The sequence below is a fragment of the Pristis pectinata genome, chromosome 1, assembly GCF_009764475.1.
Source record: "Pristis pectinata isolate sPriPec2 chromosome 1, sPriPec2.1.pri, whole genome shotgun sequence".
Classification (NCBI taxonomy): domain Eukaryota; kingdom Metazoa; phylum Chordata; class Chondrichthyes; order Rhinopristiformes; family Pristidae; genus Pristis; species Pristis pectinata.
Window position 1 is genome coordinate 124,800,543 of NC_067405.1, and position 63,083 is coordinate 124,863,625.

Sequence of the window (63,083 nt, forward strand, 5' to 3'; positions counted from 1 at the left end):
ACTGATGTCCTCTCTCTGCATTCTTCACTAACACCCTCTCTCCCCTTCATCATGCTCACTTCTCCTCCCCATCCCACCCCCCTTCTCATCTCCCTACTCCTATACCCGCTGCTCTCCCCAGTCCAACACTCTCTCCTCTCCCCACTGCTACACTCTCTCTTCTCCCCACTGCTACACCCCCTCCTTTCTCCAACACCCATTCCTCTCTCACCCTTTCTCCCCTCCTCTCTCCCCTTCACCTCTAATTCCTCTTGCCTTCTTCTTCCCCTCATACCCTCTCCTCCTCCATCCCTCCTTTCCCTCATCCTCTTCTCCCTCCCCTTACTTCTCCATCCTAATTACTTCATCCTCTCTTCCCTGCCTCCTTCCCTTACCCCATCTCCCTCTCCCCTCACCCCATTCCTCCTCACTCCATCACTCCTTCCCTCATCCCTTCTTTCACTCTTTCTTCCTTGCCCACTTTCCCTCTCAGACTCTCCTTGCCCTCTTATCTCCTCCCTCCCTTTTCTTCTTCTGCTCCTTTCCCCTTCTCCATTCCCTTTCTCATTCTCTCCTCCATTCCCCCTCCTTCCCCCTCTCCCTCACTCTTCTCCCCCTCCCTTCCTCCTCCTTCCCCTTCCCTCTCACCCCCTCCCTTCCTCCTTTCCCCTTCTCCATTCCCCCTCTCCTCTCCCCTTCCTTCCTCCTCCTTCCCCTCCCTTCCTCCTCCATTCCCCCTCTCCTCTCTCCCTCCCTTCCTTCTTCCTCTCCTTCCCCTTCCCCCTCAGCCCCTCTCCCTTCACAGATTCCGGAAACATCACATATGGCTGCGCAGCGCTCTGTCACCAAGGTAACAGTGACGTAGATATGATGCGACCGGGTGGTTGGCTGTCCCCAGCTCCGAGGACGCGGCGTAGCAACGGGCATGGCGACTGTGGGGTCTTTGTGTCATCCCGGGCCCAGGTAACGCCGGCACTCAGCGCCCTAACCCGCGTCTTTGCGCCACCAGAGAGCATGGGAAGGATCAGCATCAACATGGCAAACAAGAAAGGTACATCCTGTCGCCCGAAACTCAGCTCTCGTTGCTGAGTCGGAGTGTAGCCGAGGTGGCGCGGGCGGCGCTCGGGAGCGCGCATAACGCGCGTGCACCCGTTGCAGCGAAAGCGGCGCCGCCGCAGCAGTGGGCGAGAGGAGCCGTCTGCCCCCGCCCCAGTATCCAGCTGGATCTTAGCATTTGAAAGCGTGCCACATCATAGGCTTGACATCGAGATTGAAGCTTGTGGGGTAAAACGGGGCTGTAGCAACATGGATAGAAAACTGAAAAGCAAAACAGAAAATGCTGATGCGGCAATTGTGAGATTAATATTCTCTGATTTCAGCAGGCTAGGAAGCACCTATATAGAGAGAGAGAAAGAAAAGATAATGTTTCAGGTGAATGACCTTTCAGACTGGAAGATTGAGAAAACAAGTCATTTTTAAGTTGCAGAGATGGGGACTGGTGATGACAACAAAGGGAGTGCAGGTGGCAGAATGGAGACCGAGGTAATCCATCTGACACATTACTTTTGGTGCTGTCTAAGAATGGAGAGTGAATGCCAGCTAATTGTAGCCCTCTTTGGAGGTATATAAAGAGAGGAAAATGAATAAGGGCATTTTGAGAAAAAAAATGCTGGAATCATGAGACGCAGTGTACAGCAGTTGTTGGAAATCTGAAATTAAGGAAAATGCTGGAAATACTCCAGATCAGGTAGCACCTGTGGAGAGAGAAAAACAGTTAATGCTACAGGTGGATGACTTTACAAGAGAACTAGCCATTTCCAACAAAGACAGAAAAGGCTAGTTATCTGACATTGTTGAATTCAGTATTGGGTCCTAAAGGCTACAACATACCTAGTGGAAAGGTGAGGTGCTGTTGAGCTTGCATTGTGTTTTGTTGGAACAGTGCAGGAGGCTAAAGACATATTTCTTGTATCATATTTTCTTATGACATAGAAGGAGGTCATTCTATGCCAACTTTTGGAGCATTTCCATCAGTTCCACACTCCCATTTCCCTGTAACCTATTGTCTCCCACATGCCCATTAGCTTTCCCAGATTCTCCTGCTACCCACCCATACTAGAGGTAATTTACAATAGCCAATTAACTTACCAACTGGCATGTCTTTTGAACATGTGTGTAAACCTCAGCATGCAGAGGAAATCCATGTGGTCACTGGGAGAATATGCAAACTCTGTACAAAAAGCATCCAAGGTCAGGATTGATCCTAGGTTGCCAGAGCTGGAGAATTAAGGTGACAGCTGACTTGAAGTTCAGGGTCACCCTAGTGGACTGAAGAGAAATGAAGAAGTTTCTTCAAATAGAGGAGACCACATCATGAGCACCAAATGCAAAAATAATAGAAGTGTAAGTAAATTGCTGCTTCACCTGAGGGACTGCTTGAGTCCCTAGATGGTGAGAAGGGGCGAGGTAAAAGGGCAGGTGCTGCACCTTCTGCAGTAGACCAGGAAAGTGCTGTGAGAAGGGGAGTGGTTGGTGCAGGTGGAATGGTGAAACAGTTTGTTGGGGAAGAAAGAGTTCCATCAGAATGTAGAAGGGGATGTGAAACATGTGCCTGGTGGTTTTTGAGGGTAACAGAAATTATGGAGGATAATCCGTTAAATGTGGGGCTGGTGGGGTGGAAGATGAGGACCAAGGGATCCTATCTTTGTTCTGGCTTGGAAGTGAGTGGGTAAGTAACAGGAGTTAGAACAGAAGAGAAGTGAAAGCTTGCAGAGATGTAGTGAGTGAAGCGAAAAGTAATAGATTTTAAGGAAATGTAGATAAGCTGGTGGAATGGGTGGATAAGTAGTAGGTGAAATTTAGTACTGAGAAATGCACCGTTAAATTTTGGTTGTAGGAATGAAAAGCAATTTAAACTAGATGGCACCATTCTAAAAGGGGCATAAGAAAGATCGTTCATGAGGTATATGTGCATAGTTCATAGAAAGTGCTTAAAAGAACAAAAGAAATTCTGAGCTTTATACATAGCGGCATAGAGTACAAGAGCTAGGATGTCAGGGTGAATCCATCAGGGTGATGGAGACATTTAAAATCGAAAATTATACAGACAGAGTAGATAGATCAAAATGTACCCATAGAGGAGCCAAAGAACCAGGAACATCATCTTAGATTGTCCCTTGAGATTGAGGATTATTTGCTTCAATTTGGTTTGGAGGTGACTGATGAGGGCAATGAGAGAACTACAGGTTCTTCCACAGCGGGGGCAAGAGATGCCTGTCAGAATGGGGGGGTGGATGGGTAGTTTGTGAGGTGGTGTATCCGCTCTGCCATTTACGCTGGGCTGCTTTATTCAGCTAACACGTAACTCAAGGTTGTCAGTGCCATCCCCAGTGCCCCTTGTCCACTTTGAGCAGTCATGGACCAGGGATTCCCAGGAGTCAGCAGAGATGTTGCATTGTAATTAGAAAGATTGAGAAAAGTGTTGGGGCAATGACACAGGCTTGCTTGGCAACAGCAGGTGCTGAGATTGACTAGGATTATGATTTGCATGCCATCATAAAGCAAACGAGATGGAGGTGAATTCCTGTGATAGCCAAATTGAAGAAGTGTACGCCACAGTTCACTGCAGTTGATAGCCAAGGCTTTAAGTGAAGTAAAAAAAAAAGCCATGAATAGTATGTATGGCATATGCAAGTTATCCCCAGGTTATGGCAAGGTTCTGTTCCTGTGAACTGTTTGTAACTAACTAGTGTGCAAGTCAAAAATGTGGCTGTGAACTGATTTCTGAGTCAGCAGAAGATGCCTGCAGCAGTCGGCAAATCCATCCTGTCGATCTCCCAAGTGCTCGTTCATATGTACGGACTGTACATAAGTCAATCTTTCTTAAGCTGGGAAGGCCCTGCATGTATATGCTGCTCTCTGCATTTCTCTTGAAGATCATTTCGAACATTCACACTGTAATTCTGGGAGTAGGTCTTTGGCCATTGAGAGGAGATGTTTGAGGAAGACTGTGGTGGTGGTTTTCCCTGTGTCAAACAACAGGGAAACTTAGTACAATCAGATTTGTCCCATTTCTTGCAGATAGTCATGTTCCTGTTGTATCCTCCTCTTCCCAGATGTGGCAGTGGGGTTGTGGATTTGTGACTGAAGTTCCTCGCATCCAAATATAAAAACTGCAGCAGGGACCCATCTCCTCCCAAGGTCTTGTTGCTTTTTTTGTTAACTTCTGGCCTCTTCAACTTCTTATCGGTCAAGCATAGCAGCAAGGCTGGACGGGTGGATCACTCTGGGATGTTGTCAAGGGTACTCTCATCACAGTTGAGGGGGTTTTCAGTGTTCCTTCCAGCATGATAATTTCACTTCTGTTATCGAGTAATACAACATGGAAACAGGCCCTCAGGCCCAATTCGTCCATGTCGACCATGGTGCCCACTGAGCATCCTCTTAAATCTTCTCTGCATTCTTTCCAATTTAATGATGAACCTGTGGTCACCGTTGAGGACTTAAGATCAGTCTTCTGTAGAGTGAACCCGATGAAAGTATCTGGCCTGGATGGTGTCCCTGGCCATGTCCTCAGATATTGTGCTGATCAGCTGGCGGGGGTATTTGCAGCCATATTTAACCTCTCCCTGCCTCAATCTGAGGTTCCCACCTGTTTTAAGAAGACCGCTATCATCCCGCTACCTAGGAAAAACAGGGTAACGTGCCTTAATGACTACCGACTGGTGGCTCTGACATCACCATCATGAAGTGCTTCGAGAGGCTGGTCATGGCACGCATTAACTCCAGCCTCCTGGAAAACCGCAACCCACTGCAATTTGCCTACTGCCAAAACAGGTCTACAGAGGACACCATCTCCCTGGCCCTACACTCATCTCTAGAGCATCTGGACAGTAAAGACACCTACGTTAGACTATTGTTTATTGACTACAGCTCCGCCTTCAATACTATAATTCCAAGCAAACTCATCACCAAACTCCGAGACCTGGGACTTAACACCTCCCTCTGTAACTGGATCCTTGACTATCTAACAAACAGACCGCAATCAGTGAGGATAGGCAGCGATACCTCCGACACGATTATTCTCAACACTGGTGCCCCACAAGGCTGCGTCCTCAGCCCTCTACTCTACTCCCTATACACACATGACTGTGTGGCCAGATTCTGCTCTAACTCCATCTACAAGTTTGCAGATGATACCACCGTTGTAGGCCGTATCTCAAACAGCAATGAGGCGGAGTACAGGAAGGAGAGAGAGCATAGTGGAATGGTGTCATGACAAAAACCTTTTCCTCAATGTCAACAAAACAAAAGAGCTGGTCATTGACTTCAGGAAAGGGGACGGTGTACATGCACCTGTCTACATCAATAGAGCTGAGGTCGAGAGGGTTGAGAGCTTCAGGTTCCTAGGAGTGAACATCACCAATAGCCTGTCCTGGTCTGACCACGTAGATGCCAAGAAAGCTCACCAGTGCCTCTACTTCCTTAGGAGGCTAAAGAAATTTGGCATGTCCCCTTTGACACTCACCAACTTTTATCGATGCATGAAAGAAAGCATCTTAGCTGGATGCATCATGGCTTGGTATGGCAACTGCTCTGCCTGGGACCTCAAGAAACTGCAGAGAATTGTGGAAACAGCCCAGCACATCATGGAAACCAGCCTCCCCTCCATGGACTCCGTCTATACCTCTTGCTGCCTTGGTGAAGTAGCCAGCATAATCAAAGACCCCAACCACCCGGGTCATTCTCTCTTCTCCCCTCTCCCATCAGGCAGAAGATACAGGAGCCCAAGGGCATGTACCACCAGGCTCAAGGATAGCTTCTATCCCACTGTTACAAGACTATTGAATGGTTCCCTTATATGATGAGATGGACTCTTGACCTCACAATCTACCTTGTTAAGACCTTGCACCTTATTGTCTACCTGCAATGCACTTCCCTGAAGCTGTGACACTTTACTCTGTATTCTGTTATTGTTTTTACCCTGTACTACCTCAATGTACTGTGTAATGAATTGATCTGTACGAACGGTATGCAAGACAAGTTTTTCACTGTGCTTCTGTATAAGTGAGAATAATAAACCAATACCAACCAATGTGTTTCCTATAACAGGGCAACCAAAACTGTACACAATACTCCAAGTGCAGTGTCACCAATGTCTTGAACAACTGCAACATAATGTCCCAACTCCTGACTCAATGCCCTGACTGATGTCAAAGAATCACATAGCATAGAAACAGGTCCTTCAGCCCACTGTGTCCACACTGATCACCAAGCACCCATCTACACTCTAATCCCATTTTTTTCTCTCCCATCTCTGTCAAACCTACCTCCCATCCCCACTCCCAATTCCCTTGCCATTTACCTACACTAGGAATAATTCACTGTAGCCAATTAACCTTCCAACCAGTTTGTCTCTGGCATGTGGGAGGAAACTGGAGTATGCAGGGAAAACTCACGTACAAACTCCACACAGACAGAACCAAAGGTCAGGGTCGAGCCCAGGTCTCTGGAGCTGTGAGACAGCAGAATTAACCACTGTGCAACTGTGCCACCATAATTTCTCCAGTGTCAATGTTGCTTGATCCACCTTTTGTGAAATGCCTTGGTATATTGTACTACAAAAAAGGTACAATGTAAATGTAAGTTATTGTTGTTGATAAGATGATTTGGAGGGAAAACCTGCTGAAAGGTTACCCATGAATATCAATAGTAATTTTATAAGTTGTTGATCAATGCTCAAATTTACAGATCATATTTTTTCTATTGGAAAAGATTTTGGATTTGTCTCAGTGTATAATGCACATCACTTTCTCCTTGCAGCTTATTATGTAAGTTCTTCCAAGAGAGTGATTGACCAGCACCTAACTCAGGCTCATATGACTTCCCACTACAATAGAATCCTCTCTGCTAAAGGTAAGCGCAGAAGGTTATTATAGAAAATCTAGTCAGCATGATATTCTTCACCATATTATATTTTATTGTATGTTTGGGCCTGGGTTTTGTGAAGGTAATGACATCCAAATTACTGGTTTACAATATTGCTACTCAGTAGATCAAAAAAAACCTGAGTGATTTTTGAACATGCATAACCTAATGCAGGAATTCCAAAGTTTCCGATAGTGACTCAGCATGCCTGACTCAGCATTGATGATGTCCTTACATTTTAATTAATATATGGAGATCAGCAAGGCAGTCTGAAATTGGGCTGATCGTGTTCTACATATGAAGATAACATGTCCAAACATTTTGCACTGTTTGAAAAGGCTCGTCAGGTCTTCCCATGGTTGATGCAGGTTTTAAAGAAAGAGAACAGCTGTTAGAGACCAAAGTAGTAGATGTAAAAAGGTTTATCAACTTACTTTTTCTAAATCTTTCCAATGGCTCGTTAATTTAAAAACATATTTTAACATCTTTCAAATAGCTTATAAATTAAAAAAATAACTTTAAAATCCACTCAATGGCTTGTTAATTTATAAAGACTTTCAAAAATCTTTCTGTCATGTTAGATATATTTTAAAGGTTACGAATTTTTTTACAAATATCTTCCTTAAAGTTTATAAAGTATTGGAGGATGTCTAAATACTGCATATCTGTCTCAGCAGCTTGGGCTGAGTCTGGGTCTCATCATAACTTTCCACCAGATCTTTCTGAAGTTCGTGGGTTGCTCTAAGCATAATTGGCCCATGTGGTCATTTTTACAGCCACGCAAAACAACACCAAAGAGGGCACCAGGAAATACCACCTAGCAATTTGTCTAAGTCTGTGTCAAACATTGTCAGCTCCCCACTGACTCAGAAACAGAGCCATTATGACAGTAATCTTAAGTTACATTTGAAGCTAACAATTTTGAGTTATATAGTATCAGCAAAATGAACGTAATAACTTTGTTTCTCCTGTAAAACGACCATTTTCCTTAACCACATGTTTTTAGGGATGACAGGCATACTTGTTTTCGTACTTTCACAGTCTTTCACGGGAGAATAATAAGTTAATTAATAGACTGACAGAATGCAATACAAGTGCTTCTAGCCATTTTTAGAACCATAGAACAATACAGCACAATACAGGCCCTTTGGCCCACCATGTTGTGCCGCCCTTCAAACCACACCTAAGACTATTTAACCCCTTCCTTCCACATATCCCTCTATCTTAAATTCCTCCATATGCCTATCCAACAATTCCTTGAACTTGTCCAATGTATCAGCCTCCACCACCACCCCAGGCAGCGCATTCCATGCACCAACCACTCTCTGGGTGAAAAACCTTGAACTTCCCACCCATTACCTTAAAGCCATGTCCTCTTGTTTTGAGCATTGGTGCCCTGGGAAAGAGGCGCTGGCTGTCCACTCTATCTATTCCTCTTAGTATCTTGTATACCTCTATCATGTCTCCCCTCATCCTCCTTCTCTCCATTAAGAAAAGCCCTAGCTCCTTTAGTCTCTCCTCATAATCCATACTCTCTAATCCAGGCAGCATCCTGGTAAATCTCCTCTGCACCCTTTCCAACGCCTCCACATCCTTCCTATAATGAGGCGACCAGAACTGTACACAGTACTCTAAGTGTGGCCTAACCAGAGTTTGTAAAGCTGCATCATCACTTCGCGGCTCTTAAACTTGATCCCACGACTTACAAAAGCTAACATCCCATAAGCTTTCTTAACTACCCTATCTACCTGTGAGGCGACTTTCAGTGATCTGTGGATATGAACCCCAAGATCCCTCTGCTGCTCTACACTGCCCAGAATCCTGCCATTTACCTTGTACTCAGCCTTGAAGTTTGTCCTTCCAAAGTGTACTACCTCACACTTCTCTGGATTGAACTCCATCTGCCACTTGTCAGCCCAGCTCTGCATCCTATCAATATCCCTCTGCAAGCTTCCACAGCACTCCACACTATCCACAACACCACCAATCTTTGTGTAATCTGCAAACTTGCTAACCCAGCCTTCCACCCCCTCATCTAAGTCGTTAATAAATATCACAAAAAGTAGAGGTCCCAGAACTGATCCCTGCGGGACACCACTAGTCACAGCCCTCCAATCCGAATGCACTCCCTCCACCACAACCCTCTGTTTTGTACAGGCAAGCCAATTCTGAATCCACACGGCCAAGCCTCCCTGGATCCCTTGGCCTCTACCTTCTGAAGGAGCCTACCATGCGGAACCTTATCAAACACCTTACTAAAATCCATGTAGACCACATCCACTGTACTACCCTCATCAATCTTCCTGGTCACCTCCTCAAAGAACGCTATCAGGCTTGTGAGGCAAGATCTTCCCTTCACAAAGCCATGCTGGCTGTCCCTAATCAGTCCATTATTCTCTAAATGCTCATAGATCCTATCTCTTAGAATCCTTTCTAACAGTTTACCCACCACAGACGTAAGGCTCACTGGTCTGTAATTCCCTGGACTATCCCTACTACCTTTTTTGAATAAGGGGACAACATTCGCCACCCTCCAATCCTCTGGTACCATCCCTGTTGACAACAAGGACTCAAAGATCCTAACCAACGGTTCAGCAATCTCCTCCCTCGCCTCATGAAGCAGCCTGGGGAATATTCCATCAGGCCCCGGGGTCTTAGCTGTCCTAATATTTTCTAACAACTCCAACACATCCTCTCTCTTGATATCTACATACTCTAGAACACTGTCCTCAGCATCATCAGGACCCCTCTCCTTGGTGAATACTGAAGAGAAGTATTCATTGAGAACCTCACCCACTTCCACAGCTTCCAGGCACATCCTCCCACCTTTGTCTTTAATCGGACCTACCTTCACTCTAGCCATCCTTCTGCTCTTTACGTATGAGAAAAAAACCTTGGGGTTCTCCTTAACCCTACTCGCCAAAGCCTTTGCATGTCCCCTTCTCGCTCTCCTCAGCCCTTTCTTAAGTTCCTTCCTTGCTACTCTATATTCCTCACGAGCCCTGTCCGATCCTTGCTGCTTATACCTTACGTATGCTGCTGCCTTCTTCCTAACTAGTTGTTCCACCTCTCTCATCACCCACGGTTCCTTCACCCTGCCATTCCTTCTCTGCTTCAACAGGACAAATTTATCCCTAACATCCTGCAAAAGGTCCCTGAACATCGACCACATCTCCATAGTACATTTCCCTTCAAAAATGTCATCCCAGTTTACACTCACAAGTTCTCGCCTTATAGCCTCATAATTCGCCTTTCCCCAATTAAGTATCTTCCCATCCTTTTTGCTCCTATCCCTCTCCGTGACAATTCTAAAGGTTATGGAGCAATGGTCACTGTCCCCCAAATGCTCACCCACCGATAGATCTGTCACCTGTCCTGGTTCATTACCTAAAACTAGATCTAATATGGCATTCCCTCTAGTCGGCCTGTCAACATACTGTGTCAGGAATCCGTCCTGGACACACTTAACAAACTCCGCCCTATCTAAACCTTTGGCACTAAGTAGATGCCAATCAATATTTGGAAAGTTGAAGCCTCCCATTATAATAACCCTGTTAATTTTGCATCTTTCCAAAAACTGCCTCCCAATCTGCTCCTTGGTATCTCTACTGCTGCCGGGGGGCCTAGAGAATACTCCCAGGAGGGTAACTGCCCCTTCTTGTTCCTAACTTCCACCCATATTGACTCTAGAGAGGATCCTTCTACATTATCTACCTTTTCTGCAGCTGTAATAGTATCCCTGACCAGTAACGCGACCCCTCCTCCTCTTCTCCCCCCACCCCCATCCCTTTTAAAACACTGAAAACCAGGAATATTCAATATCCATTCCTGCCCTGATGTCAGCCATGTCTCTGTAGTAGCCACAATATCATAGTCCCATGTACTTATCCAAGCTCTCGGTTCATCTCGCTTGTTCCTGATGCTTCTTGCATTTAAGTAAATGCACTTTAGCCCATCCACCTTATTACTTTTATTGCCTGTACTCTGCTTCTCCTTCCTCAAAGCCTCCCTACCTGTCACATCTGACTTTTCCCCATCCCCTTCTTCCTCTGACCTACTCCTCCGGTTCCCTGCCCCCTTGCAATCTAGTTTAAACCCTCCTGAACCACCCTAGCAAACCTGGCCGCAAGGATATTGGCCCCCCCCCCCAGGTTTGGGTGTAACCCGTCCTCTCTGTACAGGTCCCACCTTCCCCAGAGGAGATCCCAGTGATCCAAAAATCTAAAACCCTCCCTCTTGCACCAACTTCTCAGCCATGCATTTATTTGCCATCTCCTCCTATTCCTACCTTCACTATCGCGTGGCACTGGCAGCAATCCCGAGATTGCTACCCTTGAGGTCCTGTTCTTCAGCCTTCTTCCTAGCTCGCTAAACTCCCTTTTCAGGACCTCATCCCTCTTCATACCTATGTTGTTGGTACCAACATGAACCATGACTTCTGGCTGTTCTCCCTCCTGCTCTAGAATCCTGTGGACCTGATCAGTGACATCCCAGACCCTGGCACCTGGGAGACAACATACCATCTGGGCTTCATGCTCACTGCCACAGAACCTCCTATCTGTTTCCCTGACTATCGAGTCCCCTATCGCTACTGCCTTCCTCTTCTCCTCCCTTCCCTTCTGAGCAGCAGGACCGGTCCCAGTGCCATAGACCTGGCTACTGCTGCTAGGCCCTGGCAGGTCATCTCCCTCAACAGCTTCCAAAGCAGGTCATCTCCCTTTTTAAACTAGTTTATTAAGGTAGAATGATAAGTTTACCCCATGGAGGTCCTAAACTGAGCAGATCAGAATATTTGTTTGATGTCAACCTGGAATTTAGAGCTGAAGGTTCAATCTTCATTTGAATCTGGAGTGAGGCTGAAACCTCGAATTTTCTGACACAGGACTAGGAATGCTACAATAGCCAAACGCTCTAGTAACATGTTACGTTAATATGACATTGTCATCATCTCTTCTGCCAATTGCAGCAACAAAAGAAAATGCTTTGGAAAGAACATTAAATTTAGAGGAATCAATTATGTTCTGTAATCTGACTGGTTTAGGAGAACACTTTCAAGAATCACCATTTTTTGTTGCAGACATGAATTTCAACTGAAATTCAAAACTTCAGCTTCAATTCCTAACCACAGGGAAACTGGAAATAGATAAAAAGTGCTGGAAGTCCTCAGCCTCTTTCAAAAGAGAAACGGTTAACACTTCATTTTGATGACTTTTAATCTGGAATTGGAATAAGTTAGAGGTGGATGATCTGAAATTGTTGATGATGGAATTGAGTCCAGAATATACCTAAGTGCCTAATTGAAAGATGAAATACAATATATTCTCAGCATCCGGCCGGGGAATTAGTGGGGATGGAGCGGTGGGGGAGAGAAAGGAGGGGGGGGTGCGGTATCTTAATCTTCTTAGAAATTTTTGCTGGTTGCGTGAGAATTTTAAATGCATAAGTACCGGATAAACAAGAATTTACTGTACTGCTCCTCAAGTTTTCCTTTGAGTCTCATTGAAAGTGTCCAAAAAGAGGAGCACTTACTCAACTCAAGTTGTAATTTTCTGGAAGAGAAGCAGCGTGAATTAAGCATTAATACAGATCCAAAACATCTCTGATGCTGGAAATGAGAAATAAAAAAATGGTGGAAGCACTCAGCACTTCATGCAGCAGCTGTGGTAGTAGGGATGGGCTTGGGGGTGGGGAAGGAGGAAGGAGGAAGGATTTCACCTGTTTTAGTTTATCTGCGGTTGGAAGGAGATGCCAGAAATGTATTTAAGGGATAGATAAGGTTAGTCAAAGAAGGGTGGAAGGGGGCTTGTGTGAAGCATAAAGCACTGGCACAGATTGCTTGAGCTGAATGGCCTAAAATTAATCTGTTACAGACTCTAATTATGAGTTTTCATTGATTAAAAATTTACAAAACGCTTTAAAAAAAGTACCATTTGTATTTTTGTTCTTTCAGCTTCTGTGGATTGTTCTGTTCCAAAAAGCATGCAGTTAAGTGTAAAGTGTAAGTAATTCATTTATTGCTGATGAAGTTTTAACTGACAATAGCATGAAATAGAATAAACAAATATTTACACTACAGACTGTTCAATTGTGATATTGCATAGGTCCAGAAGAAAGGTAATTTCGCTCAAAGCTCTGAAATCTCTGAAAGAGTAGACTAATCAATCCTATATCCTCCACATTTTTTCAAATATTTATTCATTTTTCATTTAGCAATATCATGGACCTGGTTACATTTTTATTTCTGGGGAGCCCTTCCATTAGTTAATGGCTGTGTGCTTAAAATGATCGACTATTCTTCTAACCCCAATTTGATGTTGATCTTGAATTTATACCTTCTAATTACTGATTCACTAATTGATGGAAATAGCTTGTCTGAATTTACATGATCATTTTAAACCTCTCTCTCTCTCAACCTCCTCTGATGTAATGAACCGTCACAGTTTATCTATATAACCACATCCTCTTATCCCTGCAATCCTAATGAATCTTTACAGCACCCTCTGCATCAATGCTGTCTCCACAAAACCCTATATATCCACTGGCAGGATAAGCAAAACGATGTCCTTATCCTCCCCCAGGCCAACATACCCAACATCAAGGGTTTGATTACATTTGCCTAACTCGGATGGATGGGCCACATCATTTAGATGCTGGACACCAGTCGGCTACAACAGGTTACCTAAGCTCATGGTAAGAGATTATCATGAATACACAGGAAGTTCTTCAAGATTGCCCTCAAAGTTTGAAAAACTGCAATATTGTCACTATTTCATGACTGATCAAAATGAAGGAGGAGGATCTGGGATGCTACTGACAGCTTGAGTCTCTTCATTGGGAGCACAGATCACAGTGAAAATGGCTGAAAGAAGGCACCATCTCCCAAAGTATCCACCAACCCACTGGCAAGTCTGAAGATCGCACATGGACCTCAACAGCCACCTCAGAACTTGCGGAAGTAGAATGGAAGGAAGACATTTTTGATCCCAAGAAATTACCTAAGAGGAAGAAAGCAAGGACTGCATCAGGACTGAGATTGGAGAGAAGATGGCTGGTATAAAGAGGAGAGGAGGAAGGGTGAGACAGAGGCTAGTAGGTGATCGGTGGACCTAGGAGGGGTGAAGGATGACAGGCAGATCAAACCAGGTGGGGAAGGGGAGGAGTGGATTTAGAGGACAGGCAGCTAGGTGATAGGTGGAAGTAGACAAAGAAAAATTCAGCAGATGGAGCCAGGTGGGGGAAGGGGAGGGTGAAGGTAGAGATGGCTAGGAGGGTGATAAGTGGGAACATAAAGGCTACCAATCCTGAATTATTTTAACAAAATGATTTTTTTTTGTGGGTTTATTTGAGTTTTTTTTCATAATGTACAAACAATATATTTGCCAGTTTTTCTTTACAGTTTGTGGGCTGGTCAACTTTACGTCTAAATAAAATTGACATGACGTCTCTTCTCCTTTTCAGTTCTAAAGCTAAATCTTATTATGCTATTGGCACAACTCCTACCTTTACATTGCCCATGCCCTACTCCATTTCTTAAAAATAATTCAGCATTACCTCAAATTATTCTGATCCATAACCTGTTCTGGGTGTGGTCATAGGAATTCCATTTCTACCGTTCAAATTACTTTTACCCAAATCTGGTTTTGGGTAATTGGTCACTCATCATTGGATATTTCTGTTTCTTGCATTGTTGTCTAACATTCATGGAGGAAAGAATTTTCAATTAGCCTCCATTGGCCTAGGCTACGTAAAATTAAAATCATAGTGTAATGGCTGCTAGCGCGATGTGGGGATAAAGACACAAGTCTGCAAGCTGTGGAACAAGACTGATTTATTTACCCGCCTTGCGCGGGTCTTTGTTCTCGCCTTCCGAGAAAGGAAATGACATACGTGCTACGTCATCGAAATCATTTCGCGTGCGCGGATTCTCCCCCGTCGCTTGGGGAAGACGAAGGCCCAGCGCCACCTTGGGCCCCGCCTCTCTGACAACGTGTGCCCCGACCACTAAGCCGGTTCGCCTGTGCAGGTGATGAGTCGCCACACAAACTCCCCCCCAGAACCGGCAATATGGTCCCCAAAGTTCGCGGGCTGTGCTAGCTGTTGCTTAGGTGGTCGGCCTCTGCGTCGCGGTGTTGGGACCTCGACCAGTTGTTGTAGGTCTAAATGGGCCGGTTTGAGGCGGTCCGTCACGAAGACTTCTTCCTTGCCCCCACTGTCCAAAATAAAGGTGGACCCATTATTTCTGACGACCCGGAACGGCCCCTCATGTGGTCGTTGCAACGGTGCCTGGGGTGTGCCCCTGCGAACGAAAACAAACTTACAGTCTTGTAGTTCCTTGGGCTCACAGGATGGGGACTGACCATGTCGCAAAGTGGGGATCGGTGCCAAGCTGCCGAGCCTCTTGCGCAGTCTTTCCAGGATTGCCGCGGGTTGTTCCTCTTGCCCGCTAAGGGCAGGTATGAACTCCCCTGGGACGACCAGGAGTGCACCGTACACGAGTTCGGCTGACGAAGCGTGGAGATCCTCCTTGGGGGCAGTGCGTATGCCGAGCAGGACCCAAGGAAGTTCGTCAACCCAGTTAGGACCTTTCAGGCGGGCCATCAAGGTTGATTTCAGATGGCGGTGGAAACGTTCTGCCAACCCGTTTGACTGAGGGTGGTAGGCCGTGGTGGTGTGCAGCTGCGTTCCTAGCATATTCGCTAATGCAGACCATAGGCTGGAGGTAAACTGGGCACCTCTGAAGTGATGCGGGCTGGAACACCAAAGTGCGAGACCCAAGTTGTGAGCAGCGCCCGGGCGCAGGAATCGGTCATGATGTCTGAGAGAGGGGCTGCCTCTGGCCACCTCGTGAACCAGTCCACAATGGTAAGGAGGTACTGCGCTCCTCTTGAAACTGGCAGGGGACCAACGAGGTTGACGTGAATGTGGTCAAACCTTCTACGGGTAGGCTTGAATTGCTGTGGCGGGACCTTGGTGTGTCGTTAGATTTTTGATGTCTGGCGGTGTCGACAAGTCTTGGCCCACTCACCTGTTTGCGCAGGCTGTGCCAGACGAACTTGCCGGTGACTAGTCGGATAGTTGATCTGATGGACGGGTGCGCCAACCCGTGTACCGAGTCGAAAACGCATTTCCACCAGGCTGCAGGAACTATAGGGCGGGGCTGACCGGTTGCGACGTCGCACAGGAGGGTCCACTGACCTAGGCCAACTACGAAATCTTGGAGCTGCAGGCCTAAGACTGTGGTTCTGTAGTTGGGCAGCTCATCGTCGGCTTGATTTGCATCAGCCAGGGCCGCGTAGTCTACACCCAGGGACAGGCTGTGGATGGTCGGTCTGGAGAGCGTGTCAGCAACGACATTGTCCTTTCTGGAGACATGTTGGATATCCATTGTGAACTCGGAAATGTAGGACAAATGTCGCTGCTGGCGGGCTGACCAGGGATCGGAGGTCTTAGAGAAGGTGAAAAACAATGGCTTGTGGTCAGTGAACACAGTGAAAGGCTTGCCTTCTAAAAAGTACCGGAAATGCCGGATTGCCAGGTACAGTGCTAGTAGTTCTCAATCAAAAGCACTGTATTTGAGTTCGGGTGGCCTAAGATGCCTGCTGAAAAATGCCAAGGGTTGCCAACGGCCTTCGATTAGTTGTTCCAGTACCCTACCGATCGTGGTGTTGGATGCGTCCACCGTGAGGGCGGTTGGGACGTCAGTCCTGGGGTATACCAGCGTCTCGGCGTCTGCTAGGCCTTCCTTGGCCTTAACGAAGGCAGCCGCGGCCTCGTCGTCCCAGGTGATGTCCTTGCCCTTGCCAGACATCAGCAAGAACAAAGGGCGCATGATACGGGCTGCTGCAGGGATGAAATGATGGTAAAAGTTGACCACCCCAGCGAACTACTGCAGGCCTTTGACCGTGTTGGGACGGGCAAGCTGGCGGATAGCGTCTACCTTGGTGAGTAGGGGTGTTGCTCCCTCACTGGTGATTCTGTGGCTGAGGAAATCGATAGAGTCGAGTCCGAATTGGCACTTGGCCGGGTTGATAGTGAGGCCGAAATCACGGAGACGGGAGTACAGTTGGTGGAGATGGGAAAGGTGTTCTTGGCGGTTATGGCTGGCGATAAGGATGTCATCTAAATAAATGAACACGAAGTCCAGGTTGCGGCCTACCGCGTCCATCAGCCACTGGAAGGTCTGCGCGGCATTCTTAAGGCTGAACGGCATTCGAAGGAATTCGAAGAGGCCGAATGGAGTGATGCGCAGTTTTGGGGACGTTGTCAGGGTGGACCGGGATTTGGTGGTATCCCCAGACAAGGTCCACCTTGGAGAAGATGTGGGCCCCGTGTAGGTTTGCCGTGAAGTCCTGGATATGAGGGACGGGGTAGCGGTCTGGGGTGGTGGTGTCATTCAGCCTGCGGTAATCGCCACAGGGCCTCGACCCGCTGGTGGCTTTGGGGATCATGTGCAGGGGGGAGGCCCAGGGGCTGTCTGACCTGTGAACGATCCCCAGCTCCTCCATGCTGCGGAACTCCTCCTTCGCCAGGTGGAGCTTGTCTGGAGGTAGTCGTCATGCTCAGGCGTGAAGGGGTGGCTCTGTTGTAGTGATGTGGTGCCGCACCCCCGTGTTTGGGCATCGATTTCGTGAACTGAGGTGCCAGAACCAATGGGAACTCGGCTAGGAGCTTGGTGAACTCGTCGTCAGACAGGGAAACGGAGTCCAGGCGCGGGGCTGGTAGTCTGGCTTCTCCCAGGGAGAAATTTTGGAATGTTCTGGAGTGCACTAGCCATTTCCCTCGCAGGTCGACTAACAGGCTGTGGGCCCGGAGGAAGTCGGCTCCCAGGAGTGGCTGGGCGATGGTGGCAAGGGTAAAGTTCCAGGTAAAACGGCTGTCATCGAATTGTAATTGGATTGTAGGGGTACCAAAAGTCCATATCGTTGTGCTGTTTGCGGCTTTGAGGGCGTGTCCCTGTTGCCTGCTATGAGTATCGCGGCCGGTTGGGGGTAAAACACTGACCTCTGCTCCAGTATCGACAAGGAAACGACGCCCGGACTGCTTGTCCCAAACAAATAGGAGGCTGTGTTGGTGGCCAGCCGCCGTAGCCATCAGCGGCGGCTGGCCCTGGCGTTTCCCTGAAACTTGCAGGGTTGGTGGCATCGACGGGCCTCTGCGCCTCACCTCTGATGGTAGAAACACAGCTGGTTGTCAGTGTCATCGTCTGTATTTCTGGGGTGTGGTCGCTCGGCTGCTGGGACTGGTTTAGGTAGGCATTGGGCACGCGGTCTGACGATTTGGCCGATGGACGAACCACTTGCGTTTGGCCTTCCACAGGACATCTGTCCGGGCGGCTACCTCAAGTGGGTTGCTGAAGTCGGCGTCGGCCAACAACAGGTGAATGTCATCGGGCAGCTGTTCGAGGAAGGCCTGCTCGAACATCGGGCAGGGCTTGTGTCCCTCAGCCAAGGCCAGCATCTCGTTCATCAGGGCCAATGGAGATCTGTCCCCCCCCCCCGGCCGTCGAGATGAAGCAGGCGGGTGGCGCGCTCACGACGGGAGAGGCTGAAGGTCTGAGTGAGAAGGGCCTTGAAAGCCGGGTACTTGCCTTCTTCCGGAGGAGACTGGATGAAGTCTCCGACCTGGGCGGCTGTCTCCTGGCCCAGGGAGCTGACCACGTGGTAGTACCATGTGGAGTCGGAGGTGATCTGTCGAAGTTGGAACTGGGCTTTGGCCTGGTCGAACCACATGCGGGGCTGAAGCGTCCAAAAGGTGGGCAGCTTGAGTGCCATTGCGTTGGCTGCTGCGTTGTCATTCATTGTGTGGGTGCAAAATCCGTTTGGACCATCGGGGTCACCAAATGTAGCGGCTGCTAGCGTGATGCGAGAATAAAGACACGAGTCTGCAAGCTGTGGAACAAGACTGATTTATTTACCCGCCTTGCACAGGCCTTTTAAGCCGCGCGGTTCCCGCCTTCTGAAAAAAGAAATGATGTACGTGCTATGTCATCAAAATCTTTTCGCTCACGCGGGTTCTCCGCCGTCACTCGGGGAAAACGAAGGCCCAGTGACATCTTGGGCCCCGCCGCTCCAACGATGCGTGCCCCGACCACTGAACTGGTTCACCTGCACGGACAATGAGTCGCCACAATAGAATCATAGAATGGCTGCACCACAGTGGAAGCCATTCAGATCATCGTGTCCATGCTGGCTCTCTACCAGAGTGACTCACCCATCAGTCCTTTCTCCACATTATATTTATCCAATATTTATGCAATTCCCTTTTGAAGGTCAAAATGGAACCTGGAGGCTGGTGTGATATCTTCATGGGTTGGTATTGGGGAAGATATCGTGATGTCAGGAAAGCTGCTATAATGTCTTGCAGAGTAGGGTTAGGAAAGCTGAGAAAAGGCAATCTGCATAGGGAATGGCATCATCCCATGCACTCAGATGCAGAAATCACATCTAGGTTGTAAGAGTGACTTGCAACAGGAAGTACCCATTTGAATTTCCTGATTGGTGACTTAGAAATAATCACAAATGTGATTTACTCTGGGTTAAATCTAATTTTAGTTGCATAGCACTAAGAAAACCAGTGCCATGGGAATCCACTTTAGAGGTAAATATGTTTTTGTAATGTTGATTGATGAGTAAATCTTAGCAAGGACTCTAGGGTAAACTTCTCTGTTGTTTGAAGTATCATCATGGGATCTATGGGTCCACCTGAGCGAGCAGACAGATTCTTGGTTTTTAACATTTCATTCAAATAACTCCAACTTCAATGATCCAGTACTCCACAGGAGTGTTGGACTAGATGTCTATACTCAAGTCTCTGGAGTAGTTCTTGAGATAGAGTGCTACCAAATGAACCACACAAACACCCAAATTTTTCTCATACCGTGTGGTATGGGAAATAATGATAGCAGAACTTATTTGATGATTGTATTTTATTGTCCATTTTCAAGACTCAGTTTTTTGGCTAATGCATCAATATTTCACTTTGATTTGGTTTTGTAATGATTGTAGCGCTGTTTACAAGATTGTTATATTCACTGCCAAGCGCCAATTGATGGATGCTCATTTTAAGTGCAGTTATTCATTTCAGAAGTAATTTACATGTAATAATATTGTGTATATCCTTGGAAGTTAGAAAATTCACTAAGATTTTAATTAATTGTATTAAAATATCTGCTCAATAAAGAATTTGAGGAAACAACTATGAAGAAAGTCATTGGAGAAAGGCTTTTTCTCTTTTTGAAAAATAGACCAGGAGAACCCTGATTGAGGTCTTCAGAATTTGAAGGGCTTTGATGGGGTGGGCTTGGAAAAACTTTGCATTTATCGATGAATCCTGAAGAAAGGAACATGAGTATGAAATGACTACTAATAGACCAGGTAAAGAATCTAGGAAGCATTTATTTAATGCTGCTGCTTAGAGCTACTGGTTAGAATGTACTGATCTTCAGTCAGCTTTGTTGTAGTGAACTGCCAGCTTACCACAGTGTGTTAATCAGCTTGTTCCAACCTTTCACTCCTGTACAATGTGATGCTGAAGTCAGAAACAAACCAAAGAACAGATGCTGGTACATCTGATTTCTTGTTCCACTAGCCTTAAAACAGAATCCAGGAGAGAACACAGAGTCCTGAGCTGAAGGGCTGAATACATTTAGCAACTAATCCCACAGCTTTACATCAGAGGTGATGAGCGTATATAGTATGACCTTGATTTAAAAGAAAGTGCAGGTATGATTTTTTTTTATAACTTAATCTTGATCTTTTAAATTTATTTATGGCACTTAAAGATGTTTTTAAGTAATTTTCTTCTTTTATTTATTTGAATCCATCAAGTCATATAGTTAGACAGCATGGAAACAAGGCCTTCGGCCCAACTCGTCCATGTCACTCATGGTGCCTTCTTGAACTGGTTCCATTAGCCTCCATTTGGCCCACATCTCTCTAAAACTTTCTTATCCGTGTGTTACGAACTAGGTTACTGTTGGTGAATGTCCCTTTAAGATAAGGCATAGTGTGTGTGTGTGTGTGTGTGTGTGTGTGTGTGTGTGTGTGGTGTGCTTACGTCAACAGAATATAAAGGACGTAATGACGTTTTGGAGAAGTTAGTTGGAGTCATTCAGAGGAGAGAGAGACACCAGCCTGCTAGTTTCTCTATCGATGGATGAGAAACAATAACTGTGTCAGTCACTACAATCCACGTATGAATTTTTGGACTAATCCGGTGTAGTCCACTTTGTCGTTAACCTGTAGAGGGAAACAGGTATTTGTGTGGACGGCCACGTCTCGGATGCTTTTCGGGGTGGCAGATACTTTGGAACGAAGCAGTGGAGTTCACTTTGTTGCTGGCCTGTAGAAGGAAGCAGGTATTTGTGTGGATGGCCACGATTCGAGTGCCTTTTGGGGTGAGGAAGTCACTACTGACTAGACACTGAGGTGTCGTATGGGTTCCATCGTGTTACATTTGGATTTTGTAATACTCTCTATTTTCTCTCTCTACATCTACGTCTTATCTTCAGTCAACGGTGATTGTTGAAGAAGCCTTTGCTCATGTTTCACCTTATGGCTTGCTGAACTGAACTTTAAGAATCATTCCTGGACTTGGAGTTTGGGAATTTGCCACACACACACTACAAGTTTAGGTTTTGGGGTTAATGTTTAAGGTTTAACATTTTTACTTTTATTTTTCTTACTATCATAAGTAGCTATTAATAAAGTAGTTTTTAACACTGAATCCTGACTCGGTGTGTTTCTTTTGTTGCTGGTTCGTAACACATGTATCTGTACAAATGTCTTTTAAACATTGTAATTACATCCACCTTTACCACTTCCTCTGGGAGCTTGTTCCATGTACCCACCCTGCTGTGTATGAAAAACTTGCCCCTCAGATCCCCTTTTAATCTTTCCTCTCTCACCTTAAACCTGCCTCTAGGTTTAGATGTCCCTGGCAAAAAATTGTGACCGCCCACCTTATCTATGCCCCTCATAATTTAATAAATCTCTCAAAGGTCACTCCCCAGCCTCTTTTGCTCCAGGGGAAACAATCCCAGCCTCTCCTGTCTCTCCTTATAATTCAAGCCCTCCAGTCCTGGCAACATTCTTGAGAATCTTTTCTGTAACCTCTTTAGCTTAATCACATCCTTCCGATAGTTTGGCAACCTGAACTGCACACAATATTCCAGATGCAGTCTCACCAATGTCCTATACAACTGTCAGATGATGTCCCAACTCTTGTACTCAGTACCCCATCCGATTAAGGCAAGCATGCCATAAGCCTTCTTTACCATCTTGTATACCCGTGTTACCACTTTCAGGGAACTATGTACTTGTACACCTAGGTCTCTTTGTTCTACAACACTCCCCAGGGCCCTGCCATTCACTGTGTATGTCCTGTGCTGGTTTAACTTCTCAAAATGCATCACTTCGTACTTGTCTGAGTTAAATCCTATCTGCTATTCCTTTGCCCACTTTCCCAACAAAACCAACCTGTTGTAACCATAGGCGACCTTTTTCACTGTCCACCACACCACCAATTTTGGTGTCATCTGCAAACTTGCTAGTCATGCCACCTATATTCTCACCAAAATTGTTAATATATATGATGAACAGGGGACCCAGCACTGATCCCTGTGGCACACCACTGCTCACAGGCCTCCATTATGAAGTAACAACCCTCCTCTAACACCCTCTGACTTCTTCCACCAAGCCAATTTTGTATCCAATTGGCTGGCTCACCCTGGATGACGTGCTCTCACTTTCCAGACAGCTTGTTGCTTTTTCTGTTAATTAAGAATCTCGGAGAGTCTCTGCTGGTCGTTGATGGAGTAACAGCTATTTGCTGCTGCTCTCACTGTATCTAACTTTTTCAACCTGACTTGAAATTCTTCCTTTTCACCCTTGGTAGTAAATTTAAAAGTGATTTTATTTTACTATGAATACAAGGGGTGCTAAGGCTATGAAAACCACTAAGGAAGATGTTCCTCCTGTAACTCTGGAAGCTATTTTCAAGCAGCTTCAACAAATTAATGCCAATCTTGATTCTTTTCAAAGAAGACTAGAAGATCATGAAGGATGAATTGAAGTGAACGAAGCCTCTCTTTTGGTTTTGGATGGGAAAATCAATGATTTACAGAACCTTTGTAAAAAAAAACAATCCAAAGACAACGAAAGATTAAAGCTGAAGATTATTGACTTAGAAAACAGGAACAGAAGATCCAATCTTCGTATTCTAGGATTACCAGAGAAGACTGAAGGTAATCAACCTGTGGAATTCTTTGCAAAGTTTTTGGTTCAATTATTCCCTGGTATTCTAGAATCTTTGCCTAAGATTGATGGAGCACACAGAATACCTTTTTTCAAACCTCCTACGCAAGTTAAACCCAGATCAATTATCATCTCTCTCCATGACTTTCAAACTAAGGAGCTTCTAATTTGGGAGGCATGTCGTAGAGGGATGATTAATTTCCAAGATTGTCAAATTAGAATTGTTGAAGATTACTCACCAGAGGTTATGAAGGAACGGGTTAAATTCAAAAAGGTTATGTTCGATCCGTATCAGAAAGGGTACAAGCCGTCACTTCGATTCCCGGCAAGACTCAGGATCATACTTAAAAACGGCTTGCAAACGTGGTTTCAATCCTCAGAAGAAGCCCAGATTTTTCTGGAAACTCTTACTGAATGATTTCACATTCCTCGTTATGAACACTTTCTGTTTTCTATTTTTTTTTCTTTTGGGTTTTTTTTCTAGTAACTACTTACTAATTTTTGGGATGATTTTTTTTTTGATTCTTTTCTGTTTTGTTCTTTTTTTTTGAATCTTTTTTTTCAATATAGTTTGAAATAAGAGAAAAGCAACATTTTAAGTTGCATTGAACTAAGAACACTTGTTTTTACATTTGTTAATTATTGTTTCATTGTTTATCTCATTGGTATGTCTGGGTTGGAACTTTACTAACCTTGAAGTTAATTAGCAGAGATAATTTGGGGTTATGCTGTCTCTAGATAGCTGCCAGCTGCTTCTAAAGTGGCTTCTTTTCTTTGGGTGTTGGGAGGGGGGTGGGGGGTTTTCTTGGGAAGCTGTTCTGGGCTGTTAGCCAAATCTGCTGCCTAGTTACTTTATCTGTAATTCTACTGTAGAACTTTTTACCGGTATGTTTCAATGGTTTGCTCATCATTCTTTTTTTTAACCTACATTTAAATAATATTATAATGGATCAAGTTATTAATTTACTTAGTTTTAATGTGAAAGGCTTAAATCATCCTTTAAAGCGAAAAAAGATTTTTGCCTATATTAAAAAACTTAAAGCCTCTATTATCTTTCTACAAGAAACTCACATTCGCAATTGTGATATTTCATGTTTTTTTAATCAATGGAATGGGCTCCAATTTCATTCTTCTTTTCAAGCTAAATCTAGAGGGGTTTCAATTCTTATAGATAAGACAGTTTCATTTGACCAACATAAGGTCATAACTGATATTAATGGCCATTTCGTTATAATATCAGGGAAAATAAATAATAGACCAATGGTATTGGCTAATATTTATGCTCCAAATACAGATGACCCAGGATTTTTTGAACAATTTTTGTCATTTCTACCAGACTTGAACTTTTATTCTTTGGTCTTGGGAGGAGATTTTAATCTCTGGTTAGATCCCAAATTAGATAGGTCATCTATTAAATTAGCGTTTCCTAATAAATCAGCTTTATTTCTTCAATCGTTTTGAATGAAAACTGGGGTTATTGACGCCTGGCGTTTTTTGCATCCAGAAGATAAGGAATATTCCTTTTTCTCTCATGTTCACCATACATATTCCAGGATTGATTACTTTTTTATTGATAACCAAATGATTTCATTAGTTCGATCCTGTGACTATAAAGAGTTTGCTCTTTCAGATCATGCTCCTGTGCTTCTCTCTAAATTTTCCTGGGCTCCCTCAGACAAATAGATTTTGGCGTTTTAACCTAACCTTGTTATCTGATAAAATTTTTTTTCCAATTTATGGAGAAACAAATTACTCTTTTTTTTAAAGAGAATTCGTCGGAAGAGATTTCTAGTCTTATCATTTGGGATACTTTCAAAGCCTTTATTAGAGGTCAAATTATTTCTTATATGACAAGCATTAGGAAAAAAGCTGATAGAGAAAGAGCTGATCTAGTTGATCAATTGAAACTATTAGATCAAAAATATGCTTTGGATCCAGATCCGGTTTTATATAAAAGGTGAGTTGAAATAAAAACTAAATATGATCTTCTTTTAACTTATCCAATTGAAAGTCAATTTTTAAAAGATAAAAGTCAATTTTATATTCATGGAGATAAAACAGGTAAATTACTGGCTAACCAATTAAAAATTTCCAGAGCTAGATGGCAAATTAAAGAAATTTTAAAAGCCAATGGCGAGAGGACAACTGATCTTTTAGAAATAAATGATACTTTTAGAGAATTCTATTCTAAACTTTACAGTTCTAATTTTCCCAAAGATAATACTGTAATGGATAATTTCTTTGACCAATTAACTGTTCCCACACTTTCCACTTAAAATCGAAAACAGTTGGATCAATCTATTACATACGAGGAAATCACCGAGGCTGTGCAATCTTTACATTCTGGAAAGACTCCGGGTCCGGATGGATTTCCCTGAGAATTCTATAAGGCCTTTTCCTCTTTGCTTATACCTCATTTATGTGCTGTCTTTTCGGATTCTTTTAAATTGGGTAGATTACCACAATCTTTTTATGAAGCTTCTATTTCACTTAATCTTAAGAAAAATAAGAACCCAACAGAATGCGCTTCATACAGACCAATTTCACTACTTAATGTGGATGTTAAAATTTTATCTAAAGTTCTAGCTCATAGATTGGAAAATATCTTACCTTCAATTATATCCGATGATCAGACTGGTTTTATTAAAAATCAATATTCTCATTTTAATATTCGTCATTTATTGAATATTATTTATTCTCTCTCTAAGGAAATATCGGAATGTGTGATATCTTTAGATGCTGAGAAGGCCTTTGATCGGATTGAATGGAATTACTTATTTAAAACCCTAGAGAAATTTAATTTTGGGCCTTATTTTATTCAATGGATTAAATTACTTTATTTATCCCCTTCTGCTCGAGTTCTTACTAATTTTCAAAATTCTAAACCTTTTAAACTTCAATGTGGAACCAGACAGGGATGTCCTTTGAGCCCTTTGCTCTTTGATTTGGCCTTAGAACCTTCAGCTATTTCTTTCCGAGAATCTAGAGATATCTTGGGTATCTCCAGAAGAGGTATTAACCATTAAGTTTCTCTATATGCTGATGATTTATTACTTTTTATATCTAATGTTGAAGCCTCGTTACCTCCTATGCTTTCTTTACTTTCTTGCTTTAGTCATTTTTCAGGCTACAAATTGAACTTATACAAGAGTGAATGTTTTCCTCTGAATAACTTGGTACCATTTGGTATTAACATTCCTTTTAAAATTGTAAGAAATCATTTTACCAATCTGGGGGTGTCAATTACTAAAAATTATAAGCATTTATTTAAAGAAAATTTTTTCATCTTACTACACTATGTGAAAAGGGTTTTATCAAGTTGGTCTCCCCTTTCTATATCATTGATTGTCCGAATTAATGTTATTAAAATGAATATTTTACCTAAATTTATATATCTATTTCAGGCTTTACCTGTTTTTATTCCTAAATCCTTCTTTGACTCTCTTGAGTCAATTATATCTTCTTACATATGGAATAATAAACTTCCTAGATTAAATAAAGTTCACCTTCAGAAGGTTAAAAAGAATGGAGGTTTAGCCTTACCTAATTTTAGATTTTATTACTGGGCAGTCAATATACGAAATCTTATGTTTTGGTTACATTACATTAATCAAGAGGCTTGTCCAGTATGGGTCTCTTTGGAAATTAACTCTGTTAAAAAATTTTCTATTATCTCTTTGCTTGGTTCTTCACTTCCAATATCATTAAATAAACTAACAGATAATTTAGTAGTTAAACATGCCTTGAGGATTTGGTTACAATTTAGAAAATATTTTGGTTTATTGAGTCTTTCTTTGTCCAGTTTCATTTTCTCTAATTACTTTTTTAAACCTTCTATGACTGATGCAGTTTTTAAAGAGTGGGACAAATTAAGTATTACTTGTTTTCAAGATCTGTTTGTTGGAGGAATCCTTTCTTTGTTTGAACAATTGTCTACCAAGTATAATATACCAAAAACTCATTTTTTTTAGATATTTACAAATTAGACATTTTCTTCAATCTCAATTACATTCTTTTCCTTTGTGTCCTGATAAGAATTTATTAGATGTAATTTTTAATTTGGAACCCTTTCAGGATGGCTCAATATCTAATATTTATGGCAGATTATTAGGAATGAGTAAGGTGCCACTAGATAAAATTAAAAACCCTTGGGAACAAGATTTGCAGATATCAATTTCTGAGGAAACTTGGAAGGAAATTTTCAAGTTGGTTAATACTTCATCATTATGTGCTCGTCATTCTCTCCTTCAGTTTAAAGTGGTCCATAGAGCTCATTTGTGTAAAGATAAACTACCCTGTTTTTATTCTGATATATCTCCTTACTGTGATAAATGCAATAACGGAGTGGCTTCCTTAATTCACAGGTTTTGGACGTGTCTTAAAAAATATTGGACAGAGGTCTTTCATACTTTTTCTGTACTTTTTAAAATAAATTTTAAACTTAATCCTTTGCACTATTTGGGATTGTTGGAGAAAAAGATATAACTTTGAAGGCTTCTGATTTACATATTCTGGCTTTTATTTCTCTTATAGCCAGGAGAGCAGTATTGCTTAAATGGAAGGAAGTTACTCCACCTACGCATGTTCAATGGTTACGGGATGTTATGTCATACTTGAATCTAGAGAAGATTCGTTGTTCAGTTTTTGAATCTAACCTAGACTTTCAAACCCTGTGGGGACCCTTTTTGAATTATTTTCAAAATCTCTGATTTGGGGACTAAAGTGCAGATATTGGCTGATACTGTTATGTTTTTTAAGGTTTTTCCTTGCTGTTTCTTCTATCTAACAGCTTCGGGTTTTGGTAGTGGGGGTAGATTTTTTTTTGTAAAAAAAAATTTCGATTTTTTTCTTCCTTTATTAACTAACTACTATATGTGATTATTGATTTAGAGTATTGTAATCCTAAGTACGATTTAACACAATGTACTCAGTAGTATTTTTACTCTCTTTCTTGATGCATGTACTCTGTATTTTTTTCATGGATTTAATAAAAATATTGTAAAAAAAGAAAGAATCTTGTTAGGTGTTGTAGCACCAAGGTGGCTCCTCATTTTTAGGTATGAATGCTGCTGCTCCTGGCAAACTCTTCCATGCTCATTGAAGCAGTGTTAGTTTTGTGGCTTGATGGTAGTGCTAGAGTGTATGATAATCCTGGAGAATTAGCCTACAGAATGTGGAGGAATACAATATGGCTGCTGGTGATAGCCCACAATCTTGTACGTACCCATTACGGATAGATCTGTGCCATATTTAGCACTGTAGTTGTGCCAGATAAATTGATGGAAAGTAATTTCAGTGTGCAGTTGAGATTTTGCCTCTAGTAGGATTTCTGTTGGTCATGTGCATAAGCATCTGCAACAGTAGATTGGTGAGGTTTTGTTTTGCCTACAGATGTATACTTGATGCATAAATTTTAATTTAAAAGAAGAATTGCTTGCTATGAGAAAGAAAAGCACTGGCATGTTTTTGAAATGGTGGTCAGTGTTATAGTAACATGGCATACTAATGAGCTTTGTCACAAAGCAGAATGACAGGTTAGACAATACTATTCATCAGGAGCTGTATGGAACAAGATCTTTGGAATGATATCACAATTGCCACTCAGAATCTAGACTGATTGGTTTGTAACAACTGATCCAAAATATTTCAATGTTTTGAGAAAATTGATGATGTTTGGCTTTTATGATTCATAATTTATAGCAACAGACTGAGCACTACATTTTGTGCTCCGGCAAAGTTAGTTCATCTGGTTAGTATTCTGAATTTCAGAGAAAACCAGTGTATTGGAATGTGATGTCTATTTTCCTTGGTTGACTGATGCAATTATGGTGTCATACATTTACTGACATCATCACTGTGACAGCTACATGTGTTATAGTGGAAGCAGTCAAAGCAGCTGGTGTTCTGGCTTCCTAGGAAGAGAGAAGCCAAACCAGACAGTAATTTGGTAGGGTTTGTACTTCAGATTTTACACTAACTTCACATTTCTGTCAAGCTTATATAGAATGCAAGTGTACATATCATAAAACATCAGACTGATCTTAAATTGTCTCCTTTGTTCTTAAGATCAAGATCAGCTGCAGAGACAAAATCGAAAAACACAGAACCGAAAAGGATTCATCTCTGCTAGATCAGAATCTTGGTCCAGCTCGGGCAGTAGCGGAAGATTAACCTCTACAGAGCACATTCAGGTATGTTTAATGGTGATGAATGAATCCTGCAGAATAATGATTTTATTTACGGGCTAATGGACATCCATTTACCGCTCCTGGTTTTTCTTTATTTTCGACTCTTAGACCTTGATTTTGCCAACATCTGTTGAGATAATAATTAACAGGCTATAATAAGAAGTAAACTATATTTAGTAAAACAAAGGTTTACTAAAAAGGATTCTGAATAGTTTTGGACAAATCTGTAATAGCTTTGGTATGGTGCTGTTGTACAAAAGCCTCATTCTACCCCTTTTTCCCAGTTCTGAAGAAGGGCCTCAGACCTGAAAAATTAAGTCTATTTCCCTTTCCACGGATGCTGCTTGACCTGCTAAGTATTTCCAGGACTTCTGTATTTTATTTTATTCTACCCCACTCTTTCAACCTTCTCCAGTTTTGTAGTTCAGTTTGTGTTTTTCATCATCTAAATTAGGCTTCATGTGCATTCCACACTTCCTCTCCACCACTCATGTTATACATTCAAGTCTACTTTCTGGAGTTGCCCTCCTAAATCTCCTTGCATCTCTCCCTGACTTTAAAATCTATCTTTCAACTTTTGAACAACTTCACAGTACTTGCAATATAGAGAAACATCCCAAAGACTTTCACTCTCATAGTCTCTCACTCTCCTCAGTCTACCTTGCCCTTCTTTCTCTCTTCTGCTTCCTCCCACTTCTGCCCAGCTCCTCCTCCTTTTTCCCATCTGGTAAACGGATCGTCCAGATTCAAGATCTCAGGTTTATCATGCATCTGTCATATCTCAAGTGTTACACTTCATATCATTGATGTCAACTACATAAGTAATTTTCCTAATAATTTTTTGTTGATAGATTGCCTGATTTGTTATCAAGGGTAGAAGCAAAAGATTTACAAGAATCTTACAATGTACAAAAATATTTTTCAGCAATTAGCCTAGAATTGACTTCCGGGCCTGAGAAATAGTCTATTTTCCATGGTGATTATTGATCAGTATATGAAAGGGATAGGTCAAGTTAAACACAGTTCCTATCTTGACATTTATGCACTCTATATATGTTTTGAACTCCAGGCTTTCCACAAACAGTTTCATGGGTCAGCATATATGAAATTACCTGTTAATTACCAGGTCATTTGTAGCAGTGTTTAATTTAGTTTGCTTTTAATAAAAAGAAAATTAATGAGCAAAAGTGTTTTGTAGGTTGTTTTTTTAAAATCTAAATTCCATTGCAAGCTGTGGTGTTGCTTGCAAAGCCAGAATTTATCAAGAAGATGGTGGTGAGTTTCCTTCTTTATAGTCCTTAAGGTATTGGTACAACAACAATACATTTAGTTAGGAAGTTCCAGGATTTAGAATCAGAAGCTATGAAGGAACAATGATGCACTTCCATTTTGGGATGGTGTGTGACTTTGAGAGGAACTTGCAAGTGGTGGTGTTCCCAGTGCCTCCAACCCCTGTCCTTGGTTATGCAAGTTTTGGGCTTGGGAGGTGAAAGGTCTGACTGTTGGAGGTGATAGATAGGGTGCTGAACAACTGGCTGCTTTGGCTTGGAGTAAGTTGAGTTTCTTAACAGTTGTTGGAGCTCCAGTTGTCCAGGCAAGTGGAGTATACGTATTTCACTGCACTCTTGGCTATGTCCATGGTGGAATGATTTTGTGGTGTCAAGACCTGAGTAATTTGGTGCAGCTTACCCAGCCTATGACTTGCTCTTGTGGCTATAATATTTATTTGTGTGAGCCAGATAGGTTTCTAGTCAATAGTTACCTCCATAGAATTTGTACATAGATGGCATGGTAATGATAATACCATAGGGAAAGTAATTAGGTTGTCTTGTTGCAGATGGCTATTCACCCACACATCAAATGCCTTCAGGATGTCAAGGGTAGCTGCATTATTGAGGTCTGGAGCTGAGTAATCCTAACAAAATCCAAACTAAGCACTGGTGAGCAAGTTATTGGTGAGAAAGTACGATAATTTCTCCAATACATTTTTTTCCAAATGTTAATTTTGTGGAATATTTAATTCCCAACCTTGCTCACTTTGTAACCACATTTCTATGATGGGTATTAGATTTATTTCTATTTGTGCCATTAATTCATCTCTCTTGCTGCATGCATTTGGATAAAGAGCATTCAGTATGTTTGCTTTACCATTTTTCCACGATCTGTTCTAACTGAAGGTATGGAGACACAAGAGACTGCAGATGCTGGATTCTGGAGCAAAAAAAAAACTACCTGCTGGAGGAACTCAGCATTTTAGGCAGCATCTGTGGAGGCAGAAGGATAGTCAATATTTTGGACATCGACATCCCTCTTCCACCATGGAGGTTCTGATCTACTGAGTTCCTCCAGCAGTTTGTTAGTTGTTAATTGAAGGTATGCTCACTTCCCGATTAGACTCAGTTTATCATTACCCATTTTGCGGCTCTCCATGATCACTTTCTCATTTATTTTTAACTTCCTAAATTTCTTCTCTTCAAAGCCCTCCCCATACACTATTAAGTTTCAAGCCTTTTCTACAACCCTGTTTATTCAACTCACTATAACATTGGTTCCAGCCCATATCTATGTTTCCACAGTTCTTTACAACATAGAAGGCAGCCATTTTGGCTCATCTGTGCTGGCTCACAGAGGAATCCTGTTCCCCACTAATCTTTCCTGTAACCTATTCTCCCTACATTCCCATCAACTCCTCCTAAATTCTACCACTCACCTACACACTAGGAGCAATTTTCAGTGACCAATAATTAACTTACCCACCTGCATGTCAATGGGATGTAAGAAGAAAATGGAGCTCTTGGGAGAAGCACATGTAGTTCCTGGGAAAGCTCTACTAGCTGCACCCCTGTGCTATAAGAAAGTGCAATGCACCTCAGTGGAACAATTCCCTCTTTCACCGATATTGATACTAATGCTTCATAACTGAAATCTGTTTCTTCAACATCGTCCTCTGAGCCACACAATCTGCACGTGGCTCTGATAGAAATCAAAGATTATAACCATTTTTAAAAAAAAATTTGAGCCCTAAATGCTCATATTCCTTCAGCAGAATTTCCTTCTTTATTCTACATAAGTCATTGGTTCCCACATGGATCATGACAGTTAGGTCTTTCCCCTCCCACTCCAACTTATTCTCCAGCCCCAAAAGGTATGTCCTCAACCTAGGTACAGGGCTTTTGGGATTTATACTAGTGACTGCAGAGTATAGTTTCTGTTCCTCCAAAAAAAACTGTCCCCTAGTAGCACTGTATTCCTTTTCACTCCCCCCAACTTGAGGGAGCCCCTGTGTAATGCTGCCATTATTAGTTTGCTTATTCACCCTGCAATCTCTGTTCTCATCCAAAGAGGTTGCAAGAAACTCATTCCTGCTGGACAAGTGCAAGACCTGCAGCTCTCCATCACTGCCTTCTGGATCCCCATACCTGCCTCACTTGTAGTCAAACCCTCTTGACAATTCTACAGTACTTGATCCCTCCTGGAACCAAATGTCCATGTAACACTATCCCTTGCTAATGTATTGCAATGTCCAAATTTCAAACTCTATCTCATCATTGAAAGTTGGTGCAAAGGGGCAATGCTTTCTGGTGCTGCCCACATTTCATGTTGCATGTTCGATAGAATGTTCAGGTTACAAAAGCAGCAGAACCAGCAATTTCTCTGGGCCTGAAATTCCCAGTGTTTTAACTTGCCTTTATCTGATGTGAATAGCTTGTTAACATGAATTTCAGCCCTGCAAATCCACTATGAGAGTGGATTCTTGTACAGCTTGAGATTTTGCATTGAACTTTGGGAACTTTTTTTTGTTTTCCAACCCTATTTCAGCTCACCACACTTTCACTCCCAAAGGTCATCATTTCTAGTCAAAATACTCAATTTATGCTAGATTACAGTTCTTCAGCTTTGACAATATAAATACTTCTTAAGCAAGTGACAATGTTATTTAATAAAAAAGAAACATGCCCTAAAACCTGATCCTATCCATGCTACACATGCCCTTAACTTGATGTTATATACAGCTTTTTTTTAAAGTAAATGATCATAGAACTTGCTTTGCATCCCCCCACCCTCCCTTGGACAAGCCACATGTCCTCTCTGGTTAACCCTGTAATGTAAGTCCTTAATGAGTGGCATTGTTTTCAGTGTCTATTGGCTAATAATAGCAACCTGGTTGACTTTCATTGCCCATGCTGGAACCCTAATTCTCAATTTGTAGTTGAGAATTCTTCAGGTGAAGACATCTTCCAAATTTGTCCAACAATGTTATTCTTTTAATGAATTTGTTGTCATTTGTACTGCTATTTTGTTTACAATATTTTAAGTTGCTTCACCGTATACAAAGGAGTTCCCCCATATTGTTGCCCAACTGGGAAAGTGCATAAGGCATCTTCTAAGGAAGGGCTGTGTATCAGAATGTTTATTATACTTGTTCCATTTGGGAGCTACTTTGTAAATAACATTTTCATATTCTCATAATGTTTTCAACTTTTATTCACAGAATCCATCCATACTGGAGCATGATGACACCAGATGCTTAACAAATGGTTGCATGACTCCCAACCGAACCATTGCCTCTGCTCAAGAGTTCTCAATATTGCCGTCCACTCCCAGTATTGATAAGGAAGCTGCTCAGAAAATATTTACAATGTGCTACTCAGACTTGAGCCCTAGGACCTCAACATCTTCTCCACAACATTATAAAACTTTCTGCAGCTCATCAGCTAGTCTTGCAAATAGCCAGCATTGCTACAGATCATTTCAGGATGCACGCCAAAAAACATACAGTGGTGATGTTTTGGAGAAACATGCTCACCGCTTTACAGATGGACAACGATTCAGTCCACGTATTTTAAAGAAAGAAGCACAGTCTTTTCTGGCCCATTATAGGTATTATACTCCTGTGAAAAAGAAAAAACTTTCCAAAAAGAATCTAGTGACACAAGAAACGCAGACTGATTTCAACAGGTACTGTGAACTACTGCCAACAGACAGTATTTGTTTCGAGAATGTTTGCTGCACAGAACATCAGTTGTTTAAATGGTATTAAAATGTCTGATTTCACTCTGCAAATTTTAGTTATATTTATAGTTAATCCAGAGAAACAAAATATCTTTTCATTGGAGAAATGCTTTCAAGCTAAGCTACACTTTCAGAGAAAGTGCTCATCAGAAATCATCCTTCCCTGAGAGAAGATACTTACCTTTTTCCCAGAAAACATGCAGTTTCACTGTCACTAATTGTATGAAGTTATAATATTGAAAAAAATTTCCTTCTGAAATCCAGTGGATGTCTTGTGCCCTTTCATGATATGAAGGGGCTGGTGTCCTTTCTAATTCTGAACCCTGATTCTGGTCCTTAAACAAAATTTAAATTCTGTTTCAAATCTGATAACTAATATTTCATTCCTAAATTGTTGGAAAAAATAGAGAGGCTTCAGTGAATAAAAATCCCACCTGTAACAGTATAAATGAAACTGCACTAGATGGAATGGATTTGCCTCAGTTGCACTAGATAATATGAAATGACATCCCTCAGTAAATGTAACATTTACAAATTGACTCTGATTTCAACATTTTCCAGAAATATATTTATTTGGATTATAATTCTTAAAGAAGGCCTTACTTTCTGATTACTGGAAATAGTTTCCTTTTTAGAATTAGGTTTGCTACTTCTTTTACAAAGTATCTGCAGCAGAGAAATAAACCTTTCATCCCAGTAGACCCACACTGATGTTTATGTACAAGAGATGTATTCCAAGCTACTTTTCGGGGCAAATAGCTGAGGCTCGAACAAAAATTTTCAAGGCCATAGAAGAGATGCTAGATGACTGGACAACAGTAAATGTGGTAACATTATTTAAAAAGGGCAGTAGGCATAGGCCAGGTAATTACAGGCCAGTGGGTATAACATTAGTAGTACACAAATTATTGAAAAAAATTCTGAGGGACAGGATTAATCAGCAGTTAGAGAGGATCAGGGATAGTCACCATGGCTTCTTAAGGGGAGATCCTGTCTGGCTAATTTAACTGAATTTTTCAAGGAGGACACTGAGTTTGTCATGGAGGGTAACGCAGTTGGTGAAATCTACATGGATTTCAGTCAGGTCTCTGACAAGATGAGACATGGGAGATTGGTTGAACAGATAGGAACCCATGTGATCCAGTGCAATTTGGATCCAAAATTGACTTGATGATAGGAAGCAGAGGATGAAGACAAAGAGTTGTTTTTGCAATTGGAAGACTGTGTTCAGTGGTGTATGGCAGGCATCAGTCCTGTAACCTTTGCTGTTTGTTATATACATTGACAATCTGGATATGAATGTCAGTGGCATGATTAGTAAGTTTGTAGATGACACAAAAATTGGTAGTGTTGTTAATTATGTGGAAATTAATCTTCAGCTACAGAAAAATATTGATGAGTTGGTAAGATGGGCAGAGAAATGGAGATGGAATTTAATCCTGAGAAATGTGAGGTGATGCATTCTGGGAAGATGGTAAGGCTAGGATATACACAGTGAATGGTGGGACCTAAGGAAATACTGAGGAACAGCAGAGGGACTTTGGTGTACATGTCCAAGGTTCCCTCAAGGTAGCACCACAGGTAGATAAAGTGTGACACGAGAGACTGCAGATGCTGGAAATCTGGAGCAACACACACAAAATGCTGGAGGAACTCAGCAGGTCAAGCAGTATCTATGGAGGGTAATGAATAATCAATGTTCCAGTCCTGATGAAGGGTCTCAGCTTGAAACAGTGACTGTTCATTTCCCTCCATAGATGCTGCTTGACCTGCTGAGTTCCTCCAGCATTTTGTGTGTTGCTCTAGATAAAGTGTGAAAAAGGTACATGGGATACTTGCATTCATTAGCTGGGATGTAGGATATAAGAACAAGGAGGTTATAATACAACTATGTAAAATATCAAGTAAAAATAAAAATAAAGCTGCAGATGCCGGAAATCGAACATAAAAACAGAAATTGCTGGAAATACTCAGCAGGTCAGGCTGCATCTATGGAGAGAAACGGAGCTAATGTTTCAGGTTAAAGCCCCTTCGTTAGAACTGGGAAGGAGATAAAAGAAGCTTGCTAAGCTGCAGGGAGGGTGGGGAAAGTGGATGTCTCTGATAGAGTAAAACCAGGGTGACTGGGGGATAAGGTGTAAACAAGGTTATCTGGTCAATAAGTGAATGGGAGCAGTCAGAAAGTTAGAACATATCCAAAGAATGGAGGAGTCACCAAATGCAGAGCAGGAAGACGTACTTGGCAGTTCAGGTTGGGCATGTCCTCCACCCCCAGAGTTTAAAAAGAAGTAAAAGAAAAAAAGGGCAAAAGACAAACAAGTTGAGCCAATATCATAGATGGGTGACAGATACAAATAGAGAAATGAAGTTACTTGAAGTTTCAGAATTAAGTATTAAGTTCAGAAGGCTACAACATGCCCAGACAAAAGATGAGGTGCTGTTCCTCAAGCTTGGATTGGGCCTCAGTGCAGGAGGCCACAGCCTGATAGATCAGAGTGAGACTGGGGTGGAGATGAAGTAGCAAACAACACGAGTATCACAAAGTTAAAGATTTGAGATGCGTTGCTGTTTTCAAATTGTTAAATTGACGTTAAAATTGTAGTTCATAAAGCTATTTTTGTAATTTATAGCTCTCAAGATGCATCATCACTGGAGAACAAGAAATGTTGTTCGCATTTGACTTCATCACAGGTTAGGTGATAAAAATGTTACTATTCCAGGCAAATTTAAATGCTGCAGTGAGAGATAAAACTTCACAGTACTCAAGTGAAATCCAATATTTCACACACAGTAGAGATAAAGCATTCACCAAGGTAGTGATAAAAGTTGTTCTTGATCTTCATATTTTAAATGACATTGCACTTTTGAAAATTCAAGTTTATAAAATTAAATGTAATATTTATAAATTTTATAAGCTTCTGTAAATGTATGTTTTGTGTGAAACCTAAGCCATGACTGAAAGACAATGTACTGATCACCACCTTCAGTGAAGTGCGAAGTGAATGATCCTTATCAGCCGACATCTGCATTTCATCCATGACCACAAATGCCATTCTTCAACCAGTTTGAATCACTCCATGTGATGTCAAAAAATTATTGTGTGTGTTGGCACAGCAAATGCTCTTATTAAGCTAGTGTCCTAGTGCTGAAGAATAACTGGGCTCCAAAACTGATCACTCCATTAATCAAGCTCTACTGCCATATGATTATTGAAACTGCATGCACATGACCCATCTACAAAAGGCATTGCAAATGCTAAACAGCTATTACCCTCTATGACTTAACTTCCACATCAGTTCCTTGGGTTCTGAGGTGGATGATAAGCCCTAAGAGGGATTTTGAAGTCCGCTGTAGGTGACAGGATGTGCATGATGAGGTACGTGAAGTGTTGTGCACTCTTCCTGCAGTTTATGGATGGCCTCTGCATACTCCATTGTAGAAACTTGAGGCTCCTTCCTCATTTTGAGCAGTCACAGGCTAAGGATCACCTAGAGTTGGTGAGGATATTGCACTTTTTTAAGGAGGCTTTGAGAATATCATTGAAGCATTTTCTTTGTCTTTGTAGAAATCTCTTATTGTCATGTAGCTCGGAGTAGGGTGCATATTTTGGGGTCTGTGATTAGACATACTGATATTGTGGCTCACCCACCAGAATTGATTGTGTATGATCAGAAAGTCTTGATGCTGGGGATGTTGGCCTGGGAGAGGACTCTGACATTAGTTTACCAATCTTGGCATTAAATTTGAAGGATCTTGCAGAGACAACATTGTAGTTCCTCACTCCTTTGAGGTACAAACAGTCAGATGTTCAACTGTCCAAAGCTCAAAGAAGGATGGACATCGCTGCTTTGAGGATTAGGTGTTTGGCTGATTGAGGAAGTACTTGAAGGCTGTGCTGGAGGTGGTGATGAATTTAATCGTTGATGTCTGCCTTTGCTGTGAATTGGCCCTGAAGAAATGGGAAGTTTCCTTGGATCTCATCCTGATCTTGATTATCAGGGGTGACCTTTATTTTCTGGTGCCTCTCATATGTTTCAACAAAGGATCGTGGATCATGGCTTGAATTGTTGTGAAGCAGACTTGGAATGGTCAGGCAGGTTTAAGCAGGGTTCTCCCTAATCACAGATGATTGAAGGAGTCAGCTTTTTGTCAGATCAATAAAGACCTTGAACGCTGGTTAATACCGCTCTTTATGACCATAACATGCCCATAACATCTCTAGAAGGATGGAACCTGCACTTTGACTCTAGGAAGAGTTCTTCAACCACTGGGAGGAGGTGGTTGAGGAGGATCCTTATTATGGTTTTTTCCTGTGGTGGACAGTAGGGAGACCCCTCAGCAACTACAATGATAGATTTTTCTCCTATTTTAAAAATAGTAACAATTAGAGTGTCTCTGAGATCCCTTGGCATGTTCTCCTATCTGCAGATGAGAGAGATAATGTCATGAATTTTCCCAGTACTAAGATGAATACTGTATCAAGGAGCCTTATAAAAATAAAATGAAAATGGAAAATCAAAACAAATTCTTTTCAGTAGAAATCATAACCGGCACAGACGAAAATTAGTGTTGGAACACGAGCGGGGAGGTTATGCGTCAGTTCTATAAAACTTTGGTCAGAGCTCAGCTGGAGTACTGCATACAGTTCTGGTCACTGCACTATATGAAAGATGTGATAGCGCTGGAGAGGGTTTAGAGGATGTTGCCTGGGATAGAACATTTCAGTTATGAGGAGAGGTTGGCAAGTCTAAGTCTGTTATCCCTGGAGTGGAGGAGGTTTAGAGGGCACATGATTGAGGGATATAAAATTATGAGGGCTATAGATAGGGTAGGCCACAGTAAACTTTTTCTCTTATCAGAGGTAGATAAAACTAGATGACATAGATTGCGGTAAGAGATTTAGAGGAGATCTGAAGGGAGCCTTTTTCACCCAGAGGGTGGTGAGTACCTGGAATACACTGCTGGAGAGAGTGGTGGAAGCAGAGTCACTGACAGCATTTTAGAATTGTCTACACGAGCACTTGAATTGCCTAGGGATAGAAGACCACAGGCCAAGTGCTGGAAGATAGATTAATATCAGTGGGGTCCCACTGCTTGGTGTGGTAATCGCTGAGTAAGTTCAAGAAAAAGATAGGCTTTTAGACATTAAGGGAATGAATGGGTATGGAGTAAGCGCAGGAAAGTGCCAAGGAGGTAGAAGTTCAGCCATGATCGTATTGAATGGCAGAGCAGGCACAAGGGGCAGAATGGCATTCTCCTACTTTGATTTCTTATATTTTTAATCTATCTCCTCAGCAATCTCCAGAAGCTAGGCATGAGGGGGGGTGAAGCAGTCCCATTTATCAATGACCAGGCCACTATCTTAAAACATTAGTTCTCTTCACCACTGTCACACTGTGCTGCAAATCTGTTCAATCTACAGAATGCACTGTAGAAGCTAGTAGGCTTGAATACCACTTCTAAAACCTGTAACTCGCAGCAAACGTGGGATTATCTTCATCATGTGGGCTGAAGCGGACCACTACCACTTTTTCAAGGCCAAACCATAACTGGTAACAAATTGTGGCTTTACTAACAATAACTGTACCTGCAGAATGAGGTCTAAAGTGTGGTTTATATTGTCATTTTGGATATAGTGGACATATTATTATATATCAATTTTACAAGTACTGAGTGGTAAAATAGTATGATGATATTTTATAGTTTCATGTTATATTCAGTAGAACTGTAAGATGTGTCAATTTGTTCTAATAGGCTAAATATAATAAGCAGATATGCTCTGAATATGAAGAGGACAGGAATGATTACCCTCATAATTTGGATTGTGAAAAGCTACAAGAAAGTTTTGAATGTCCTTATCACAACTGTGTTCCAAGGTAAATACAATACACATAGATCTATCCATGTACAAAGAAATGGAATTTTAACCTATTTTCCTTTCTTTCCCTTTTCTTCCCTCCACTCCTTATTCTCTTTCCTTTTCCCTACCCATCAAATTATTCCTGTGGCCTCCAACTTCCAAGCTCCACTGTTTTCCATGCTATTATCTGAGGTTCAACTCACCTGAAGCTCTTCTAAAAGTGCTCAGTATCTACACAGCAGCATTTCAAATGCTGATTTTTTACAAAAAGAGTTGTATTTTATTTTAATAAAGTTTTGTTTTATTTCACTTTTCCCAAACTAAGTGATGTTCACAGCAACCAGAATTGCAGCTGCCCCCTGAGGCAGTTGACTGAGTGAATTCACATTATGATAATATTGTACAATCATTTCATTAAAAATTAAACTATTTTAAAATACTTTAAACAGCAGAAATTGAAACTGCCACATCCCCAAAACACACTTGTTTGAAGAATTGGCAAAGCAAAACTTAAAAAGGATAGGTGCACATAAAAGAAACAGAAAAGTATGCAACCATATTTCAGTAACATAATTGCACTACATTCAGAACAAAACAAAACACAACACAACCACAACTGATAAATGTTCTGCACAAAACCAGAAATGCTGACACCTTTCTGTAATATCTTCAGAATGAGTTACTTTGGTTAGATATCTCTGATGCTAAAAGTCCTAACTCTAGGGGCATGCTGCATTCTGCTGATCAGCATAAGAAAATAATACTCTTTGAAAGGGTAGGAAGGGTGTATTGGAAAATAGCATTTTTTAAATGGAATGTATCAATAAGCTTAATATAAACTGGGAAGAATCAGAGTTGCTGGATGTAATACATGCACTAAAGAAGCCACAAGATGTGAATCATTTTTAAAAATCTCAGGAAAAAATACAGATTGTAACAATTGCAGAATCATTGGGAATGACACCACTAAAATGATAACATTTTCAGATGCATGAAAAATATCCAAATCCAGAAGGCAAATGTGTTACTTAAAGTATTAAATTCAGTGAAAATTTGGAACCAATGCCTTGCCAGCTGGTTCTCAACATTAGGGGCTTCAATCTTAAGGGGAAGTTTCTTGAGCCTACATGGAAGTAATCAGCCATTATCTCTATCTTTTGAAGATCTCTTTTCCTCCGATAAACTTTGAGTATAAAAAGAACTTTCTAAAATTCTTCGGATAAAGGTGACTTAAAGTTGAATCTGAAGATAACAAAATTATACATAAGGGTTTTGGTTAATTAAATGTAGGAAAGGAACTGACATTAATAAATAGAAGTAAGCACTTTCAGTGATAGAACAAATGTAAAATTTGTCAAATATTAAGCAGATCACTGATAATGGTGCATTGTTATTTGAGACTAAAAAAGCACCTTAAAATAGTTGCAATAAGAGTTTCAGCATTAAGATAAAATTCAAACACTTCCAGGGGCAAATGACCAGGATAGCTTGAAGCTGTGTTTATTGTTGATAGGACCACATTTGGAATACTGTGTATAGTATTGGTCTCCACATTTAAGAAAGGATCTTAATATATTCAAAGCAGTGCAGAGAAAGTTTACCAGAATAATACTTGGAATAGGTGGGTTAACTAATGAGCAGTGGTTGGACTGGTTAGGCTTTTATCCACCAGAGTTTAGATAGCGAGTGGGGAGTTGATTGAAACAAATAAAATCCGAGGTGCTTTTGTGAGAGAATCTAGAACTGGAGGATCACAGCTGGGGGAAAAAAAAGTGATCATCCATCTGAGGTGTAGATGACGCAATTTTTTTTTCTCTTAGAAGGTTGTGAGTCTTTGGAACTCTCTTCCTCAAAGGATGGTGAAAGCAGAGTCTTTCAGTATTTTTATGGCAGAGATAGATAAGATTCATGATAAGCAAGGAGGTGAAAGGTTCCTGGGAATTGGCAAGAATGCAGAGTTGACATCACAAGCAAATCAACCTTGATCTTACTAAATGGCAGAACAGCTCAAGGGATCAAGTAGCCTACTACACTTAATTCATAAATTTATATGCAAGTGATCAACTTTATTTTTAATGTAATGTATCAGTACTCCATTTAACTACATACAGACGTTTCTAGGAAATAATTAAGGATTATCTCTTATTGTTTCTGATCAAGGGCCCTTTTTAATCAGAATATCAAACGATCTAATATGACTGTTTTTGGAAGCAGACAAGAATCCAGTTGAGATGACAGAAATCCTTGTGTCTGGGAGGTTAAGTTTTCTAAGAAAGAGGAATACTCTTATTGTGGAAAGTAGTTAACTGTTGTTAAAATTTTCTAAAGATTTCTTTGCCTGTTTAATTCTCATTTAAATGAACTAATTACACCTTAATTCTATTTATATTTTTGTGAAAATTTAGTTCATTTTCTCTCATTAATACTCCATCCCTCCAACAGTGGAACTTGCAATGTAGAAACATGCCTTTTGTCTTGCCAGTGTTCGTACTCCACCACACAAGTTTCCTTCCATTTTAATTACCTGTTCCCACCCTGCCTGTATCACTTTCTTTCCCTCCTCCCTCATGTGTACATCAAGCCATTTTTTAAACTTGTCAAATCAATCTGATTTACACTATACATGGCAGAGACTCTCACACAGTCACCATTTTTTGAATTAAAAAGTGTTTCCTAATTTGTTCATTTAATCTGTTAGCATAAATCTTACTTGGGTTCACATATTCTGAACTCAGCCACATGTAGAATCTGTTTTCTAAGCTACATTAAATCCCTTCATCAAAACTCTTATGTTCTCCCCTCTTAGTCATTTTTTCAGAGAGAAGAGCCCTAGCCTGGCCAGTCATTCCTGAACATAGAACATAGAACAGTACAGCACTGGACAGGCCATTCGTCCCATGATATTGTGCCAATCTTGATGCCAATTTATACTAAATGTCCTCTTCCTGTGTATCATCCATATCCCTCCATTTCTTTCATATTCAGGTGTCTATCTGAAGGTCTCTAACTCCACCAAACTGCCTGCTTCCACTACAACCCCTGGTGACCCATTCCAGGCACCTACCACTCTCTGTATATAAAAAAAAACAAAACTTGCCCCTCACATTGGCTTTAAACTTCCCCCCTCTAACTTTAAAAGCATTTCCTCTGGTGTTTGACATTTCAAGATTCTGACTGTGTACCCTGTCTATGCCCCTCATAATTTTAAAAACCTTTGTCGGGTCTCCCCTCAGCCTCTGATGCTGTAGGGAGAACAATCCAAGTGTGTCCAACCTTTTGTTATAGCGCATACCCTCTAATCCAGGCAGCATCCTGGTAAACCTCTTCTAAATCTTTTCCACAGTCTCCACATCCTTCCTATAATGGGGCGATCAGAACTGCACGCAATACTCCAAGTGCAGTCTGACTAAAGTTTTATAGGGCTGCAGCATGACTTCCTTACTCTTATACTCAACACCCCTACCAATGAAAGCAAGCATGCCATATGCCGCCTTTACCACCTTATTTATGCATAGCCACTTTCAGTGAACTATGGACTTGGACCCCAAGATCCCTCAGTACATCAATGCTATTAAGGGGCCAACCATTCCTGACAATTGTATTTTTTAGTTTTTTTTGAAACCTCAAAGCTGTTCAATCGATCTTCCACAAACAATAGGTTTCCAAAGGGTTGTGTCACTGGGAATAAAGGAAAATCACTATTTGGATTGAGTATCTAATGATTGAAATTAAAATTGATAAATTATGCAATATCAGTTACAAAGCCAAACCAAGTTAACAGAAATGAGGCCTGTTATTGACTATTAGTGTGCTTCTACCACTGAATGACCACTACCATTTTTTTCAATTTTTCTATGCAAATAGTTCTTGAAGCAGTTTAGACTATTTAGAAACTATACTTCAGTAGACAGTTTTATTAGTGACAAATGAGTTTCTCGTAAAAGCAAATCTCTAACGCAATTTGAAATATTTCCATTTAGTAGTCAGTTATTTTAATTTACATGTATGCTTCACGCTTTAAATGCACATCAATGCAAAACAAAAGAAACACCATTTACATATAGCTTGATCAGAAACAACGTTACTGTAATTTCAGTGAAATAAAGTGATGGAAATAAAACTCCAGTCACGTTGAGAACTTTAAACAATAAGCATGAACTAAAAGACAACAGAAACTGATGCAATAAAGAAATGTTACGTTACTAAAGCTTAAACTATTTTTTACTTTTCGAGTTACTGCGTTAGTCTAATCACTTCTTTTCTCTTTAAACCAATTGTTTACAGCTTATCCTCAACAAATAGAATCAAGTCACCAATTATGAGAAAAGTTAAGGCTGAGTAAGTATTTAAAACATTTGATTTAATTATGGTTGTAATTTCCAGCAAAACCTTACAAACTGTTATCTCACAGAATCCTTGAGGCGGTTTGATTTTCTGCTCTTCAGTGATTAGATTTATGATTTTTTTAATATGTTAATTGATTTACTAATGCCAGTAATCTTGCAATGATGACAGTGTTTTCCTTGGGCACAAGAATATCTTTAGTGTCTTGCAAAAACTTGAAAAAGCATAGATGTGTCAGTTTCCAAGCAAAGCTGAAATTTGTAATGTAATGGGAAAAATAGAAATGTTGGAAGAACTCAGCCAGTCAAGCAGCATCTGTGGGGAAAAACAACAGTCAACATTTTTGGTCATATCAGGTGATAAGAAGCATGAGTACTGAAAATGAGTCTCAGTATACATGCTCCTGATCACCTGATGAAAATGAGTCTCAGAACTCATGCTCCTGGTCACCTGAGACATAAGAGACTGCAGATGCTGTAATCTGGAGCAAAAAATAAACTGCTGGAGGAACTCAGCGGGTCAAGCAGCATCTGTGGAGGCAAAGGGATAGTGGGCATTTCAGGTTGAGACTGACCCTGCATCAGGACTGATCAAGACCCTGCAGTCCAGATGCAAGGTCTCAACCCAAAACGTCGACCAACCCTTTGCCTCCACAGATGCTGCTCGACCCTCTGAGTTCCTCCAGCAGTTTATTTTTTGCTCATTACCACCTGATCTGTCCTAACTTATCTGGTTTTTTGTCTTACACTTCTCTGCTCCCCCAACTCTGCTTTGAAACTGTAAATCCTCCACTGTTCCGTCCTCCCCCCCACCCATTCCCACCAGATCTGAGGAAGGATCACTGATCCAAAATGTTGACTGGTTTCTCTTTCCACGGATGATGCTTGACTGAGTTCCTCCAGTATTTCTGTTTTTGTTTCAGATTCCAGTATCTGTGGTTTTCTTTGTTTTCCAGTATATATCAAAGTCTCCATATCAAACCCATACACTTCAGGCTATGTAAGTTGTAAGTTTGGTAAATAAGATTTAGGTTGGCTCCTATTTTTTTTCAACTTTCAAATGCTACAACAGAATGTACTTACAGATTATTTATTGCTGATGTGCATTTTTCTCCAGGGAAGAGGAATTAAGGTATCTTGAGTTCATCTCTGATGTTACCAGTGAAATATTAACTCGAGGATTATTTTCAAACAGGTATCAATTTACTTTCCATATTGCACAGTAAGATCTAGCCTTTTAATTTAACTCTATGCCACTATAGAACTATAGATTTAAATCATTGTATTTAAACTTGTATTTATGTAAGTAGTTAATTTCATCTCAGAAATTGCTTTGAAGGGGGAGCTGTTAGAGGAGTAAATGCTATTCTGCTTCTAACAGAAATGATATAGCCCTGCATTTTCTACTTTTCATTCCTTTGTCTGTGTTCTCACTCTCTAACTGCCCTCATTTCATAGTATTTGTTAATAAAGGATCATATTCTCCTTCCTTAACTACTTCCATTAACCCCCAAACAGATGACCTCATTTGCAGTTTATGCCCAGAGCAACCCTGGTCTTACCCTCTGAGAGATGTTCCCTTTTGTTCTATCCATCCTTTTCTTGCACTTAATACTAACTTATTTTCTCTCCATCCCAGTTGTGATAAAGGGTCTTCAACCTGTAACATTAATTCTGTTTCTCCACAGATGCTGCCTGACCTGTTGAGTGTTTCCAGTATTTTCTGCTTTTCTTTAAGTAATACATTAGGTTGATGGTGCATACTACATTGGTAAATAAAGATACCTGAGATAAAACTGGATAAGAAATTTGTGACCTTCCTTATCTATGTGTAGTTCTTTGTTCCAACATACATTGTAAGATATAAAGGCACAGCCACTGGTGTTGGATTAGGGGAAATTGTGGATACTTATGCTGAGAGTGCACTATAAATACTCATTATTTAGGCATACTATATTCATGATTGAGTGGAATGGCTGACCTTTGTGCTGATACATTTGCATGGCTGGGTGGGGGAGGTTCCTCTCTTTCCCAATTTTCATATTTTGTTGTCATGTCTAAAAAATGGAAGTGAATTTTAAAGACATTCAGCTCATCTTACAAATGTCTCAGAATGTTTCGTTAGCTTTAATAGCTAATAGGACTATGCAGTTATTTTGACCCAGCTTTCTCAATACGATACATTTTCAGGTTCAGTTTGTATTTACCTGCTACTTTCCTGATGAACTCAGAGAGTGATATACACTGGTTCAGTATTTTTGGCACCTCCACCTGCTCCAGCAAGTGATGGTTACCGAGTGTTGCAGTGTTGATAAATAAGTCTCATAGCAGGCATTCCTCAAAGCTCTTCCATTTCTGGTATAAATTCTGTAGGAATCCCAAATATAACTAAATTCAACGCATAGGAAAATAATTACATTGATAATGATCCTACCTTAGTTTCTGGTTTATTATTAATTTGCAAATCATGATTAAATTGTTCTGACTTTATAATCTAAAATCTTGTAAAGAAATGTCAGATTGACTTACCAAAGTGACTTTTTGAAATGATAACATGCAGATCTGTATTACTAACAGATAAACAATTTATTCTTTTATTCAGGGTTTTAGAGAGTATATTTGAACGTCGAATAGAAGAAAACAAGCATCGATTAGATGAAGTGAGTATACATTTCAGGGTTCAATATTTTCAAAACATTCATAATTATTTTATCCAATGGAAAAAGAATCTGCAGCTTTCAAACTAGATTTCTTTCTCCTTTTTTAGTATAACCCTTAAAAATTGAGTCCTTCCTAGCATGTGGTTTCCTCTGCCATTGGTCACCCTTAGCATTTCAACTAAGCAGGCAATTTGTCACAAGTGAGCATTGACAATGTGTCAGCACTGTATTCCACTGCAGGAGGAACATATCATAAACCATGCAGGGCCAATGATATTTTAAGATTTGTAACTTTTATCTGTGTTTAATAAATATAATACTAGGACTTGCAGAGATACATTTCTGGTCATGGTTTATCTTAAGATATTATTTCCTATTTACAAGAAAAGTTTGCCTGCTACCTACAATGTTATTCTAAATTAAATAATTCCATAAATCTTCAGTGCATTGTTAGGATTCAGACAGGGCCAAGAAGTAGAACAGGAAAGCTCAGAATTTAAATCATTATTGGAGGGAAAATGACAATAAGACTTCTTTCCAGGAAATGTAAGGAGCCAAGATAATTGGTGATTGTTAATGCAACTTGTAATGGAAGCCCCCAAATGGAAATTGAGACAGTCATTTGCTTGGAACATTAAGCGTATTTTATTTACATAATTGTTTTTGTAACTCTTTCACTTCCTTTGTATGCATTTTCTGTAGCTACCCTACTCCAGTTTTCTTGTATTTGTGCAAGTTTTTTTTGTAAAATATGGTACTCTTTCCTATGCCATTTGTTAACAGTGTTTGCTGAACCTCACAAATGACCTTTTAGCCTTCTAGGACTTTCCTCTTGGTTTTTATTGTGCACGATACTTTCCTTGAATAATTGCAATGTAGGTTTTTCAATTAACATTTCATCCCAGTTTGCTACAGTCAGTTTATTTCTCATCCCTTCAATGTTTGCCTTTCTTAAACTTTAAGCTCCACTTTGTGATTCCCCTATACCCTAACAGTTGATTGGAATTCTCTAGCCCATAGTCTTCTGGAGGCTAAATCATTGGAGCTATTTAAAGAGGAGCTAGATATTTTTTGAAAGATTGAGAAAGATATTGAATGGTGGAGTAGACACAAGGGGGCGTCTGGTCGGCTCCTATTTCCTTGTGTTCTTGTATAATATTAGTAAGGATACATGATCAGAACCTTCAATTTGGTGAGGTGAAGGAGCAGGTAAGAGAGGATGTTTGAACTATCTGGTTGTTAAAAGGCAGAAATGTTTGTGGGGAGAGGACCAAGTAGAATGTGATGGGGAGAAATATTTATGACCATACTGTACCTTTTTTCTCATTGTTCTCAGTAGCAGTGCTGATCATTGATTCTGTAATAGCTGACTCCGTAATTGCCAGCATTCTCCTCCACTGACAGCTTGCAGGCGTGACATGGCCTTCTTGAAACAGCTGTTGCAGTTGACAGATGGAATACATTATTTTTTCCACCAATCTTGACCAGATATATGAGGTGGTTATTTTTTTTCTAACACTGAAATGAGTTCTTTGGGGCATCACTGTGAACATCAAATTCTTTGGCCACCTCCTAATATGGTCACCTGTTTTTTTTGTCCTTATTGGCTTCCTGACCACCCATGGGTGCAAGACCTTTCTCTGCATATTCATTTCTTCCACTAGGATTTTGTGGTCAGTATTTTCAAAACAGGCTGCCCATCTCTGTCCCTATACTGCCACGATTGTTGTCAGTGCTCTCCGGGATGCACAATAACTTCCAATTCAATGGCCACTTCCCATTTAAGAGCTGAGATGTCAGTAGGTGTAAGTTAGTTTCATTTGTTGGTCATATCTTATTCTTGCATTGGTGCTAATGAGCATATTGATGCCTCTGAAGCATGAAAGTTTGCACGTGCTCATGGGACAAATTGGCACAGTTCCCCAAGCAGCACTGTTTCAGCATATTTTCATGCAAGAATGTATTTGAAGGCTTATTTTTCTTTTTCGTTGTTGAAGTATCCCTAATTGTAAATAGTACTTGTGTGAGTACCTATATTGATGAATCCTGGTCACAGAAATAAATCAAAAATGTTCTGTTGGAAAAGGAAGACTAATGAAGGGCACTGGAAACTTGATAGGATTTTCTTTGCCTATAACTTTCTAAATATTAGCACCTGAAGAATGGCATATAAAGAAATTTATACAAATTTTAGGCTACGTTCAAATTTCCTCAATGTTTCATGTTGATTCTATGAAATCTTTACAAAAACATTGCCTTACCTAAACACAAAATTGAAACCTGTGCAATTTTTCTCACTTTATAGGCTAAATCACACTGGACTGGGCCCATTGCATAATAATATTGTCCTTGATTCCCACATCCCCGAATTCCTGGGCCTGACCCTCAGCATTCCAGAATCCAGTGATAGGTCTGGTGACAACTGAGCTGCATGTGGTGAAATATGCAGGCCCCAAACCTGGAGTAGCTGAAATTCCCTGATAGAAGCAATGCTAAGGTTAGACCTTTAGTCTTCTGTCAAAGCTGTCATTGGCTAACAATTTTTAAATATTTCTGACATGCAGCCACTTAAAAACTTACTAAAATTGAATATTCCATTATGTTAGGAAAAATAAAGTGAATTACAAACAAAACGAAATAATAAAAACATTAAACTAAAGCAATAAAATTTTAAGAAAGTAACTTACTTCCCCATCGCCTCCAATATCTTTGTCCTTCAGTGTTCATTGAAATCATTGGTCCCTCAGATCCTGTCCTTGGTCTGACCTGACATGGAATCTGGGAGATGAATATTATGGGAATCCCAGCAAGATTGAACCCCACTTTTGGATTCCATTGGAATCTAGCAGAAAGATCCTTAATCTGTCAGTAATTCCCTTTCTCCTACGTATTACATCACATGCATTTAAGTTTGTGCCCCACTTCAGTTTGAATAGCTGAATACTGCTGATTTTGTTCAGAACTGTTGGCCATAGCCAGGACCATTTGGCCTTAATACTGACTGAATGAAAAATGACATGTAAATTTTCCATTACAACAGGACCTCAAAATTGAATTTCTGATGTTTTAATATGACCTTTTTGCTTTAAATTCTCCAGACTGATGCCTGCAATGTATTTTCTCTCTCATTGGATGAATCTTAATAGCATCAGAATGATTTGCATTGAAAATTAAATATCCATGTTGAATTTTCTTAAAGATGTAAGCAAGATACTTATTTGGAGGATACTTTATTGCTGCCTACAAATTAAATGTGAAAATTAAATGTAAAGTTAAATTATTACAATGTCACTTTAGTTTGAAGCAATAGTATCCTGCAGTTTACCATACTGCAATAACACAAAATTGTCAATTATTAATGTCAATTAATAAACATTAAATATTTAAATTTACATTACTTTATCTAATGTTAAAATCTAGGTATTACATTGTTATTTGACATAGCTGCTACCTCTGCTAAAATAATGAACACTAAACTGACAATCTACTTCCTCATGTTAATTTTATAGCAAAAATTACGTTTTATGCTGGATGAACTAAAAGAAGATTTGGACTGTAAATCAGAAAAAAATCAAAGGACCAGTGGCAATGAAACTCTGTTCAAAGAACCCAAAATTGTAGAATTAAATAACTGTAATTCTTCAGAAAATCCTAACCTTGCTCATAATTGGAAGGAAGATACTGGCATAACTGCTAACATTTCAATTGACACTGAATCTGATAAAACATTGGATCATAGATTGAATGGAATTTTTAGCACTGATGTCTGTTGCAGCCCGAATAATACTGGAAACAAATGTTGCCATGACATTTGTGGAGAACATATTGAGCAGGTTCAAGACTTGGAGCAAGATCGTTGTCTGATTTCAAATTGTGTGGATCATTCAGGCCACTTCACAGACTATGCTGCTGATTTACACCATGCAGCAGACCTGACAGAAATTGATAACCTTGCAGTGTCTCTTCATTCTGTTAACGTTAAGGAACACTGTGAATCTGAAGATGCTCAAGTTCAATCTGGGTTAAGTAATAAGCCAGAAACTGCTTTTGATGATGGCATTAATTTGTTATGCTTGTAATTCACTGTAATTCACATTTGACAGTCATGGATCATAACAAAATTCTACATCTTTGTGATGCAAGTCTGTGTTCCTATTAACTTTAATGATATTTAATAGAAGTTGAGAGGGTATTTTTCCTGAACTGTACAATATTTTCTGCAACATTTTATTGATCTAATATATTTTATTTTACAGTTATGAAGGCAGTATACATATTTTTGAGCTTGTGCAGGAGTAAGCAATCCAGTTTTCTTAAACTTTTGTAGGCAACTTTGTAGGCATCGCGAAAACTACCTCCCATATCTTCTTGACTCTTGCACAGCTCTGTAACTGTGGGAGAAAGAAGGTGATTTCTTTTTTGAAGAAACTAGTACTATTTTATTACAATAAACTTCTAAGAGGAGTCATGAAATCATTCTGTATCTCCAACCTGCTTCCTGTAGCCTCTCTGATATGAGGCTCTCGAATTTACAGCCCAAGTGGAAATTTGCAATGCCCTACTCTGTAATGCAGTACATTGGCATGCCAATTAAATTTAATTTCAAATACTTCATAGTCAAGTAAGTTAAACAAATACTTAAATATAGTAACAATACAAAAAGAACCAATTCCTAAAATATACAGTATGTTCAACTGAAGTGTCCTGTGATCCTGAATTCATAGAATAGAGATATTCATACAACAATTGGCATCATTTAATCCTTATGCTCTGTTTTTACTTCACAACTGCTGGTTTAAGACAGCTTGAGAGTGATTACCATTGAGAACACCTTTCTTGATAATGTGACTTCTTGATTGGCACCTGCTGGAGTATTCTGGCCACCAGAACACTTCAGGAAGCATCTGGTGATTGAAGCAGATTTTCAGAAGAAATTTACCAGGATGGTTCTAGAGATGAGGTATCACAATTGAATGGATAGAATGGAGAGGTGGATTTATTCTCTGTGGAGAAGAGAAGACAAGATGATTTTAAAAGTGGAATTAAAAATCATGAAGGATTTGGAATTTTCAATAGTTGAAGGGTAGTAACAAGATGATGCAGATTTGTGACGATTTGTGAAATAACCAGAGGCAATATGAATCTTTACTTTTTTACATTACAAATGGTTTGGATTTGGAATGCACCACTTTATGAGTGTCAAGGTTTAAAGGTAGCCTTCAAAGAGAAATCAGATAAAATATTTTAAAAATAAAATAATTGGACTCATTTGACCAAATGCCCCCTTCTCTGTTGCATAATCCTATGACTCTATGATTCTATAAGTGCCCTTATGAAATAATAAGACCCATAGATTGAAACGTGTTCATGACGACAAATATTAGAAATTCGTGATAATACAGTGGAGGAATTTCTGCAGAGAGCATTTATGTTAGTTGGGCTCAACTGCATTTGTGAATTAAAATATGGGGCAACAAAAGGTGATTAATAGACGCAGAAAATTTTGCAGGTGTTTCATGTTTTTGGGTTTATGTGGCAATTCAGTTGAATGTTGTTCCCTTTCAATATAGTCTTGTTCTCCATGTAGATTATTCTAAATTGTGTACATATGTTAATGTGACATTACATGAGTAAGAATTATATTTAATATAGTATTCTCAAACTGTTTGTTATTTTTAAAGGGTAACCATTGTAACGTGAACATATTGATGAAAGCTATGGTTAGAAAAATGAAAAAAAATCATGTTGTAAAGATACTGAAGAGATGTAATATAGTTCTAAAATTGAATAGGACATTTATTAACTTTAACATAAAAATAAAGTCTATAAAATATTTTTTGATATACATAGATATGTAATTCACTGGTTTGGAAAAATACTCGAGCAGTCCACTCTCATTCTTACAGAGATGTGGGCTCTATGGAGGCAAGTTTCAAATAAATTGACAATGTCAATTGGAACTGTTGCTGGAAATAGTAAGATGTTACACTGGTTCGCTAGGAATGCTCTCTGAAACTTGTGATAGATCAGAGGGATTTTTGCTCTTCACCTAACTCTGCTACACTGGACTTAGTAATAGACAGGATCACCTGAACTCACCTGCTTTGGATATGAAAGGCCCATCTTGCTGGGTCTATGAAACCTTGAGTCAGTACGTGAGGTCTTGGTAGTGAACTGGCCTCAAACAACACAGCCCTGTCCCTGGAATGACTCTGATAGCCTTTGGCATAAGTAATTAAATGTTTTCAATAAATAAACTATAATTATTTGAAACATATAAAACTAAAATAATTTGAAAATATTTACTCATCTACTCGTTGAAATCATTGGGGTGTCCCATTGTGCACCAGGTCGGATGTGGGATTGGATCAGACAGGAGGTTTACCCAGACTCTATTTTAGGCAGAGCATGCATGGAAGTCTCACTGAAGTTCCAATGGCTGAAAGCCAGCAATATGAATTGGAACTGCCAATGTCCTAATGTCTGATTCCAAAACTGAGAATAAAGGCATGTCTTTGTTTCCCACCTAATAACTGTCACCCTGATAGAGGTGTTTAAGAATGAGACATCTTAGTTATATTTAAGTATTTATGCCAAGTTAGGATAATACACTGGTACCCCACTCAGTGTTACCCTGTTTAGTGCTATCCCGCAGAGCTCTGATTCACAAAAATGTTCTTTATCTTACAACCTAAACACTCACAGAAATGTATCCCTTTGTTCCTTAATAAAATCATCTACTTGAGCTGCATGCTGTTGTGCTGGGAATTTGGTGAACCCCTACTATATGCTGCTTGCACTGCTGTGCCAGGAACCTGTATGCTGGGAATCTGGGTCAAATCCCTGCCCTCCACTAGTGCTCCCCCAGGAATGAAATGTCCCATGGCTCAGAGGCAGTGGAGAGACAGCCCACGAGGGTTGATGTTGGGTGGGCTGGGGTGAGCATTGCAGCTGCACAGCACTGAGATGTGGGTGCAGGGGTATACTCTGAATGGCATAATGCAGGCAGTCCATGGCTGGAGACTGGTGGCACTTGCTCTATGTGTTGACAGTCTACCTGGATCCTGTGGTCTTTCTCACCAGTTCCTGTTAAACCTGATGGAAGGTGCTGCCTCCTCCTCCCCATTTGGCTGTACAGCTCAGCCAGACCTGGAGATTACTTTATGGTAACAAGGTAAATGAACAACAACCTATGACAAGCTTATTATCTCAAAGAAATGTCCAGGATGGGGACAACTGTGCTGCCAGTTAAAGAGGGGGAGACAGCAGTTTCCACATTCAGTAAGGAGGTGATGAGAGAGACTGTAGGATCCCGGCAGTCTATTAACACATGGAGCAGGTGCTGCAAGTCCCAGCAATGGCCTGCACTCACTGTCCTGGCCAGGGTCTAACTCTGAGCCCAACATGTAATGCTGAGCAGTCCCACTACTCACCTCGGTACACCCAATACTCACCTCACAGACAGCTTCTCCACACCAAGCCACGGGGTGGTTCATTGCTGGATTTGCGCCAGGATCCAGTGCAGCAGCAGTATAGAAACAGGAAGGGCAAGAGTTCTCAGCAGGCTTCCAGCAGAGTAGTACAGTCAGTAACACGTATATTGCTATAATGATCCTTTTTAGCCCCGATTCCATTAGCATTCTTGTATCTGGGAACACATCCTGCATAATATTAATCTGATTTGAAGTGTTAGTTGAAGAGTTTTTTTTATTAGAATTTCTATATTTATGGTTATTTATTTCATTTATATAATTATGAACTATTCCTTTATTCTATTCTATATCATCTATTGCAAAAAAGCATAGTAAATATACTTCATTTAAAATAAACTTGATCACCTGTCCTCGAGTTCTATGTGTTGATTTATTATTAAAATGTTATCTCATTGTTTGAAGCAACTTGTAGGTGGAAAATTGCAACAGTATGTGCAATTACCAAGAATTACAAGCCACCTGATCTAACATACAATGCTGGGAATCATTTGAGAATTAAGGATAAAGGAATTAAGGATAGAATTGCTGAACAGCTTGAAAGTTTTCTGCCAATTACAGAGAGGCACATAGATTTGTAATAGGTCAATAGCGGCAGTCCCACAGAATCAAGGAATCAACTCGTGTCAGGCTCAATGTGCCTTCAGATGACTGAGGAACATGATTGGTATTGGTTTATTATTGTCACTTGTACCAAGGTGCATTGAGGTAGTACAGGGTAAAAACAATAACAGAATACAGAGTAAAGTGTCACAGCTACAGGGAAGTGCAGTGCAGGTAGCAAGGTCATAGTAAGGTAGATTGTGAGGTCATGAGTCCATCTCATCATATAAGGGAACCGTTCAATAGTCTTATAACAGTGGGATAGAAGCTGTCCTTGAGCCTGGTGGTATGTGCCCTCAGGCTCCTGTATCTTCTCCCTGATGGGAGAGGGGAGAAGAGAGAATGACCCGGTGGGTGGGTGGGGTCTTTGATTATGCTGGCTGTTTCACCAAGGCAACGAGAGGTATAGACATAGTCGATGGAGGGGAGGCTCGTTTCCATGATGTGCTGGGCTGTGTCCACAACTCTGCAGTTTCTTGCAGTCCCAGGCAGAGCAGCTACCAATCCAAGCCATGATGCATCCAGATAGAATGCTTTCTATTATGCATCGATAAAAGTTAGTGAGTGTCAAAGGGGACGTGCCATTTTTTTTTAGCCTCCTGAGGAAGTAGAGGCGCTGGTGAGCTTTCTTATTCTGAATGCACACATTCTTCAGGAGAAGGGCCTTGTTGCTCGGGGATGTGAGACCATGTTGGTCCCCTTCTTTCCCATCAGCATCAAGTTGTTGGGCCTTGAAATGGTGTGTGGCTTGACAGACCAGGTGGTCCCATGCCTGGCATTAGCCAAGGCACCAAGTTCAACCATACAAGTGATTCTTGCAAAGTTCTAAAAATTCATCTGGGAGCAGTGCCTAAATTGGGACAGCTGTCTCACAGACTAGTCAATCAACATCCTATCACAGGCATATTCACATAATCATACTTTAAAGACAATATGCCAAACCCTTCTATCACTATCGTACCAGCAGAACAGATCCACCACAGGTGGCAGTACAGTGGTGTACAGGCAGAAGGGAGTAGTCTTTAGAGCCCTCAAGATTCATTCTAGGTGACATGAAGTTTCATGGCATCAGAGCATACATGGGCCTTGAAACTTCCTCCTGATTAGTCCCACTGTCCCCCCAGCAAAGCAGTACTGTCACCAATGTGTACAATGCTATAATGACCCTTCTAAGCCCCGATTCCATTCACATTCTTGTAGCTGGAACATATCCTGAATAATATTAATCTGACTTGAAGCTGATGAATCAGTGCTCCTCCATGTTGAAAAAAAACATTTGAAGGAAGGCTTGAATGTATCAAGAGCACAAATGTACTCAGGATGGGGGATTTCAGTGTCCATCACCAAGAGTGGCTTGACAGCACCATGAATGACCAAAATGGCTGAATTCTAAGGAAGTAGCTGCCAGACTTGGTCTGTGGCAGATTGTGAGTGAACCAACACAAGAGGTCAACCAATAATCTTGTCCTCACAAATCTACCTGTGACAGATGCATTTGTCCATATTGCATGTGAAGACAAAGTCCTCTCTTCACACCTAGAACAACTTTCATTGTGTTGTGTGGCACTACAGTTGTCCTAAATAGGATAGGCTCAGAACTGCTCTGCCACCTTAAAATTGGACATCCATGAGGTGCTGTGGACCATCAGCAACAGCAGAAATGGACACAACCGCACTGTGTATTCCTGACTCTGACATTACCATCAAACCATGGGATCAATCCTGGTTCACGGGGACTGCAGAAGGACATATCAGAACAGTATTAGGCATAGCAAAAAATGATAAGGTGCCAGCCTAGTGAATCTGGAATACAGGATGTGTGCTAAATAGCAAAAGCAGCATTGCAATAGAGTTAAGTAATCTCACAACCAATAGATGAGATCAAATCTCTGTTGTCCTACCACATCTATCACAGAGGAGGAAGGGGTTCCAAGAATTTTCAATGATGGTAGATCCAGCAGTGAAAGCTGGAGATAAGACTGAAGCACATGTAAACTGTGTTCTGCCAGAAGTGCCAAATAGATGATCCATCTTGGCTTACTTCTGAGATCTCCACCATCATAAAAGCCAGTCTCCAACCAATTCCATTCACTGCACATGACATCAAGAAACCGTTGAGTGCATTGATACAAGGGCAATGGGGCAGATAACATCCTGGCTGTAGTACTGAAGGTCTGCTCTCCAGACCTAGCTGTATCTCTAGCCAAACTGTTCTATTACAGTTACAAACTGACATCTACCTAAACAAATGGAAATTTGCCCAGGTATGTCATGCTTACTAAAATGCAGGACAAATCCATTCTGGCTAATTACCACCCAGTCAGTCAAACATCAGCAAAGTGATGGAAGGTATCATGAAAAATGGCATCAAATATCGCATACCAATAACCTGCTCATCAATGCCCAATTTAGGTTTCACGATCACCATTCCACTCCTGACCTCATAACAGCCTTGGACCAAAGAGCTGAATTACAGAGGTGAGCCAAATGATCTTAAGATCAAGGCAGCATTTGACCAATTGTGGCATGAAGGAGCCCTGGTATAACTGACATCAATGGCATCAAGGAGAAAACACTCCAATGGCTGGAATCCTACCTTGCACAAAGTAAAATGGTTGTGGTTTTTGGAGGTCCATATTCCTAGCTCCAGGACTTCACTGCAGGAGTATGTAAGGCCTGTGTCTTCAACTGCTTCATAAATATCTTCCCATCATTTGGTCAGAAGTGAGGATGTTTGCTGTTGATAGCACATTGTCAATTCCTTTACAATTTCTCCCAAGTGAAGCAGTTTATGCCTGCTAGCAGCAAGACTAAGCACTCAGCGATAAACTGATAGGTGATAGGTAGCATCCCCTCCACAAAAGTGCCAAGCAATGCCAATTTCCGACAAGAGAGAATCTAACTATTTACCCTTGGCAGTCAATGGCATTACCATCACTGAATCCCACACCATCAACATCCTGCGGGTCACCATTGACAAGAAACTCAACTGGATCAGCCACATAAATACTGTGGCTACAAGAGCAGGTCAGAGACTGAGCATCCTGTGGGAATGACTCATCTCCTAAAATCACAAAGCCTTTCACCTATTTCCTCTCCATTTCCCTGTTGTGCAACTCCAACAATGCTCTGGAAACTCAGGACCATCCAGGACAAACTAAATTCCTTTAGTAATCCATCCACCATCCTAAACATGCATTCTCTCAGTACTTGTGCACAGTGGCTGGAATGTGCATATCTGCATTTTGCTTCCAGGTCTGATGCTATCCTATTTTGGAAATCTATCACCATTGTTGCTAGATCTATATCCTAGAATTCCCTCCACAATTGTGGTATAGGAATACCTTCACAAGAACAGTTGGTGTTCAAGGTGAATCATCACCACCTTCTCCAGAAAGGGCAATAAATACTGGCCTTGCCAGCAATGCTCAGATCCCAAAAATGAATAGATAAAAAAGTGATGACTCAAGTGGGAAATGACTATATATTACTCATTAATACTTCCAGAAGGCATTAGATAAAGTCCCTCATAGTAGATTAATCTGAAAGTTTGTGGAATTGAAGGGAAATATTAAAATAAAAACAGAAAATGTTAGAAACACTCAAATTGTTAGGCAGCATTTGTGGAAAGACCAACAAAGTTAACACTTCAGGATGAAGACCCTTAGTCCTAAAAGATATACTGTTTTTCTTTCCACAGATGTGTTTCCAGCATCTGTAGCTTTTTTTCCAATTTTCAAGGAAATAGGTTGAATAGCTACAAACATTTCTAGCACAAAATTTGGGCCAGAAGCTGCCGTTTCTGAGGATTCTGAATATAATACACCAGAATGGTGTTAGTGATCTATGGACACAAATCACACCAGATCTCATCTTGGTGAGGGGTTTGCATTTAAGCAGTGAAAGGGCAACAGAAATTTGCAGAATAGGCAGATCATGCCAACAATTAGCCTACAAGGCCAACATTAGCACTTTGAAGTTCAGCTCTACAACTAACACCCTCTTCTAACCTCAATGCTGAAAATGCATTCAGCAGGGGGAAGAATTTTCCAACAACGCTGTTAAAGGGGTCATCAATTACCCATAGGCTACTTGTTGGTTAATTTCTTCCAGTTGTTGCAATGATAAGTTTCTGGTGCTTCCTAGAACTGGTTCAAACTGGCAAATTTTTCAAGACATGCCAGGCAAAGAAATATATCTTTCTGAATTAGGACTTCTAAACAAATCAGCTGCTCCCAGACACAGGTACATTGGTAGGCTTTCCTCCTGGACTTCAGCATGCCTAGGAGAATGAACAGAGGATTCACAGAGCAGGCCAGGCTGCTGGAAGTAGAGGAGGGCACTCAGCAAGAGTATCTACCTGCCCAAGGTGCTTAGGCAGCAGTTCTTCTACCTAAAATTATCAAGGAATCTGCGCTTCCCCATGATGTTGTCACTGAAATATGCCACCTCCTGCAGCCACTACTGCAATCTGTGAATAGGCCATACACCTTGTGACAGTTGGTCAATAGAGAGGTCTTGGCAATGACCATCTATGAGAAGAGAGTGAGAGATTGTTGCAACATCTCTCGACTTGCTGCATAACTTTGTTTAAGGGAAGTCATTGAAGTTCTGCATCTAAAAAGAGATAATTATACTTCATTCTCTCTTCCCAGGGCTACCCAGCAGGGGGAGTATGCAATCTTGTTGGAAATGCAGCTTTCCCCAAGGCAGGATGCAAATGTTTTCATGCGTTTTTACAGCTACTGCATGCCAATGTTGTCATAGATCAGGCAAGGGGGACTCTACTTTCTCGAATCCTAAGGGTCTGCAACCATGGGCAGCAAATCATGTGGGTTAATTAGTTGGCTGCCTTACCAAAACTGAAGGATGGCGATGGGAGGGGGTGTAAGTGCTATCCACTGATAACATGATTGATTACTCCAGCAGATTCCCCACCTAATGTACACAGGATGCAAATGCTGAAAACCATGCTGTCCACTGAAATAGAGAGAACATTGGTATGCTGAAATAACACTTCCATGCCCTAGAGAAACCCTCCAATACTCAGCAGAGTGGTTGCTAAAATTAGTTATGGTCTGCTCCATGCTGCATAATCTTGCCATAATCAGGGAACAGCCCTTGATATCAGCAATATGATGAGTAACTGAGGAATAGGAGAAAAATGAAGAGGAATAATGAATTTGGACAGCCATTTTATGCCCAGCTAGTTACCTGAGAATGTTTTAAAATTTTCTTTTAGGGTCTGGGTGCCACTGATGTTACGAACTAGGTTACTATTGGTAAATATCACTTTAAGATAGAGCATTGTGTGTGTGTGTGTGTGTGTGTGTGTGTGTGTGTGTGTGTGTGTGTGTGTGTGTGTGTGTGTGTGTGTGTGTGCGCGCGTGTGTGTGTGTGTGTGTGTTGGCGTGGTTACGACAACAGAAGATAAAGGACGTAATGACGTTTTTGAAGCAGTCAGTCGGAATCAGTCAGAGGAGAGACAGAGAGAGAGAGAGAGAGAGAGAGACACCAGCCTGCTAGTTTCTCTATCGATGGATGAGAAACAATAACTGTGCCTGTCACTACAATCCACATATGGATTTTTGGAGTAATCCGGTGGAGTCCACTTTGTCGTTAACCTGTAGAGGGAAACAGGTATTTGTGTGGACGGCCACATCTCGGATGCTTTTCGGGGTGGCAGATACTTGGGAACAAAGCAGTGGAGTTCACTTTGTTGTTGACCTGTAGAAGGAAACAGGTATTTGTGTGGATGGCCACGATTCGAGTGCCTTTCGGGGTGAGGAAGATGTAGTGGAGTAGTCACTGCTGAGTAAACACTGAGGTGTCGTATGAGTTCCAAAGTAGAACATCCGGATTTCATAATTACTCTCTATTTTCTCTCTACATCTACGTTTTGTCTTCATTCAACGGTGGTTGTTGAAGAAGCCTTTGATCACGTTTCACCTTACGGCTTGCTGAATTGAACTTTGAGAATTATTCCTGGACTTGGAGTTTGGGAATTTGCCACACACAAACTTCGAGTTTAGTTTTTGGGGTTAATGTTTAAGATTTAACATTTTTACTTCTAACATTCTAATATTTTTACTTTTATTTTTCTTATCATAAGTAGTTATTAATAAAGTAGTTTTTAACACCGATACATGACTCAGTGTGTTTCTTTTGTTGCTGGTTCGTAACACTGACAACAACAGCATTTAATACCCTTGCCTTATTGGCCTTGAGAAGGAGGTGCTCAGCCATCTTCTTGAACTGATATGGTAAAAGTATTTCCATTGTGCTCTTAGGCATGTTTCTGATCAGTGAGGAAGTACAGAAAATGTATTTCCAGGTCTGAATGGGGAAGAGTTTTATGGTGGAGGAATTTCTATGTATCTGCACCCATTGTCCTTCTATTAGCAGAGGTACTTTTGAGAGGCACTGTTGAAAAAGTCTTGGTAAATGTTGCAGTGTACCTTGTAGATAGTACATACCTTGTAGCCATTGTGCATCAGTGTCAAAAGATGTGAATTTCATGGTAGTGAATGGTGTCCCAGTCAAGCAGGTTGCATTGTCCTTGATGGTGTCAAGCCTTGAGTGTAATGAGCTGCACTCATACTGGCAAATTGAGAGTAATACATAACATTCCTTATGTACCTTGTAGATGGTGGAAAGAATTTGGAGTGCCAAGAGGTAAGATATTTACCACTGAATACCCAGCCTCCGATCTGCTACTGCAGTCAGAGTATTCACATGGTTGGTCCAATTTCAGCTTTTGTTCATTGAGGGGTCTTCGGGATGTCATGGAATTTGGGGGTGAGGTGAGAGTCTGTGACAGTAATGCTATTGAATATCAAGGTTGTACTATCTTTTGTTGAAAGTGGTTGTTGCTAAAAAAAACCCTGTTTGAGTGTTGACCAGGTCGTGCTGCAAAAAGAAATGTGAACTTATCTGAGGAGTTGCATGCCAAATCACCTCTCATACTTTCACAGTTTCCTTTGTTTAGGGCAGGCACGGTGGTGTAGCTGTTAGCATAATGCTATTACAGCGCCAGTGACCCGGATTCAATTCCCGCCGCTGCCTGTAAGGAGTTTGTACGTTCTCCCTGTGACTGCATGGGTTTCCTCTGGGTGCTCCGGTTTCCTCCCACATTCCAAAGATGTACAGGTTAGGAAGTTGTGGGCATGCTATGTTGGCGCCAGAAGTGTGGCAACACTTGCAAGCTGCCCCCAGAACATTCTACGCAAAGATGCATTTCACTGTGTTTCGATGTACATGTGACTAATAAAGATCTTATCTCATCTAGATTTAAGACTCTAGTTTTGCTTTGCATTACATCTTTCAGATCTGATTTAAAACTCTCTCCCAACAAGATTATTGATCTACCCCATCTCATTGTAGATCCAAAACGTGCTTTCTCCTAGTTGGTTCCTCAACATGTTGATCTGGAAAAATGTCTCAAATACATCCATGAATTCACCTTCTGACTTAATGCAGCCAATTTGGTTTGTCCAGTCTATATGTAGGTTAGTCTCCCATAATAACTGTATTATCCCTGTATTTTCTTTCTCATGTTTGCCTACTTAGAGATATTTGATTTCAGGAATGTACTTATATTATTATTGCTACAAAACTGATTCAGCATAGTAACAGTAAATTTTAAGATAAACATTGTAAGATTGGGCAGGAACACATGTAGGGTTTTCAAAGAGAAATACTTGGATTTTGATACAACTCTCTAATTGGCATATTGGAACCTCCTCCCACCACGCCATTAATCCTCCC

The 63,083-nt window shown here is 40.9% G+C and overlaps 1 protein-coding gene across 1 annotated transcript; it reads left to right on the plus strand.

Annotated features, from left to right (window-relative positions):
- The first annotated feature begins 826 nt into the window (after nt 1-826).
- Nucleotides 827-54,926, plus strand: spata7 (spermatogenesis associated 7). Its single transcript, XM_052020667.1, has 11 exons — nt 827-1,030; nt 6,802-6,894; nt 12,857-12,904; nt 29,226-29,350; nt 33,840-34,306; nt 36,991-37,051; nt 40,115-40,236; nt 44,505-44,558; nt 45,681-45,758; nt 47,166-47,223; nt 50,733-54,926. Exons 1-11 carry the CDS (start codon nt 847-849, stop codon nt 51,300-51,302), a joined length of 1,860 nt encoding a protein of 619 aa, XP_051876627.1. The 5' UTR covers nt 827-846; the 3' UTR covers nt 51,303-54,926.
- Nucleotides 54,927-63,083: the final 8,157 nt, after the last annotated feature.

Coding starts and splice junctions, on each gene's coding strand:
- spata7 (XM_052020667.1), top strand. CDS start 847: ATGATGCGACCGGGTGGTTGGCTGTCCCCAGCTCCGAGGACGCGGCGT. Junction 1,031..6,801: donor CAACATGGCAAACAAGAAAG/GTACATCCTGTC, acceptor TTCTCCTTGCAG/CTTATTATGTAAGTTCTTCC. Junction 34,307..36,990: donor ACGCAGACTGATTTCAACAG/GTACTGTGAACT, acceptor TGTAATTTATAG/CTCTCAAGATGCATCATCAC.